Source organism: Lathyrus oleraceus, chromosome 1, assembly GCF_024323335.1.
Source record: "Lathyrus oleraceus cultivar Zhongwan6 chromosome 1, CAAS_Psat_ZW6_1.0, whole genome shotgun sequence".
In the NCBI taxonomy this organism is placed as follows: domain Eukaryota; kingdom Viridiplantae; phylum Streptophyta; class Magnoliopsida; order Fabales; family Fabaceae; genus Lathyrus; species Lathyrus oleraceus.
The window spans coordinates 287974309-288046397 of record NC_066579.1 but is presented as its reverse complement, the minus strand read 5'-3'; the positions used below and the strand labels follow the sequence as shown (position 1 = coordinate 288046397).

The 72089-nt window shown below is 41.2% G+C and overlaps 1 non-coding gene across 1 annotated transcript; it reads left to right on the top strand.

Moving 5' to 3' along the window:
- The first annotated feature begins 32946 nt into the window (after positions 1 to 32946).
- Positions 32947 to 33053, top strand: LOC127116206 (small nucleolar RNA R71). The gene has a single exon (XR_007801177.1). It is a non-coding gene; the product is annotated as a small nucleolar RNA R71 (small nucleolar RNA).
- The last annotated feature ends 39036 nt before the right edge of the window (positions 33054 to 72089 follow it).

Below are 72089 nucleotides of genomic sequence, written 5' to 3'. Positions count from 1 at the left end.
ACAAAGAATGTTCACAAGATGTTATGTGTGATGTCTTAACACAAGATATCCTATGTACCTGCTGGAGCTTAAGGAACATGATCATGCATGATTGTTTCAGAATGTCATACACAAGGTCATGGCATCTGTTATGAATGTACCTGCTGGAGCTTAAATGAAAGACATGTTCATGCAGGATTGTTTCAAGATGTCATACACAAGGCCATGACATCTGATATGGTTGTACCTGCTGGAAGTTATAAAAGGAATTATGGAATGATGCAGGATTTTTCCAGGATGTCAGACCCGATGTCATGACATCCTATACACAGAACATTCAGAGTGAATGTCTGGTGTTTTATGATTGCACAATTAATGGCAATCTATGTATGATTGAAGATCTGATTAGCTGGCGCATTCAATCATGGATTATAACTTGTTTTACTTATTTTCCAAGGAGATCTAACTAGCTATTATAAAAAGATTTGATTGGAAAATAGATTTAGGGTTTTCAAGATGTCCAAGCCCAGCTGAAAGCTTTTATAAAAAGGGACTTAGAAAACCTGTTTTACAACACAACCAATACTGAGCGAAATATAGTGAGAGAGCTAGGGTTTGTGTCTGTTTAGTCGTGATACTTGTAAGCCATTCAAGTCATCTTTTGATGATTGAATTGGACTGATTTGTGGTTGTAATTTGTCACTCTAAAGCTGTTAAGCAAGTGCTTGTGTCTACTTGATCAAAGTTGTGAAGCAAGATCAAGTGTGTGTCTTCTTGATCAAAGCTGTGAAGCAAGATCAAGAATGTGTCTTCTTGATTGAAATTGTGAAGTAAAATCCAGAGTGTGTTATTGAAAAGTGTTTTCTTTTCTCAAGGGATTGTTATTTAAGATCACATGTGTGATTGTAGGGAAGTGAGTGGGTTCTCATATCTAAGAGTGCTTAGGTAGAAATTGCACGGGTAGAGATTAGGTGAGAAAGACTGTAACTTGTTGAAGTGTACGGAGACTCTTTGAACTGATTCTATTTTAGTGAATTTCCTTCCTGGCTTGGTAGCCCCCAGATGTAGGTGAGTTGGACCAAACTAGGTTAACAATTGCTTGTGTCTTTTGCATTACCTTTCTTTATCTTTCTTCTGTTAAGTGTAATTCAGATATTAGTGTCGTGACATTGCATTCGACATTTCATATCTGATACCAGAATTTCAAAGGTTAATGATTTTTGGATGTGCACTGGCTGTAGCAGGTAGCTTTAGATTTAGGATTAAACCAATGAATTTAAATGTAACTTGCTGAGCTGGTCATTAAGTGCAAGTGTGTTTTGGTTTGCATTTTGTGATGTTTAGCCCACGCTTTGATTCAATATGTTGCAAGCTTAACATGTGCATCTCCTTTTCTTTGATTTTTCATATGTTCCACTAATGGCTCATGCTTTTTTACTGCAGACTTTGATCCTGTTCATTGAATCCAACTCATGGTACCATGGTCTGTGATATGCTTGCTTGGGAGGTTCAATGGCTAGCACCTATGCACATTGAGTTGGTAGGTCATCTTGTAAACCATGCCCTGTTATATTGCAATGATTTGATGTTCATATTTGGTATGCTTATGTTCCTTTTAATGTAGGCTGTGGTTGATGTTTCATAGATCCCAATCTCACTGTTTGTATTCACTTCCTTGCCCTCTTTTATTTCTCTTGCTGCAGCACAAGAAATGGTCTTGCAAGGCCATGGTAGCAAGGCAATGGTATCTTGAATTTGCTGCTGTTTGACATTACATTCAACAGGATTTTAGACTTGGTAACTGTTTTGGTTGGTGCAGGACTTATCCCTGTCATGGTGAGTTTCAAATGGTTAGCTGTATGATTGGTTTACATGTCTGAATTGATAACTCTTAATGCCTGTTATGCTTGACACAGGCTTTGGAGGTTTGGCTTGGCTTCAATTTGCTTCTGCAACAGGGTTTCAAAACAGGTTCAGCAGCATGATTTCCACTGGTGATGGATTGCATTTGCCAATTTTTTTCATGTTGCTTTGGAGTGAACAACTTGACTGCTTTCATTAAGAACCTCATGGTAGTTGCTATGCCTTGGCTTGATGGTTATGTCTGCTTGCCCTGTCTTGCTGCAAGATTTATTTAGATGTGCTGTTTGTTATGTCCTATTTGAACTTCTTAAACCTGATGCTAACCAACTTGGATGTGATGTCTCTCAATGATTGGACTGTTTCTGTAGGGATATATCTCATACTGCAGCTTTCCATGAGCCTTCTCCATCATTATAAACTCAAAGCCAAAAGCATGTGGGAATGTCACAATGGTCAGGTCAGTTTTGTGTAATGTACATATTTGGATTGATGGCTCTTGATGCATGTTGGTTGCAGGTTCATAGGCTGCCTTAGGTTTGCTGCAAGTTAACTTGGTGAATGGTTGTATGCAGTTTTGTAGCACCAGTCTGTTGTTGTGTTCATGCCATGTTGTAGCATATAGTCTTGCAAATGGATTGTATCCTCTACCTTGACTCACATGCTGCAATAACAGGTTCTGCAGTGGGATGATTTGATGTTGGCTTATGATGCTTCCCTGTTCATGGCTTGGAGAGTTGGTGTTCAGGAGTTAATTCAACTGCTTGCTCTGCTAAACCTACTGCTGCATCAGGGTGAGGCACTCATCCTGCTAATGGCTCACTGTTATTTTATTGCAGTAGGGTCACATTGATATGATCATGACCTTTGACAATGCCTTACAAATCACTTGGTTCGATCCTTTTGTTGTAGGTCTGGTAATCATGTTGTTTGGCAAGATTGTACATAGTGGTTACAAGAACATTTGGTGAATGAAACCTCGGTTGCACGCGACTCCTTCCACTCTTCCATGCTAGCGGCAGGACTCTAGTGGCTGCATTTGGTATGTCTAACTGCTGTGACTTGGTTTGAAAACTTGTTTTAAAGGATTAGCTTAGTTATGCTGTGACAGGTTTTGGTATTTTAATGTGCCAAGCAATGAACATGGCTGCAAGTTAACTTAGGCGTATTTGTATTTTTGCAGACTGATATGAATGATATGCTAATCCATGGCCATTTTCTGATGAGTTTGTGGCAGCAAATGTGTTACAACAGGCTAGCATGATGATGATGATGTGATGATGTTGCAAAGTAGGATGTGACATGGTTGTGGCAGCAGTATTGGCTAGACCATCTGCATCCATGGATTTGTTGCACAAGCGTGAGGTTCTTGTTGCATCCAAAAGACATGAGCAAAGGACAATGGTTAAACTGTTAGGGGACTCCTTGGTCAATGGTTAGGGGAAGGCCAAAGGCAAATAGTTAATGGTTCAAAATGTCAAGACAACATGGCTTGTACAATGTGACTAGCTTGTAATGGAAGAAACCAAGAAAACATCAACAAACATGAAGATTTGGTGTTCATTGAAGCAAAAGGGTTAGGCCAAGTTTGGATGGGCAATAGCAAATGAAAGTTGACTTTGGTCAAAGTTGACCAAAAACTCAACTGTTGACCAAAGTCAACAAATGGTCAAAATGTATTTTCTTTGTGATTTCTTTGTAAATGGATACTCAATGGACAATTGTGGGTGAATTTAGGGTTTAATGGATTTGGGTTGACTTTGGTCAAAGTTGACCAAAAAGTCAACTGTTGACCAAAGTCAACAGTTGGTCAAAAATGTCAAATTTGTATTTTCTTGTATGGAATCATATGACATGAAATGGATTGAAATGGTTTGAAAAATGACTGAAATTGGTTTCCAAACTGTCTTGTTTTATGACTTGTATGTTGGACTTTTGAAAAATAACTTGACTAATAATGAACAAAACCATCAAATGAGATCACAAGGCTAGGGTTTTGCCAAAGTGTCCATGAACCAATGGCATGACCAACAAGTGGCTTGAAACAGAAGGGTTTGATTGTTCAGATGACCAGGATCAAAGATGTGTCCACAACCAAATGAATAGCACCAAAGACTTTGAACTAACACCAAGGCTCCAAGCTAGGTCAAGAAACTTGACAATGAATACACAATCAAGCCACCAAGTTCCTCTGATTACCATCTCTTGACTAGCTTTGGAGACCAAGACGAGGCCTAGGGAAGCTCCAAGAGATCCTGCCTTGAGAAATTAGGGTTTTGAATGCCCCAGGTTGTCTTGTCACAACTTTGTTGAAGTCAAACATTCACCACCATCATTAGGGTTTCCCATGCTATGCTGATGATGTGACCAACCCATACCTTTGGACTTTGATACCTGTGTGAACCCTAGCTTCCTGGGCCCAAGTTTCTTTTGAATTCATGAGGAATGATGCATGTGGATGAGTTATGGATGTATGCAAGCCATCTCTTGATCAAGTGATTAGATACATAGGTGAGAAAGGGGAGGGAAAATTTAGGGGTGCAACAACTGTCCCTATTTAATCTTCTTGGACCTGAATACAAGAATTACGGAAGCTTTTCGAGTATTCAAGGTAAAAGAGGATTAAATACTTATGTGCCCGAAATTTGTCGGACCAAATGACTGGCTTTATTGCCAGTGTGGAGGATAGGTTTTATGCAATGCATGGGGTATGCTTATTTTTTATGATGCATGCTTTTGTAGGGGTGGGTCTTTATTATGGTCGGGGTTTCGACTCGTCATCAAGAATTAGAACATAATATCCGAGGAGTTTCAATTGGTGCCAACACTGCCATCACGGAATCCCCTGCTTGTTAAGGAACACTGAAAGGCTGGAGTCCCCCAGGGTGCCCCAGCCAATTGGATGTCACAGGCATCCAAGCAACACTACTGTTGAGTCACCAATCACCTATCAAGTTTATCGGATTTCAACAGTAATGCAAATTGTTTCTCTTTAATGTAGCCTTTTATTGTTCCCCGAAATTTTAAAGCATTATGTGATTAAGACAGGTCAGTTATTTGCATACAAAACATGGAACAACACATTGGATGGAATAACTGAATTTTATTGATATGGGATCTGTACATATGTTGAGTACAAGGATGCAAACGCCCTTAATGAGGACGTTGCAAAAATTGAAAAAATAATTGAAATGGCAATGGGAAATATTGTGTATGATTTTCTCCATTGATTACAACATTTGCCTTAATCTACCATATAATCTGAACACCAAGGCCTTGCTTCGGCTGATGGTGACTGGATCGGTCTCTGACCCTCTGATATTCAGCTTGTAGCTTGTAGACTCAAGAATCATAGCCAATGCCTTTATCCCTAACTTTTGCCTGGATATTTCAATTCTTTTTGTCCATCGGGATGCTCCTTTTTGCCTAAGCCACCCTTTCGGGTTTTCGACTTAGCGAACTTCGAATATATTCCCCAACTTTTGCATGGACAAATCGTTTTTTGGTCCCTCGGGATAGCCATTTTTGCCTAGATTCACCTTGTGGAGATTAATCTAGCGGGCTTTTCATCATTTCTTTTTAGGCATAATAATTTTTGACTATGTCTACATTCACTGGCGAGGGCAAGTCTTCCCCATCCATTGTTGTGAGGATTAGAGACCCACATGAGAAGGCCTTTTTGACTACGAAAGGTCCCTCATAGTTGGGAGTCCATTTGCCTCGCGGGTCTGAGTGAATGGCAAAATATCTCTTGAGCACGAGGTCTCCAGCGTGGTATGACCGAGGAAGAACCTTCTTATCAAAAGCTTGTTTGAGACGTCTTTGGTACAACTGACCATGACAGACGGCCGTCAAACGCTTCTCTTCAATTAGATTCAGTTGGTCATACCGAGATTGAACCCATTCAGCTTCATCAAAATTTGCTTCCATGATGACCCTGAGTGAAGGAATCTCAACTTCGATTGGTAGGACAGCCTCCATCCCATAAACCAGAGAGTATGGAGTTGCCCTAGTGGATGTGCGGACTGAAGTTCTGTAACCATGCAAAGCAAAGGGTAACATCTCATGCCAGTCCTTGTATGTCTTGACCATCTTTTGGACAATTCTCTTGATATTCTTGTTGGCTGCTTCTATGGCGCCATTCATCTTGGGCCGGTATGGTGAAGAGTTGTGGTGCTCGATCTTAAATTCTTCACACAACTCCCTCATCACAGTGTTGTTGAGATTACTGGCATTATCGGTGATGATCTTGTTGGGTACCCCATAGCGGAAGATTATCTCTTTCTTGATAAACCGGGTAACCACTTGTCGAGTGACATTAGCATATGAAGCATCCTCGACCCATTTCGTGAAGTAATCAATAGCGACTAGGATGAATCGATGTCCATTGGAAGCTTTGGGTTCAATCATCCCAATCATATCGATGCCCCACATAGAAAAGGGCCATGGAGAAGTTAGAACATTCAATGGAGTTGGTGGTACAAAGATCTTATCACCATATATTTGGCACTTATGGCATCTTTTCACAAAGTTGTAACTATCAACCTCCATTGTCGTCCAATAATAACCAGCCCAGAGAATCTTCTTAGCCATAGTAGGACCTTTCGCATGTACACCCTCGCAGCCTTCGTGTATGGATTTTATGATTGTACTAGCTTCGTGTCTATCCACGCATCTGAGCAGTACAGAATCATAATTCCTTTTATACAACACATCAACGTTTAGGAAGAACTTAGAAGAGAGTCTTCTTAGAGCCTTCTTATCAGTAATGGATATACCCTCAGGATACTATCGTTTCTCCAGAAATGTCTTTATGTCATAGAAACCAAGGCTTATCGTCAAGATAAGCCTCAATTGCTAGATAATGTGCTGGTTCATCTAAGTGGTCAATCTGGATGGATGGTGCCTCATTCTTCCATTTGACTTTGAACATAGATGCCAATGTAGCTAGAGCATCTGCTAACTGATTTTCTTCCCTAGAAATATGATGAAAGGAGATCTCATCAAAATAGGGGATCAATTTTCTGATATGCTCTTTGTAGGGTATCAACTTGCTATCTTGACTAATTACTAGAGTTGAATCACTGAATACCTCGAGGATTTTGATTCTCAAATCGATTGCCGCCTCCAAACCGTAGATACATGCTTCATATTCTGCCATATTGTTGGTGCAATCAAAACATAACCTAGCGGTGAAGGGGATGTGGAAACCAGTTGGAGAAGTGATAACAACACCTATACCATGACCTCTGGCATTGGAAGCACCGTCGAACACGAGCGTCCATCGTGATCCTTATTCGGGGCCTTCCTCAGGGCTTACCTCGAAGCCTGGCATAGTAAAATCTCTGATAAACATGATGTATTCATCTGGAAAGTCAAACTTTAATGATTGGTAGCCTTCAATAGGCAGGTGAGCTAGATAGTCAGACAAAATACTCCCTTTTTATTGCTTTCTGGGTCACGTACTGTATATCATACTCGGTTAGCAGCATTTGCCACCGGGCAATTCTACCAGTAACAGCAGGCTTTTCAAATATGTACTTTATTGGATCCATCTTGGATATCAATAGCAAATCATATATTGTCTCAGGCATTGACATAAACCTTGATCTCTTCATGAATCATGGGGCGTTGATATGTTGCCCTTGCATTCTTCAAGCCGAGTGACATGACTTTGTAGCAGTAAATTCCCTATGGTGTGATAAAGGTTGTCTTCTCCATATCATCTGGTGACATCTTTATCTGATTGTACCCGGAGAACCCATCCCTGAAAGAAAAGACGGAGAATTGAGCTGTGTTGTCGACCAAAACATCAATATGAGGCAAAGGGAAGTCATCCTTTGGGCTGGCTCTATTGAGATCTCGATAGTCTACACACATTCTGACTTTACCATCTTTCTTAGGAACTGGAACGATATTAGCAACCCACTGCGGATACTCAGAAATGGCTAAGAAGCCAGCATCTAGCTGCTTTTTAACCTCTTCTTTAATCTTGAGTGCCATATCAGGTCTCGTCCTTCTGAGCTTCTGCTTAACTGGAGGATATTCAGGCTTGAGCGGTAGATGATGTTCAACAATGTTGGTGTCTAACCCTGGCATATCTTGATACGACCAAGCGAAGACGTCCACATATTCACGCAACAGATCTACCAAATCGGAGTGTACATGCTTGGCGAGAGATGCCCCAACTTTCACCTCTTTCTTATCAGTTTCAGAACCCAAATTAATAACATCCATTGGTTCCCTGTTGTCGCATCACGCGAAAAACCGGCGGGAAAACAAGAACAACAGAGCCGCCACCGTGCGTTATTTATCCCAAAAGAGGGAAAGGAAACGCTCAGAGTAAACCTAGGAAAAGACATGGTCTCGCGACCAAAGAGAATGGGATCGGGAGTCGGTTATGCGAAGGGAAGGTATTAGCACCCCTACGCATCCGTCGTACTCGACGGGATCCACGCACAATAGGAAGGAAAATGGTTGCTAAAAACGCTGCTCACACACACACACTGGCTGAAAGAGACACAAGAAAACAGACAAGAAACTGACTCGGCAGGGTATCGCATCCTGGGCCTACTTAGTCTATCAGGCATAGACATCAGAGTCAAAGTAGTTCGGACTGGGGAAACGACACATGCTCGCTAGGATATCGCATCCTATGCATACGTATCTTCTCGGACGAGAGAAGAATCAGAGCATTCGTAGCTCGGATGACACGCACACAAACAGACACAGGCAAAGGCAAACGTGGAGCCTGAATGCCAATCACTGGGCTTACATCAGCATCCGAACCAAACAAACTCACACTGGAAACCGAATGCCACTCGATGGACTTACATCAGCTTCCAAGCACACAACAACACACACAGAGGGGTTGAAGACAAAAAGGGTTGAAAAAGAAAAAGGCGCCCGGAGAGATCAGCTCATCTCCTGCCTACGTACCTCATCTGGTATGAGGATCAGGGCGACGTAGTTCCCCTACGCAGGGAAAAAGGACTAGCCTAACCAAATAACAGAGGGAGACACAACACTAGGGAGACTACGACTCGAGCCTAGATGTTGTCATGCAAAGTCGTCCCTAAGTTAAGGTTTCTAGCTAACTTGCACAGGGAGCAAGCCTATCCTAAACATGACTTGCACAGGAAGCAAGCCACACCTAACCCAACTTGCACAGGAAGAAGAAGGGTCTCGATTGCAACTAGGGCAAGAGAAAGGGGAGGTCTCAATCGCAACGAGGGCGAGAGAAAAGAATTAGTGTTAGTTGTTAGTCAAACTCGACAAGACATCGCATCTCGTGCCTACGTATCTCACCTGAACATGAGAATCAGAGTTGCCGTAGTTCGGCTAAACTATGGGAACAAAGGTCTCGATTGCAACTAGGGCAAGAGAAAGGGAAAGTCTCGATCGCAACGAGGGCGAGAGAAAGGATCGCAACAAGGGCGAAAGCAAACAAGGATTAGTTGTTAGTCGAACTCGACGAGACATCGCATCTCGTGCCTACGTATCTCATCTGGACATGAGAATCAGAGTTGCCGTAGTTCGGCTACGGAGGGAAAAAGGACTCGATTGCAACTAGGGCAAGAGAAAAGGAATGTCTCAATCGCAACGAGGGCGAGAGAAAGGATCGCAACAAGGGCGAAAGCAAACAAGGATTAGTTTAACTAAACCTAACTTGCACAGGAAGCAAGTCAAACGAACATACAAGCACAGGTAGCACACACTATACACAAGCAAGGGGGCTCAAACAAGGCTAGGTTTTAGTCGAGGGGTCATATCAACCTCAACAAACAAACCTCTGGAACTGGGTAGATGTTGCTCTTAACCTTGACATTGAGAGCCAAGGTGAAGCAGATGAAAGGAGATGAGGGGTGTGCCTCATTGCTCTTATCCCTGGCCAGGGAGAGCATTTCAATATCAGAAGGTGTGGGAGTTCAGAATGGGGGAACTCTCTCCACAAGTTAGACTCTATGGATCTTGGGTTTTTACTCACTATGCATCAACACAGGTAGTGTGAGCAATGTGAGTGACACACAGACTAGCAGGGGATAGATTGCTTATCCCTTGGGTTCTGCCAATTGCCTCTTCACTTAGGAGGACTTTGAGTATGTACAGGGACAATTTTAAACAATCACAAACATTGCCTCTTAAGGAGGACTTCAGACAGTTGCCTGGCCAAGTAACAGGCCAGGTCTTCCAGACTACATGAAGATTAGAAGTATACCTCAATGCAAATTTCTTAATAAGCAAAGCAAAGCAAAAGTTCACAAGGAACTGAGCAACTAAAAGCACCTGAAACCAGTCAGACAACATTAGTATGCAACTTCAAAACAAAGCAAAAGGAAACATACATCAACAGTTAATTATAAGTAAGTGAATGTGCAAGGCACAAGGCTCAAAGCATGTGAGCCAAGCCACCTACAAAACAAACAAGTTAATCAATGATATTCAAGCAAGTTCAATCAAAAGAATTGGTCTCATTGGTCATTTGTTGGTCAACCTGAAAACATGAGCTCAAAGGTGAGTAACAGGACCACTAGGTCGAGCCTAGGGTCAAAAGGGAATGAAAAAGTTCAAACAGCAAGTGGCAAGCATCCAAAATCATGTTCAAACAATTAAGAAACAATACCAATTGAGTTCACATTCATATCAAACATCATCATCATTTCATGAACAATTTAAATCAAAGCATGGCATTTAGAAGCTCAAAGAAGTCAACAGCAAGACTTGAATCAAAAGCAATCTCAAACATTTCCAAAAATCACCAAATAAATCATGATCAAACACAACCCACAGCATGGTAAGCATGTCAAATTTCATCTCATTTGGACAAGTAGAAGATAATCAATGAAAATCAGAAAGGCAAAACAATTTTGAACATGCTTAAAGAAGTCAACCAAACATGCATCAACTTGAAAAATTCATAAATCAGGGATGGCATATGATAAATGAATGGGACTAAAACCATGGCAAAGCTTAGGATGTCTAGTAATCACATGTAAAATTTCATGTCCATCTAATAAAGTATGAGCATTTCACAAAACAAATGGGAACAAGTGTCACAAAAAGTCAACATGAGACCAAACAGGGGAGAAAAATCTCAAACAATTGGAAAATGCCATAAACAAATCCACAAAAAATCACATGTAAACTAGACATACTCAAGCTCAGTCATACAAAAATTCAATCCATTTTGAGGTCAATAGACATGGCTATAAATATCAACAAGTTGCACATCAATGGTGTGACACAAATTGTCACACCCTACTTCAAAAAATCATAACTCACAATTCAGATAAGATAAATTCACAAACTCTACACCAAAATCACCATTAGTGTGTCTAGTTTATGCACAAAAAGTTTCAGGGCCATTGGATAATGCATCACCATTTCACAAATGATTTGGCAAAAGGTACAAAATATGGATACATGTCACAAACCCTAGCATAATAAAAAATCCACTCATCCAAAAATTCTGGAAAAATCATGGTAAATAAGTAGAGATCCAGATGAACACAATGCAAAAATTTTCATGAATTTTGGGATTAAAATGGATGAGTTATGATTTTTGTAAGTTGGTGCATCAAAGTGAAACAAATAAATAAAACAACATGGATTAATGGGTCAAAGGGGTACGACCAGTGGCATTTTTGAAATTATTGAAGTCACTTAACAAAACGCGGCGTTTTGCGCATGGAAACGGAATGTTTTGATTGGCCGGTTCAATGAAACAGTACCATGCAACGTGAACAGGAAAGCTGGAAATGCATTTTAGGGTTTCAACGCAACAGTGTCATCTTCCTCACTCAACCAAAATCGTGAAAACCAAATGTGCCCAGAAAATGGAATTGATCATATCATTAGAACCAGTAAACCACATACATGCATAATCTAACAACCAAATTCATTAAATCATGCTAAACAAAAAGCATCGAGCAAGAACAAGTTTGAGTGTGAAACTTAAAAACCAGATTTCTCACACAATATGCAACCAATCTTAATGACTCAAAGCTCAAAACAATCAGCAAATGAAGACCTACATAATGCATAACATGATTTGGTGAAATAAGAGATTCGAAAACTGACCAAATCTGCAAGGCAATGTCGATTCAGGTGTTTTTTGGTAGTTTTCGCTTGAAACAGATGCTCACAAAGCTTCCACAAGGTGAATGGTGAAGGATGTTTAGCTCAGAAATCTTTGAAATAGCCCAACTCGAATCTTGCCATGGAAGTGTTCTTCAATGGAACAGTTACACAAATGGAATTACAGTAGTAGAACCAGCCTTGAATTGAGCTCAGAAGGATGGTATGTGGTGAAGCAAACAAACCCTAGCTCGAGCTCTTGAGGTTTTGTGGAGAAAAGTTCAACAATGCACAAAATGAGAGAATGAGAGAAATGGAAATTCTGTCTTGGAATGTGGCTGCTAGGGTTTTTGGTTGACAGAAAATGAGCTATATATTGGCTGTTTAAGGTTGCATCAGTAAGTGTTAATCACCATTAGCTTAAATGAATCAATTTTATCAATTGCTAAATTCCACCAAGTTAGCATGGGGTGTGTGTGCTGCACGAATTTGGGCTTGCAAACATGTCCCAAACAACATTTCAGAACATATTTGATTGGTAGAATGGAGTAAAAATGGTTAATTTGAAACTTCACTTTTTCACCTCACTTGAAAATAAATCATGATAGTTCAAAAAGGCCATTTTGATTGGTAATGTTTTGGTGCATGAGGGTTACATATTTGGAAAGAGGAAGTCAAATGTGACTTGTTGCAAAAAACCCCACCAAATTTGGCCAAATGGTTTGAGAGATATGGCCTTTTGAAGTTCAAAAATTTCTGAAAATGATTTGATCATAACTTACCAACCATACATGGGAATTGAGAGTTCTTGGACTTTTTGGAAATGGGAGAACAAGATATTCAACTTTCATGTTGGGAAAAAATTCATTTGAAGCTTGTATCATGATGTAAGTTTGGGATCAAGAAGTTTCCATTTTTGGCAAGTTTCAGTTACAGGTCCAGTTTCTATTTTTGGAAATTTCTGATTTGGCTTCAAATTCTTCAATGATGATGTTTGATATGTTATATGAGGCCTATATGGACATGAATAAGCCCTCTCAAACCAAATCCCACCATCAAAACCATAAAATCAGGCACAGTTGACCATGGTTGACTTTTTAGGGTTTCTGACTGACTGTGCATTGACTGATGACTTCTGAACATCCAAACCTTGACCAAATCACTTCAAAAGGATTCCCAAGTCATGTGAACATGTTGTACCAACCCTAGGGCCTTGGCTCAATGAAAAACACATTTGCTTGCTTGGTTGACTGATCTCCTGATCAGTTTGACCTAATTCTCCTGATGATCTTGTACTTGAGGCAGATGGGACAATGCAATGCTATGCAGTGGACCATGTTAATGCTATGACCTAATATGAGAATGTATGTACAATGATAGGTGCAAATTTGAGGTGCTACACCTGTATGGCTGAATCTCTTTCTCTTCGTGCTCAGGGAGTCGTGCTAGTTCAGCTGGTAATTCGCAATCTTCCTCACTGTCATCTTTAGCTTGGTTGATTGGAAGTCCAGATTCACGGTTGATTTTAGCCAAGTTGTAATCAGTGATTTTATTTGCTCTGCATATGATGAAATTATTTTAGTATGCTTTTTTTTGAGAAAAAGTGGAAAAAAGAAAAAGAAATCTTTTTCCATTTCGTTGTTTTTAGTGAAAACGAAATTAACTGAAAGAAAAGGAACACAAGTTTTGCATGCAAAAAAGTACTTTTATTTATTCACATAATACTTTTAAACATGGGGGCCCTTACAAGCTATCCTCTCGTCTCGGGTGAGGATGAGGGACGGAGAAAACAAAATGCATTACGTTTTTTCCGAGTACACCATAGGTATCACGGTGGTCATCCAATTGGGAAGCTTGAATCCTGGAGGACATCTGCGAACAAGGCTGGGTGCCCCTGGCTTGTTACCACTGGACTCTCCGATGACTGCTACGGTATGCTCATTTTGATAGCTGGTGTTGCTGAACTTGACCGGGTTGAATTTCTTTTTCTTCGGACTCACCTTGCATGTTGCTGGGTGATAATCGATACCAAACTTGTCGCGCTTTTCTGCCATATTGACGACCTTGCCCCAACCAGGAAGCGGGCCTTTTTCCAATGTCTTCTTGGCAATCTTCGTTGAGGATAGGATGGTAGCGGATGATTGATTGTTGTTGGCGGATGCAGAACTGACATCTTCAAATTTTAGACAGTGGAGTGGAACCTCGACGATTCCCTCGTCTGTTTCAACATATCTGAAGGAAGAGAGTTCACTGACCAACAAAGCCTCTTCTCCACACACAATTACCAGCTTGTCATCTATCAAGTACTTCAACTTCTGGTGCAAAGTAGAAGTGACTGGCCCAGCGGCATGAATCCATGGTCGGCCCAACAAACAACTGTAGGCTGGGTTGATATCCATGACTTGAAAAGTGATATCGAACTGGTGTGGTCCAACACAAATCGGCAAATTGGCCTCCCCAATTACCTGCCTTCGGGAACCATCGAAAGCTCTAACAATCAATGCACGGGTTCTCATCTCGGGCCCCTTAAACTGCAACTGACTTAATGTAGTTTTTGGCAGTACATTAAGCGAGGATCCAGTATCAACGAGGACTCGGGATAAGAGAGAGTTAGTACATGTGACTGAAATATGTAGTGCTTTGTTGTGGGCCTTTCCCTCGGGAGGTAACTTTGCTTCATTAAATCCCAGATACCTACTGGCGGTGATGTTGGCAACCACGTCGTCAAATTGATCGACCGTGGTATCTTGCATCACGTGAGCGGCATTTAGAACTTTCAGCAATGCTTTGCGATGAGCCTCAAAACTCAACAACAAAGACAAAATTGATATTTTGGAAGGCGTCTGATTCAACTGTTCAACAATCTTGAAGTCACTTTTTCTGATCAGTTTGAGGAATTCCTGACTTTCCTCAAAGGTGATACTCATTTTGTGATCATCAGACTGTTCCTTTTCAACCATCGGCCCTTTCCCTTTGGAGACTTCGGCCTATACAGCTTTATCATTGTCAATAACTCTCGTCACTACCGGAGCAGTCGGAGTGGCGGGTACAGTTGTCTTTGCCTGCGGAGTCGGCGTAAGAGTTGCCTTCTCTTTAGGTGAGACAACTGTGGGTGCTGGAGACACCGTAGGAGTGTATTTTGGAGCGAATACACGGCCACTTCGAGTCATGCCTCCCGCTCCAGCGATGTTGACGATCTCTGTATCAGGAATGCAAATTTCTTTCCCTCCCAAGTACGTTGTGGTCTCATAATTCCAAGGTGTAAGACCCTAATTTTGTCCCTAAGATCCCTCATGGCATCATAACATTGCATTTGCATTGCCTCAAGGATCCTTAGCACCTTGGTTCCCTTTGCCTTTGGGTGGGACTTCTTGAGAGTGGTTTGAGATCACCAAGCATGCTTGAATTGTATATCATTGCTTTCTTATTTTGTTCACTAACCAAAAGCACAAAAATATGTCACTAACATCTTTTGTTTGTAGCTTGAGCAATCACAAGGTCAAGAGCTTCAAGAAGATCACTTATGCAATGGTAAGGTCAAGAGGAGATGATAGCAAGCATGGTAATGGTTCCCAAAGCTCTCATCCATCAAGTATGCCTCCCTAGCATCTCAATTCATCATTTTGATCAAAGCAAGTCAAAGGGTTTGAAGTTGGTTCCCCAAAGAAACCCTAATTCATCTATGCACCACAATGCCTTGCTCTTGAAGCAACCTCAGCCCGTGATCAAATACAATCAAGGGAAGTTCTTTAATTCATCATTTCATGCATATTTGAACTTATTTGAGTGTCCTCAATCATCAATTCATCAAGATATGAGTCATGGACTTGAGAAGTTGATCAGTCAATTCATCTGACTATTTTGAAGTGCACTGAGACCTAACTTTTTATGCGTTGGTCAAATGGAGATGGTTCCAAAAGCAAAAATGTTCTTAAGCACAATATGAACAACTTTCATGTTCATCAAAAATTGATTTGAAGCTTGGAAGGCCATCTGTCATTCCAATACATTATAGGTCATTTTGACTGAAACCCTAATTTTGGGTCAACTTCCCAAGGACATAACTCATTCATTTTTTATGATTTTGAGGTGGTATCAAATGCATTGGAAATCTTAAGATGTCTAATTCAAATGTTATGTTGAACAAAATTTCAAAATCTCAAAGGAAATACATGTGATAATGCAAGACATTATAGGTCCTTTTGGGCCAAATGCATTAAAAGGCAAAAAAAGTCCAACTTCAAGTGCCCATAACTCTTTCATCAAAAATCCAAATGATGCAAAATTTAAGTCCATTTTGATTGTCTTGGAAAGTCTACAACTTTGATGTTGGAGGTTTTTCCATTTGAGGCTTGCATCATCAAAACAGAGGGGCTTGAAAATTGGCCAAATTTAGAAACCTTGCATTGACATGTTTTGCACATCACACTTTAAACTCAAATTTCATAAATTTCCACACTCCAAATGGATTTTTGCCCAACATAACAATTGTTCCTTACATCAAGACCTTTCCAACCATTACTCACATGATTATATTTGGATTTGGCAAATGGTATTTTCGAAGAGTTGAACATTTAGGCATAATTATGGAATTCACATGAAATCTTGATGCACAAGCCAATACAGCTCTAATTACACATTCAAACCTTTGGCATTTGAGTTCATCTTGCAATTGGCATTGTTTTTGGGCCTTGTGCATGATCATGCAAGCTCATGCAAGGATCATCCAATCTCATGCACACGGCTTTGTTCATCATTTCCTTGCCACTCCCTCTATCAATAGAGACCCTATTCCATTCAAAATGCACGCCTGATTCAACCTGTTATGCTGCACAAATCTCTCCATAACCATTACCAAAGAAGCTAGTTCATTTTTCTCTAAATTTTTCAGATCCAAAATTCAACTACATCTGGTTGAATCCTTGGATCTAAAGCTTCTAAACCTTCATCATTCATCTCACTGATCTTCTGTTTTGGCAAAGAAAGCAAAGAATCGAGCTCAAGTTTCCAGAATTCAAGCTTACTCTTCAACTGGTATTTTCTTCGAATCTCATCATCCATTGACCTATTTGCTTGGATCTTGTGTTGGCTGAAGTCCTCTCAATAGAGGCATCATGATTATGCATTTAATTTTTGAAATCCATTGAGTTCATGATGAACACCAGATTTTTCAACCTCTGATTTCTCACACCATGGAAATCTAGAGTGAAAATGGATGGTACAGGGATGATGTACATCATCCCAGCTTTCCAATGATGTATAGATTGCGTGATTTGGTTAAGCTTTGGTTGTCTGCTATGGTGGCCGGAAAATGCAAGCTCACCGGAGAAGTAGGTGGCTCCGGTGGCTGCTTCATTGCCAGATCAAATCTGGACCGTGTGATTGCATTTCCAGATCTAATCCATGCCATTCATTGTTATGACTTTTATTTAATCCATGTGTGGTTGCATTGACCAGGGTCTACCGTGCGCGCGCGTCTCCCAACCTTGTGATCAGCCACGTCAATTAATGAAGTGGGATCCAAGCGCTGTGGATTTTTCTTATTTTTAATTTCTGATTTAATTTCCTTTTATTTCCATTATTTTCAAAAATTCGTAACTTCTTTATTTTAAATCCAAAAATTATGGGACCAATTGCATTAGTCTCCAAATAAATTCTAGTTTCTATTTCTAATTTTTAATATTTTTTATTTTGTCATTTGATATTTTTTGTGAATTTTCTCTTTTCTGGTTGTTTTTAATTCATTTTAAATAGTTTTTGATATTCAAAAAATACAAAAATATTTTCCTAACCTATTTGAATGATGATGAATCTAAGAAAAATATTCTCATCAAATTTTAAATTGATTTGAGATTTTAGTTCAATTAGGTTATTTTTATTCATGTTTAATTGATTAAAAATAGTTTCTGACTTTTAAAAATGCTGAAATTTTTTGTCAAACTTTGTTTGACCTTGTTGAACTTGGGATAAATCACTTGGACCTTTCAAGGTTGATTTGAAGCGATTTTGAAGTTTGACCTTTCTTTTATTTTTAATTCAAGTTTAATTAAATATTAAAAAATGCCAAAAATATTTTGTTCATTTCTTGACTTCCAATCTTCATCTCATTTCTGTTTTTGATTGTTTGACTTTGACTTTCAATGCCATTGGTCAACATATGTGGATTGGTACATGTTATTTCATTTAATGCACTTTAATTTTGCCATTTCCATTTCTCTTTTTCATCTCCTTCTTCTTCTTCTTATTTTCTTTTTGATCAATGAGTTGAAGGTTGATAAGTTAGCATTGATTAGGGAGATTTAATCTTCCTTGATCCAAATCTAATTCATCTTGATTAATTGATCAAGTGAATGGCTTTGCATTAAGGATAGGTTGTTTTCTAAATCATGCAAAATGCTTAAACCAATACAAGATCAATTTTCTTCTTTTTGGCATGGCAAGTTGTTGGAACTTGGTTCACTAATCAAGACTTCTAACTTGTGTTGTTGCCTACATTATTATTGACCAGCCTCAGATAGTTGTGACTTCTACATAAGTCCAATTACGATTGCTTAACATAGCGCTAAATTTGCCTTATGGCACACTAACTACTAACACTAACTATTGACAATTAACATTTACTTTTTGCTCTTTACTTTTATGCAATTTACTATTCTTGCATATATTATCCATTTGCTTTTCTCTTTGCTCACTTGAGCACATGTTTATGTTAATGCCATTTGCCTTTTGCTCATTTGAGCACATAATTGTGTATATATTATTATGATTGTGTTTTGTTTTGTTTGTTGTGGACCAAATGCAAAGAAATGGACTTAGTTTCTAGGATTTCCCTATGCAAAGAATGGAGAATTGGACTTAGTTTCTAGGACTTTCCTTATGCAAAATTGGAGTAAAAGGACCTTAATGATGAAGATGGATTAGAAGGACCAAATCTCTAAACTCACTCTTGTCCATTTTTGTTTTACTTCATGGAACTTTTGATGTGTGTGCTTTTGTGCTAGGGGTTCCCACTTGAGCTTAATTGAAGGACCATTGCCATGATCATCCAAAGTGAAAGATACAAGACACATTGAGGATCTCTTAAGGGACTTGTTTGATTGCTTATGCTTTTTGTGATTGCTTATTCCAAAGGGTGGGAGCTACTTGGATCATCAATATGATCTCAAGAGAGGAACTCCATTGTGGTTTTGATTCTTCTTCCCTTCTCTTTTTGTTTTACTTAGGACTTAGCCCTTCTTCTTCTTCTCTCCACTCTAACCCAAGCCAAAAAAATTTGTGCAAACATTTAACTATTGTTTTCAAACATTAGAAACCTAAGCCTTATGCTTTTGATTTTCAAACTTTCTTTTCATAACACTTATGTTGAATTGAATCTTTAAGCCAACTTTGACCACTTTTGTATATATTTTTAATTGGTAAATACAACCCATTCAAATGTCTTTTTGTGGTTCCAATGGCCACTTTCTTAATCAAATCTTTCATAACCTTTAGCTATTAGGTTTGAGTTATCTTGGTGGTAGATGTAGTACTCACCTATATCCTTAGTGATGGACAATGAGTCTTCCATGCTTATTATAGGGTTAACCCCTCACTAGCATGTTGAAGCTATCCTCACATGGTGGATTTGTGGTTTGGTTGAGTTTTCTCCCTTTGATAACGAAAGACCTTAAGGCTTTTGGACCAATCAATTCACCAACTCATTTTTGAGGTTTTTACCTCGAACTACGAGGTTTTGATCCTAATCTTTTTATAAGATGGTACGTAGGCAATGTGTTTATCCATCCAAACACAAAATGTAAATAAACTTGTATATTCTCTTCTCATCTCTTCAATCATGTTTGCACAAACAAAATTTTCCACAAAACCAACAACCTTGCAACAAGTATGAAAAGGGCTCCCTAGGAGTACCTAGGATGTTTTGGGTGCCTAACACCTTCCCATTGCATAACCAACCCCCTTACCCAGATCTCTATTTTCTTTTACTAGTTTTTGTTAAAACTATTAGGTTTTTGTTCGCTTTCTAACCATTCCTTTGGATAAATAGAAGTGCGGTGGCGACTCGACTTGTATGATTTACCTTGAATTTAGTCAATATCTCTAATGGTAACGAATACCCCGCTACAGAAAAGTGGCGACTCTGCTGGGGAAAATTTGCCTAGTGGGTTTTGCCAACTTTTCATGCTTGTTGTATTGTATTGTCTTGTGACATATTTTTGTGCAATTTGGGATTACTGTATTGTATGTAATGATTGATTTGCTTGATATTAATTCTTTGTATGCTTGGTGATCTTTGTGAGATGAGTTCTATACCCGGACTCGAGTGCACTTAGGATAGGAGAATGGCATAGTCTTGTTGACTTGTGTGGAGTTATTCCTTAGCAAGTTGACTTGCAAGTCCATTCACTTGGTGGAGGTCATGTTGGGATCAATAATGTCACACAAGTAAGTTGTGGTTAGACATTACTCTTTCCAATATAGACCTTAGAAGCCAAGGACCTTAGTTTACCAAGCCCATCTTGGCCTATTCTTAGGATGTAGTGCGAAAGTCGTTCAAGTGTAAGATTTGATACGATTGTTACGCAATGCTACACTCATAAGAGTCTCTCTTGAGAATATTTTTGGAATACGAGTAGTCGTTTATCCGATAATATCCGAAAGATGGGATGATGACTATGGGAACCTCTTGTAGAACATGTTTGGCAGGTTTAAACCCTAGTGCATTCCCTTTGGGTGGTTCTTAACCGAGACTCCATGCTCGTGACTTGCAACAAACCTTTGATTCATGGTTGATCCGTTCATGTATCCTTAATATCAATGGAACTTGGGTGTTGATAAGGTGAAAACCATAATCCACCAAAATGGTTTATTGATATTAAGGATGATATGATCTATCCCATGACCTTTGTTTGGTGTGCTTTGCTTGATCCTTGAGTGTGATTGTTGCATTCATGCATTCATGCACTCATTTGCATCCATACCATCAATAATGAAGAAGATTATCAAGGAACTTAAAGGGGTTTATTTGCAAATTTTCAGACATGGAAAGACAAAGAAGGAATACAAAGAAGTACAGTTTCAGACAACCAGATTTGAAAGAGTTATGGAATTTGACATCCTATGTATTAGATCCTTTGGGTTTCAAGGCTCGTTTTGGGAAGCTTCTTCCTCTTCTGACTACTCAGGTGGATGAAGGGTTGATGAGTGTATCGGTGCAGTTTTATGATCCTTTGTACCGTTGCTTCACGTTTCCGGATTTTCATCATTTACCTACCCTTGAGGAGTATGCCTACCTTGTGGGTATACCGATTCTAGACTAGTTGCCGTTCAATGGCTTGGAGAGTATTCCTACTTCTCAAGAGATAGCTGACATGTTACACATAGATGAATCTCTGGTTGGTGCTCATATGACTACCAAAGGTGGAATTCAAGGGCTCCCTTCTGAGTTCCTCATTGCTCAAGCTACTGTATATGGGAAGGCCATGAGTGAGGATGCCTTTGAGACCATATTTGTACTTCTCATCTATGGATTGGTATTGTTCCCCAACATCGACAAGTTTGTGGATGTGAATGCTATCAGGATCTTCTCTACTCTTAATCCCGATCCGACTCTGTTGGGAGATACCTATTTCTCTTTGCATATGAGGAATGCAAAGGGCGGTGGTGTCATTGTGTGCTGTTTGCCTCTGTTGTATAAGTGGTTTATTTCTCACTTACCGTAGACGGTCGCCTTCAAGGAGAACAAGGGATGTCTACGGTGGTCCACGAGACTCATGTCTCTCACTAATGATGATATCTCTTGGTACAACCGTGTGTATGATGGTGTGCAAATTATCGACTCTTGTGGTGAATTCTCCAATGTACCTCTTCTTGGTACATGTGGTGGGATTAATTACAACCCTGTTTTAGCACGTCGTCAACTTGGGTTCCCCCTAAAGGATAAACCTAATAACATTTTGTTAGAGGGTGTATTCTTTTAGGAGGGTAAAGATCCCCAAAACTTGAAGGGCAAAATAAAACTAAGGCGGATGATACTTTGATGATTAGGGGGAAAAATAAAACTAAAATTGGATCTAGATTAAATATCAAATAACACGGATATCGGTATGTAGTTCGTCGTAATTAGGGAATCAAATCTTCGTTGGTCTTTTTCTTAGTTTTAAAATAAGTCTTTTCAATAGACACTATTAATTAAAAGTCTTTTCCTCAAACTCTCGCTCTGTTGAATTAGACTATCACTTTATATTAACGTACGCTCTCACTATTTCGTTAAATCTAAAATCACTTTTTGAAAACAATAGAATCTATAGAAACTCTTTTTAAGAAAATACTAACCGTTTAAACGCCCTCGTCTCAAACTCTCGCTCTGTTGACTTAGACTATATGATTAAACTTAAATGCTTAACTCTCGTCCTCACATTTAACCTTTAAAAATAATTTTTGAAAATGATTAGAATTTAATTAACTTTAAAAATTGCTTTCGCCCTGATTTAAAGTTAATGTTCAATTTACACTGTCCAGTTAAAAGCTCAAACCGTCGTTCTATTGATTTTAACTTCTTTATGTCTTTTACTCTCGTACAAAAACTTTGGTATTAACTCTGTAAATTGAGACCAGAAAAAGAGTGACTATATTTTAAAATAAATTTAAACCAACTCAGTTTTGATTCCTTTATTCCGCTTACTTTACATACCGATATCTAAATTGCTTAGCCGGACATGCTAAACATGCCTAAACAATAATCATGCATAAATACGGCCATATCAAACAGACAATATATATAAACAGCAGCACAGAGCATATGTAAATTAAAACAATAAATCAATTAATGAACCTGGAAAATTACTAGAAATCTTGGTTTTGTTCCTAGCTTCGACGCTCGAACATTCCACCACAAGTCGGTTGGATTTGTTCTTCACAATTCTTGATCAGACAGGTAAATAAAAAACAAGGAAATAAAATACTATGATCTAACGTAAGGTTAGATCCAGTAAAAATTACGCAATAGTTTCCGGTGTAGAAACTATTGTGAAAATAAATAAATTGAATGCTTAGTAAATTAAGCTAGCAAAGAAAAGAAAATAAAAATGCTAAGAAAATAGAATGCTGGAAAATTAGAAAGCAGGAAAAATATTGCACGGCGTAGAGAGATGTCAATTGGATCCTTTGAGGTCTATTTATATTCATCCATAAAGTAACCGTTTTCTCAAAAGTATCTTCAGTAGGGTTTCTAAAGCGTCAACGAGTCAAGAGGAAAAATAGGGGAGAACCGCCTTCTGTTACGCACGTCAATGCCAAAAAATAGGAGTGGGGTGTGTGACGTCCGTCACACCATGTGTTACGATCGTAACACTAAGTAGAGGGGCGTGACACTCGTCACATGCCCGTGGCGGTCGTCACAGCCATTTTCCTTGTAGTTGGTGTGGGCTGGGCTTTAGTGAGATGCTTTCCTACAAAGTCTTCTTTTTGCACCCCTCTTCTTTCTTTTTCACCCATGCTTTAAATAATGACACCTGAAATAAATAAAAAGAAAATACCGAGTAATATCGAATAATATAAAATAAATCGAATCAAATAACAATATAATTTAATTAAATCAAGTCCAAAAATGTGATATTATTTCATGTTATCAAACTCCCCCACACTTAGACTTTTGCTTGTCCTCAAGCAAGATACAATGTAGAAATCATTTTAAAATATTAGCCAGATGAAATTTCCAAACACACATCAATTCGTACTAGGTTGCAAGTAAATCTCGTTTAGAAATAACCTGAGTTTAGTCTTAACATCAACAACTACCGTTACAACATCAGATAACCCCACCTTATGCAAACCAGTTCGAGTCATGCTATTATAGCTAGCCTAGTTCTTTTACTCTTATTTCACCCGTTTTCATTCTAGCGAAATCACATTAAGCCCTTTATCTTTTCGCGCACATAGTGGAGTAACCGGTTAGCGATTCTGATCCCCTTTTAGCTAGAAGTTCTGGTACATAAGTTGGATAACCTCGTTATTTAGTCCATTGCAAATTGCGGGGGATCGGACCGTAGTCCGCCCTACCAAGTTCAGCACCAGAAACCGCTGAACCAACTCACAATGGATCGTTCATACTATGTTTTGTAGGGTCCGCAACCTTTGGATTAAATGATCGGGTAAGGATCACCTAACTTAATTAGTGCATTTCCTGATTTTTAATATGTTGTTTTGGGAATCATTCACTTATATTCATCGGCTCTCCACGTAGTTTGCTATTAAGATGGTGCCGACTTCTCGTATAAACTACTCGGGGTTACTATAAAACTAAAAGTGCAAGGAATTGGTATAATAAGTACTTATCCTGGTCTAACATGCTGAGGTTTTTAGAGTGCTGGGGCGGTAATAATTTTGTCTTAATTTCACTCAAGTTTTATAAAATAAGCATCCTTTATACTTATTGAGTGTGTTGAATTTTGTTATGGCTCAAGAAAATTGAGGGGAATAGATAATAAAAAAATTCCACACTAGGGACTTGACTTAAAATAAATTATATATTTTTTTTATATGAAAGGGAAATAACATACTTGAAAGGGAAATATTGAAAGGAAAATAAATATAACTGAAACAAAGTTTTCCCCCCTACACTTAAATGAAACATTGTCCCCAATGTTTCAAAAAACAAAAGAAATAGAAAAAAAAAGAAGGAACCCAAACTCAATTCTGCCTGCGTCCTCTTGTTCTCGGACCTGGTGATCGTTGACGTACTTCCAAGTCATCAAACTTGTTAAGCAAGTCAGTGAACCGCTGGTCGGTTATTGCATTCCTCTCTTCTTGTTGTTGTTGCATCTGGCGCATCAGTTGCATTACTTCGTTATTCTGCGCATGCATGGCATCAAGCCGTTGGGCTTGATGTTCAATAGCATCCATGATGTCATCATTTGTTGCGGGCCTTCTTCTTCGACGACGCCGGGAGGATGGACCAGCCACATTATCGGAAGGATTATGTGGGACCGAATGTTGTTCAGGACCTTGATCACCTTGCTCCATTTCATCAAACTCGTCTGGGGGCGGGTTTGCTTGTGTAGGCTTGGTAGGTTCGGGAGCATTCAGATCGTATATGAATCGGTTGGGGTTGGTGACATCGGTGAGGGTAATGTTGGGCAAAACAACGCTTGGGACTTCTTGGTTATTCACCATAAGATAATACTTCCCGCCTACCCTATTTTTGATTAAGCGGCTGGAGAGACAATAGCTTATATCCATAAACAGGGGTGGCAAAGATTGCAAATTCTGAAGTCGGTCCCCTAGATTTAAGCCGAGTGCGATGGTGGTTATTAATCCTCCAATCACAAAAGGTTGGCGGCCTGGAGCACAAAAGGTACGAATATGGTGAAGTAAGAAAGAGGCGGCGTTTACCTTTGTGTCGGCTGAAAAGATGCAGTGGAGGAAGAATAATTCTTTCGTGTTGACTTTACTGTTGTTGGGTCTTCCAAAAATGGTGTTTTGCAGAATACAGATAAAATACCGGATAGTGGGGTTGTGTATGTGCGAAGCAAGTAATGCATCCCAATTAGTGGTTTCCACACCGGATATTTTTCCAAAGAGGTCGAATGCGTTCGTGTTCCACTCTGAGTTTGGAGGGATTCTTGGGTGGACTTGGTCTCCTACAGGAAAGTGTAGCATGGCACTCAACTGGTCCTAAGATAGTGAGTACTCAGTGTTGAACATGCGGAAATTTGCGGTACCGGTTAAGTATTCGTTCTCACCGGGTGGAGTGGTGTAGGAATAAGAACTTAAAAACTCCAAGGTGAGTGATGGGTATGTTGGGTGATTTTGTGTGCAAAGAAAAGTTAAATCAGAAAGCCTAAGCAGCCATTGCACACCTTAAAGTAATCCTAATTCTTGTAAGCAATTTAAATCTGGGTACCTGGTAGATATGACATCGCGTTGTTGGAACCGAACGAACTGCTCTCGTTGATAGTTGCTATCTTCAGATCGGAAAATAATATTTCCGAATTGCACTTCTTGATGTTAGTTCTCCGCCATATTGATAGGTAGGTAGAAAGAAGGAAAAGAGGATGAAATATATTTGTATAGAATGGCTTGTTGGAATGATGTGGTGTAGGAAGAAATGTATTGTGGGTATTTATACGAAGAGTTTTGAAGTTGGGAAGAGGAGTGGGTGAGAGAAAAATAAATGTGGATGAATGTGAGTGGAATGGAGTAAAGAGGTGGGTTGAATGGGGAAAATAAAAAGGTGGGGAGTAACGGTCATGACCCTAACGGTCATCAACGTTTACGAGGAATCACGTTGTCACGCTCGTGACAGAGTGTGTTACGGGCGTCATGGGTTGCGTGGCGACCATGACAGTATGTGTGACGCTCGTCACGCTGGTGAGCATGCAACGGTCACTGCGCTCGTGACATGGCATGCGTGGAAGCTTTTATAATTTTTTTTTATTATTATTTTTTTAGTTTTGTTTATAATATTTGCTATTGTTTTATTTTTGAATTGCCATGGATGCTACTCTACTACACATCATAGTATATATATATTTTTTCTGATAAACCATGTAAGTAGTAGCATACAATATATATCATCATTGGGAATTTTAGATAATGCATAAATCAAAATAAAATTTAATTTAACCAATAATGCCAATAGCTTCATAAAAATAAACATAATGTAATATTTGACTGAAAAATAAAACATGCGAAAAATAAATCCTAAGATTAAAAGTAATGTTAAACGAAACTATAAATTTCCTAAAACTAAAACTAATTAACTGCAATTCTTCTAGCCACTGGTAGAATCTCTCGTCGGAGGAGCAAAGGAATTGACACGGTGTAGCAACTCGTGGAATTGATTTGTCATTCCACTCATGTATTCCAGAAATTCATGTCCCATCTTAGTTAACTCTTCTCTAATGGCATCTTGTTCTGACATCAAGGCTTGAATAGCGGTATTATAATCAGTTCCGGGCATATGATGTCTAAGATCAGGTATCGCCGATTCTGCAGACGGGATAGGATGATGTGGAGAGGCAGCATCATGGTAACCAGTTGGTGTCTGCGGATCAGACTCAGCATAAGGAATCTGGTTGTCAAGAATCTCATAATCTTGGATGGTTTCAACAGATCTAACAGGAGAAGGTATTCCATCCAGGTTGTAAAGCCAATTATTTCGGTTATGGACACTAGTCATCGGGCTAGGCATGGTGAATAGGTAAAAAGCTTGGTTATTAATTAATAGTTCAAACTCTTCAGGTCCAAGGTTTCCTATAAACATAGTGTTGAAGAGGAAAAGTATATTCATAGGCTCAATACCACAAAAAGGGTTCAAATCAAGCATGGGTTGGCGCAATCCAATAGCATTAGCAATCATAGTTATCAATCCTCCTATTTGGATCGGTGCACGATCATCTTGAATAAGGAGGTCAAAACTCGCCAACATATAAGTGGCACCATTCACTGGACGGTTCTGGGAAGCACAAAATATTATGAAGAGTTCATCACATGATATTGTGGTAATGTTTGATCTCTTCCCAAAAAGAGTGTGTGCTAGGATCTTGTGGAAATAACGAAAAGCCGGGATATGTATGTTTCCAGAAAGAAACTCATGTTCCTCAGGGTCGTCATTTCCCGTCAAACTTCCCCAAAAATGCTTAAGCTCTCTATATTCAAAAAGGTCTTCTTGGCTCATGGTGAATGTGTCAAAAGAAGTAGGGAACCCTAAAAGGTTAGTAAATTCTTAAATGTTAAACTGATACTCCATATTGAACATCCTGAATTGAATGAAACCTCGGTTTATTCCTTTTCCATGGTTTGGTAAATAAATCAGGGAGCTAAGGAATTCTAGAGTTAGCCTCCGGTAAGTAACAAATTGTCTTCGAATAGGGGTGGTTTCCCACCCTCTTTGACTCAGCAGATATAGGACACACTATCTCTTAACCCAAGAACGGTCATTGCATAATCATCAGCATAAAAACTTGGGTGCATCTCTCTCTCAGCTAGTTCTTCAAATTTTTGTCTCTGAGCTCTCCCTCGGAATTTGATACCCATGCGATCAATATGTCCCATTAGGTTAGTGTTAACTAAAGAAAAAGAAAAACAAGAATTTAGTCAGGATTTGGCCAGATGCCGAAAGAAGAAAAGAAGAAAAATTTAATTAAAATAAAGAATATGAAGAATGAAAACTGAATAAAATCAAAAAGAATAATCAAAGAAAAAAATAAAAATTTGTGGGTTGTCTCCCACGAAGCGCTTTGTTTAATGTCGCAAGCTCGACATAAAACTATTAAATGTTAATCTATTAATTTTGGAGACAATACGTCTAAGTGCAGGACTTGCGAGTCTTCATTGTTTTCATCATAGTGATAATGTTTTAGACGCTGCCCGTTTACGATAAATGATTCAATAGATTTTCCTTTAATTTCTACAGCTCCACTGGGAAAGACATTAGTGACTTGGAAATGGCCTGACCATCTAGATCGTAGCTTTCCTGGGAATAACTTAAGTCTAGAGTTAAACAATAGGACTACATCGCCTTGTTTGAAAGTTTTTCTTGATATGCGTTTATCATGCCATTTTTTCGTTCTTTCCTTGTAGATTCTGGCATTTTCGTATGCGTCTTGTCTAAGTTCCTCTAATTCGTTTATATCAAGAATTCGCTTTTCACCGGCGGCCTTATAGTTTAAATTTAAATTTTTAATAGCCCAATAGGCCTTATGTTCTAACTCCACCGGGAGGTGGCAAGATTTACCATAAATAAGCTTAAATGGGGTTGTTCCTATGGGAGTTTTGTAAGCGGTTTGATATGCCCATAAAGCTTCGGGTAATTTTGATGACCAGTCTTTCCTCGATGTAGCGACAGTTTTTTCCACTATCTGTTTAATTTTTCTATTAGACACTTCCACTTGTCCACTAGTTTGAGGATGGTAAGGTGTTGCTACTCGATGTTTTACACCATACTTAAACAATAATTTTTCGAGTATCTTAGATATGAAATGCGATCCACCGTCACTGACTACTATTCTTGGGACACCAAATCTTGGAAAGATTATATTCTTAAAGAGTTTAATTGCTACTCGTGTGTCGTTTGTTGGAGAAGCTATAGTCTCAATCCATTTTGATACGTAATCAACCGCTACGAGTATGTACTTGTTACCGAAAGAAGGTGGAAAAGGTCCCATGAAATCTATCCCCCACACATTGAAAATTTCTACTTCCAAAATGCCTTTTTGTGGCATCTCGTCACGTCTAGATATGTTTCCTGTGCGTTGACACCTATCGCATTTCTTGACAGCGGCATGCACATCCTTCCATATGTTTGGCCAATAAAGACCGGCTTGTAGGATTTTAGAGCAGGTTTTGGATGTACTTACGTGTCCACCATAAGGAGCGGAATGACAATGTTGGATTATACTTTCTACCTCTTCTTCAGGTATACAACGACAGAAAATACCATCGAGGCCTCTTTTGAAAAGTAAAGGGTCGTCCCAGTAATAATGTTTTATGTCATGGAAGAATCGTTTCTTTTGTTGGTAGGATAAATCAAGTGGAACCACTCCGGCGGCTAAATAATTGACAAAATCGGCGTACCATGGTGTAACGCATACAGCCAAGGTGGTCTCTACCTGTTCATCAACTCTATTTTCTTCCAAATTAGCTATAAGTTTATCGTACGATAAATCATCGTTGATCGATGTTCTTTCCGGTTCCAGGTTTTCAAGTCTAGAAAGGTGATCTGCTACTATGTTTTCAGTTCCTTTTTTATCTTTGATTTCCAAATCAAATTCTTGTAGCAACAAGATCCACCTTAGGAGTCTAGGTTTAGCATCCTTTTTTGTTAAGAGGTACTTAATGGCAGCGTGATCAGTGTAAACGATTATTTTAGCTCCGACCAAGTCGGAACGAAATTTATCTAGTGCAAATACTACTGCTAAAAGTTCTTTCTCGGTCGTGGCGTAATTCATTTGTGCTTCATCTAGAGTTCTACTCGCATAATATATGACGTGAAGTTTTTTATCCTTTCGTTGTCCTAAAACAGCGCCTACGGCGTAGTCACTTGTGTCACACATTATTTCGAATGGTTCATTCCAATCCGGGGTCTGCATTATGGGCGCGGAGATCAATGCTTGTTTAAGTGTTTGAAATGCTTCTAAACATTTATTGTCGAAGATGAATTCAGCGTCTTTCATTAATAATCCGGTTAAAGGTTTAGTTATTTTAGAGAAATCTTTAATGAATCGTCGGTAAAAACCGGCATGTCCTAAGAAGCTTCGTATTTCTCTCACAGTTTTCGGAGGTTGAAGGTTTTCGATTACTTCTATTTTGGCTTTGTCTACTTCAATTCCTCTATTTGATATGATGTGTCCTAAAACAATTCCTTCTTGTACCATAAAGTGACATTTTTCCCAATTAAGTACTAGGTTTACTTTTACACGTCGTTCTAGAACTCTTTCTAGGTTTTCAAGACATTCTTCGAAACTTTGTCCGCATACGGAAAAGTCATCCATAAAGACTTCCATGATGTTTTCGAGAAAATCGGCGAATATTGCCATCATGCACCTTTGGAAGGTTGCAGGAGCATTGCTTAAGCCAAACGCCATTCGTCGATAAGCGAAGGTACCAAAGGGACATGTGAACGTTGTCTTTTCTTGGTCATCAGGATGAATTGGTATTTGGAAGAAGCCTGAGTAACCGTCTAGATAGCAGAAATGAGAATGCTTGGCTAGTCGCTCTAACATCTGGTCTATGAATGGTAAATGAAAATGATCTTTTCGGGTTGCTTTGTTTAGCTTCCTATAGTCAATGCACATTCTCCATCCCGATTCAATTCGTTTGGTTATAGTTTCTCCTTTTTCATTTTTGATCACTGTTATACCTCCTTTCTTTGGTACTACGTGTACAGGACTAACCCATTTGCTATCGGATATAGGATATATGATACCTGCCTCTAATAACTTCGTTACTTCCGTCTTCACTACCTCACTCAGGATCGGGTTTAGTCTCCTCTGATGTTCCCTAGAAGTTTTACAGTCTTCTTCTAGCATGATGCGGTGCATACAAATAGAAGGACTTATCCCTTTAAGATCGGTGATGTTGTATCCTAGTGCGGTTGGATATTTTCTTAAGATATGTAGGAGTTTTTCGGTTTCAAGTTTTCCTAGGTCTGCATTGACTATCACTGGTCGTTCAAGTTCTAAGTCTAGGAATTCATATCTCATATTTTTGGGAAGTGTTTTCAGGTCGAGGGTTGGTTTCTTAAGGCATTGCGTAGGATCCGATGTTATTGCTAAACTTTGGTTCAGTCTATCTTCTACACGATAGTCGGACAAATCGTCATTTTCTAATTTTGTTTCTTTTATGCATTCATCGATGATATCCATGAAGTAACATGTGTCTTCTATTGCAGGTGCTTTCAGAAATTTGGAAAGAATGAACTCAATTTTCACTTCTCCTACTTCGAAAGTGAGTCGTCCTCGTTTTACGTCTATGATAGCACCGACGGTTGCTAAGAAGGGTCTTCCCAATATAATGGGGGTAACTTCATCTTCTCTTATGTCCATAATTATAAAATCGGTGGGAATGTAGAATTGACCTATGCGCACGGGAACGTTTTCAAGAATTCCTACGGGATATCTAACGGAACGATCTGCTAATTGCACAAACATTTTAGTTGGTCTTAATTCTCCCATTTCAAGTTTCTTGCATATGGACAAGGGCATAACACTGATACCGGCTCTTAAATCGCATAAAGCTTTATCTATGACAAATTTTCCTATATGACAGGGTATAGAAAAACTACTAGGGTCTTTAAGTTTAGGAGGCATATTCTGGATTATTGCGCTACACTCAGCAGTGAGTGTAACAGTTTCGCTATCTTCAAGTTTCCTTTTATTAGATAAAATTTCTTTTAAGAACTTAGCATATGAAGGCATCTGTGTAATAGCTTTTGTAAAAGGAATCGTGACGTTTAATTGTTTCAGTAGGTCAACAAATTTTTTAAATTGGCCCGCGTCTTTGGTTTTAATTAGCCTTTGAGGATAAGGGATAGGTGGTTTGTAAGGTGGCGGAGGTACATAAGGTTCTTTGTTTTCTACGGTTTCTTTATTACACTCTTCCTTTTCCTTAGGTCTACCTTCTTCCTCAGTTGACTTTTTAGAGTTTTGGTTCTCAATCCTTGGGTCAGATGGTCCTTCTACCTCTGTTCCACTTCTTAATATAATTGCATGAGCATGGCCTTTCGGGTTAGGTTGGGGCTGTCCAGGAAAGGTACTAGTTGGGGCAGCAGTAGGCGCTTGTTGTTGAGCTACTTGCGAGATTTGTGTTTCCAGCATTTTGTTATGGGTAGCCAGGGCATCTACTTTACTTGCTAGTTGTTTAATCTGTTCGTTAGTGTGTACATTCTGGTTTAAGAACTCTTTATTGGTCTGCTGTTGAGAAGCTATGAAGTTCTCCATCATGATTTCCAAATTGGATTTCCTAGGAACGTTATTGTTAGGTGTAGATGGGGTCGGCTTTTGATATCCAGGTGGTATAGCTGGGGCTTGACTGGGAGCTTGTCCTGGTGCGTATAAAGTGTTGTTACTTTTATATGAATAATTAGGATGGTTCTTCCAGTTTGAGTTATAGGTATGCGAGTAAGGATTTCCTTGAGCATAGTTCACCTGCTCTGCTTGGATTCCTGTTAGGAGTTGACAATCTGTAGGAGTGTGACCTTGAATTCCACAGACTTCGCAATTTTGAGTTACGGCAACCACGGTGGCTGGAGGTGATACATTTAAACTTTCGATTTTCTGGGCAAGAGCATCCACTTTTGCATTAACATGATCAAGGCTACTTATCTCGTACATGCCCCCTTTTGTTTGAGGTTTTTCTACCATTGTTCGGTCGCTTCCCCACTGATAATGGTTTTGGGCCATGCTCTCGATAAGTTAATAAGCGTCAGCGTAAGGTTTATCCATAAGCGCACCATCGGCGGCGGCGTCTATTGTTAACCTTGTGTTGTACAAGAGACCATTGTAGAAGGTATGAATTACTAACCAGTCCTCTAAACCATGGTGTGGACAAAGTCTCATCATGTCTTTGTATCTTTCCCATGCTTCGAAAAGAGACTCGTTATCTTTCTGCTTAAATCCATTTATCTGGGCTCTTAACATAGCTGTTTTGCTTGGAGGAAAATATCGGGCAAGAAAGACTTTCTTCAACTCATTCCATGTGGTGACTGAGTTGGAAGGAAGAGACTAAAGCCATCTTCTAGCTTTATCTCTTAACGAGAAAGGAAAGAGACGAAGTCGAATTGCCTTTGAAGTGACACCATTAGCTTTAACAGTATCAGTGTATTGGACAAATACGGATAAATGAAGGTTTGGATCCTCGGTAGGATTTCCAGAAAATTGGTTCTGTTGCACTGCCTGCAACAGCGAAGGTTTATGTTCGAAGTTGTTTGCTTCGATTGCGGGTGAAGCAATACTCGAATGCGGCTCATCTTGCGATGGAGCAGCGTAATCTCGAAGAGCACGAGCTGGTTCTGCCATCTCTGGTATCGTCGAAGGAAGGAGATTTTTGAGATCAGGAATTTCGATTGGAGGAAGATTGTTTGCAGCACGATACTCCCGAATTCGGCGTAAGACTCAGAGATATCGTTCAACGTCATTGATTCGTAAGTAATACGACTCGCCTTGTGAGCGAGTGTGTGGCATACAAATCAACGAAAGACAGGGGAAATAAAAATTGCCTTAGTCTCTACAGCGTAACAGAAGAGTTACGATATCGACTAAATAAAAGTCCTCGGCAACGGCGCCAAAAACTTGATCGCCACTTTATGAGTCTATCGAGTATTAACTGCAAGTGCACAGTCTAATCGCGTAGTTTTAAAAGATATCGATCCCACAGGGACTTAATGAATCGATATACCGTTTTTCTAGGGTTACTGCGTAAAGCTAAGGCGGATGATACTTTGATGATTAGGGGGAAAAATAAAACTAAAATTGGATCTAGATTAAATATCAAATAACACGGATATCGGTATGTAGTTCTTCGTAATTAGGGAATCAAATCTTCGTTTGTCTTTTTCTTAGTTTTAAAATAAGTCTTTTCAGTAGACACTATTAATTAAAAGTCTTTTCCTCAAACTCTCGCTCTGTTGAATCAGACTATGACTTTATATTAACGTACGCTCTCACTATTTCATTAAATCTAAAATCACTTTTTGAAAACAATAGAATCTATAGAAACTCTTTTTAAGAAAATACTAACCGTTTAAATGCCCTCGTCTCAAACTCTCGCTCTGTTGACTTAGACTATATGATTAAACTTAAATGCTTAACTCTCGTCCTCACATTTAACCTTTAAAAATAATTTTTGAAAATGATTAGAATTTAATTAACTTTAAAAATTGATTTCGCTCTGATTTAAAGTTAATGTTCAATTTACACTGTCCAGTTAAAAGCTCAAACCGTCGTTCTATTGATTTTAACTTCTTTATGTCTTTTACTCTCGTACAAAAACTTTGGTATTAACTCTGTAAATTGAGACCAGAAAAAGAGTGACTATATTTTAAAATAAATTTAAACCAACTCAGTTTTGATTCCTTTATTCCGCTTACTTTACATACCGATATCTAAATTGCTTAGCCGGACATGCTAAACATGCCTAAACAATAATCATGCATAAATACGGCCATATCAAACAGACAATATATATAAACAGCAGCACAAAGCATATGTAAATTAAAACAATAAATCAATTAATGAACCTGGAAAATTACTAGAAATCTTGGTTTTGTTCCTAGCTTCGACGCTCGAACACTCCACCACAAGTCGGTTGGATTTGTTCTTCACAATTCTTGATCAGACAGGTAAATAAAAAACAAGGAAATAAAATACTATGATATAACGTATGGTTGGATCCAGTAAAAATTACACAATAGTTTCCGGTTTAGAAACTATTGTGAAAATAAATAAATTGAATGCTTAGTAAATTAAGCTAGCAAAGAAAAGAAAATAAAAATGCTAAGAAAATAGAATGCTGGAAAATTAGAAAGCAGGAAAAATATTGCACGGCGTAGAGAGATGTCAATTGGATCCTTTGAGGTCTATTTATATTCATCCATAAAGTAACTGTTTTCTCAAAAGTATCTTCAGTAGGGTTTCTAAAGCGTCAACGAGTCAAGAGGAAAAATAGGGGAGAACCGCCTTCTGTTACGCACGTCAATGCCAAAAAATAGGAGTGGAGTGTGTGACGTCCGTCACACCATGTGTTATGGTCGTAACACTAAGTAGAGGGGCGTGACGCTCGTCACATGCCCGTGGCGGTCGTCACAGCCATTTTCCTTGTAGTTGGCGTGGGCTGAGCTTTAGTGAGATACTATTCTACAAAGTCTTCTTTTTGCACCCCTCTTCTTTCTTTTTCACCCATGCTTTAAATAATGACACCTGAAATAAATAAAAAGAAAATACCGAGTAATATCGAATAATATAAAATAAATCGAATCAAATAACAATATAATTTAATTAAATCAATTCCAAAAATGTGATATTATTTCATGTTATCAGAAGGAAAGAGTTGGGTCCTAAGAATTGTATTGTTATGGAGCCTTACACTGCTTGGGTTAGGAAGAGAGCGTCTGAGTATCTCATGCCTTACGAGTATCCGAGACCTACACCTTTGGTTATGGTTGGGCCTTCAACCCTCCCTAACCAAGGAGTAGAGGAGTTGAGAAACGAAGACCGATCACGTGCTTGGATCTGTGAAAGGGAAGAGTTGCTTCAGCAGATCAAGGAGAAGGACGCTTTGATAGAGTTCCTCGAGCATCAGGTTATTGATGATCCTGATGATGCATGGACTTCTCTACTTCCTCAGTCTTCCAAGTTTTGGAAAAGGAAGTATGATCGACTCGCCAAGGAGAAGGCAGATATGGAAGCAGCCTACGAGAGGGAGGTGAAAAGGCTTCGCGCATCCTATCTTCTTGTGTCCCGAGCTTTAGATGATTGTTTCTAGGGATCCATAGGATGATTATTTCCCTTTTCTCTTGTATATGGTTACCAATGCTGTACTTCTTTGGTGTAAAATATTTCCCAGATATTATGTTTCCATATAAAAGTGTTTAATATTTCCAAAAAATTTGCAAATAGAACCCTAAAGTCCCTTTGAAATAAAAAACAAATCATGTGCACAAGCATTGCATGCATCATGTGCATAAGCAGGTTTTGTTCTCGGCTTCTTGTCCTGTGGTCTAACTCTGTGTTCTTCATTTATTTTGAAGACAAGCTGACTCACCGGTACTACACCAGAGCCAACATTTCAAGACTGATGGATCATTTGGAGCAAGAAAGAGGAAGTGGCCAGATTAAGTGCCTTGATGGAATCATTCTTGGCTGCCTAGAGACAGTCTTCTCCGACACCTTCAACTCCTCCCCAGAGGACAGTCATCTCTGAGATTGTCTCCTCAACTGTGCCTGCAGCCAGTGCACACTTTGCTCCAACGGCCATGCCAGCCGGATTCCCGTGTGTAGCACCTCAAATTTGCACCTATCATTGTACATACATTCTCATATTAGGTCATAACATAACATGGTCCACTGCATAACATTGCATTGTCCCTTTTGCCTCAAGTGCAAGTCATCAGGAGAATTAGGTCAAACTGGTCAGGAGATCAGTCAGTCAAGCAAGCAAGTGCATTTCTCAAGGAGCCAAGGCCTTAGGGTTGGTCCAACATGTTCACATGACTTGGGGATCCATTTGAAGTGTTTAGGTCAAGGATTGGATGTTCAGAAGTCATCAGTCAATGCACAATCAGTCAGAAACCCTAAAAGTCAACTGTTGGTCAACTGTCCATTTAATCAGTGATTTGATGATGGGATTTGGTTTGAGAGGTCTCATTCATGTCCATATAGTCTTCATATATCATGTCAAACACCATCATGAAGGAATTTGAAGTCAGATCAGAAATTTCCAAAAAGGGAAACTTGACCTGTAACTGAAACTTACCAAAAATGGAAAGTCTTGATCCTCAAACTTACATCATGATACAAGCTTCAAATGAATTTTTGCCCAACATGAAAGTTGAAGATCTTGTTCTCCCATTTCCAAAAAGTCCAAGAACTCTCAATTCCCATGTATGGTTGGCAAGTTATGATCAATTCATTTTCAAAAATTCTTGAACTTCAAAAGGCCATATCTCTCAAACCATTTGGCCAAATTGGGTGGGGTTTTCTGCAACAAGTCACATTTGATGCCCTCTTTCCAAATATGTCATCATCATTCACCAAAACTTCACCAATCAAAATGGAATTTTTGGACTTGCATGAATTGATTTCAAGTGTGGTACAAAAGTGAATTTTTGAGATAGCTATTTCTAATCAATTTGGCCATTCAAATATGTTCAGAAATCATATTTTGGTCATGTTACAAAGCCCATTTCGTGCAGTACACATAGCCATGCCTAACTTGCTTGAAATTTGGACAAAAGTACATTTTCTCACCAAATCTATCCCACCTTTTCATGAACCATGCTTGGTACCATCAAACAGAGTACAAAAACATCATTTTCTGCAAGAAGCAACCCTAGCAGCCACACTTGACAAAACAGAAAACTTCATTCTCTCAAAACCATCATTTTCTTCATTTTGCAATTCTGCAAAAAAAACCTTCAAAGAGCATGAGCTTAGGATGTCTATTTTATCATATGCCACCATTTTGGAGCCCTTTGAAGATGTGATAACCCAGCTGTAAAGTCATTTCGTGGCACTGTTTCACCAAGAACTCTCCCATGGCAGTTCAAAGTTTGGACCATCCCAAGCCTTCTCGAGCTCAAAATCTTTAACCATTCATCATTGCAAACAACTAGGAGCATCTGTTTTGAGCATACATGGCCAAATAACCACCACACCACGACTGTTCTTCACTTTTGGCCAGGTATCGAATCTCTCATTTTTCAAAACCATGCTATGCTTCTCATAGATCTTTGCATGCTGATTCTTTTGGTCTTTAAATCGTGTTGAATGGTTGCCCATGCTGAAAGAAATGCTGAGTTGAAGTTTTACATCCAAACTTGTTTTTGCTTATTGCTTCTTTGATAGTGTGATTCATTGAAAATGGATGTTGTAATGTTGATGTACACTGTTTGCTGGTTTGAATGATGTATTCGTTGCCAAAATCTGGAAAGTTTGTTCTTCATGTTCATGAACACGATCACTGTAGCTGGAACCCTAATTTTCAAAACCCAGAAATGCATTTGATCCATGGAACTCGTGTTTGCATGTGTTTCCAAGTTTCTGGGCCATGTGGCCAATGACTGCTTGCCACGTCTGGGAGCGCTGCGCTGCGTTTCATTAAACGCCCAGCCAAATTACAAGTTTGCCACCGGGCCCTAATTAAACCATTAAATCATGTTATTTTTCAATTTTTATTTCATTTTGTGACACCAACTTACAAAATTCATAACTCGTCCATTTTAACTCCAAATTTCATGGGATTTTTTGCATTGTGTTCATCTGGATCTCTAGTTTTTTATCATGATTTTTCCAGATTTTTTTGGTGAGTGGATTTTAATTGGTATTAGGGTTTGTGACATGTGCTCATATTTTGTACACTTTGCCAAAACATTTGTGAAATGGTGATACTTTATCCAATGGCTCCCAAATTTTTTGTGCTTAAACTAGACACACTCATGGTGATTTTGGTGTAGAGTTTGTGAATTTATCATTTCTGGTTTGTGAGTTATGATTTTTTGAAGTAGGGTGTGACAATTTGTGTCACACCATTGATGTGCAACTTCATGATTTTTATTACCATGCTTCTTGACCTCAAAATGCTTTGAATTTTTGCATGAATGTACTCTTGTATGTCTAGTTTACATGTGAATTTTCTTGGAATTGTTTGTGGCATTTCCTAATTGTTTGAGATTTTCTCCCCTGCTTAGTCATATGTTGACTTTTTGTGATACATGTTCCCATTTCATTTGTGAAATTCTCATACTTTATTAGATGGACATGAAATTTTACATGAGATAACTAGACCTCCTCAGCTTTGCCATGGTTTTGATCCCATTCATTTATCATATGCCATCCCTGATTTATGAATTTTTCAAGTTGATGCATGTTTGGTTGACTTCTTTGAGCATGTTCAAAATTGTTTTGACTTTCTGATTTTCATTGACTGCCTTCCACTTGTCCAAATGAGATGAAATTTGACATGCTTACCATGATATGTGTTGTGATTGATCATGATTTATTTGGTGATTTTTGGAAATGTTTGAGTTGACTTTTGATGCAAGTCTTGCTGTTGACCCCTATGAGCTTCTAAGTGCCATGTTTTGACCTAATTCGTTCATGAAATGATGATGATGATTGATATGAATGTGAAACCAATTGGGTTTGTTTCTTGATTGTTTGAACGTGATTTTGGACACTTGTCATTTGCTGTTTTGACTTTCTCATTCTCTTTTGACCCTAGGCTTGTCCTAGTGGTCCTGTTACTCACCTTTGAGCTCATGTTTTCAGGTTGACCAATAAATGATCAATGAGACCAATTCTTTTTGATTGAGCTTGCTTGGATATCATTGATTAACTTGTTTGTTTTGTAGGTGGCTTGACCCATATGATTTGAGTCTTGTGCTTTGCACATTTGATTATCTGATTTGACTGTTGATTCCTATTTCCTTTGTTTTAACTTGTGAACTGTGTACTGACCTGTTTGACCATTTCAGGTACCATTAGTTGCTTAAGTTCTTTGAACTTGCTTTGCTTTGCTATTTAGCAACTTGCTTGAGGTATAATTTCTTTTTCTTCATGTAGTCTGGAAGACCTGGCCTGTTACTTGGCCAGGCAACTGTCTGAAGTCCTCCTTAAGAGGCAATGCTTGTGTATGTTTAATTTGTCCTTGTACATAGTCAAAGTCCTCCTAAGTGAAGAGGCAATTGGCAGAACCCAAGGGATAAGCAACCTATCCCCTGCTATTCAGTGTGCCTTCTGTTTTGCTCACACCACTGTGTTGACGCATTACAGATGAAAACCCAAGATCTTGTGCAATTGTACAGTTGAGTCAGTATCTAATGTGTAGAAAGGTTCCCACTTTCTGAACCCACACATTCTTGTCAAATGCTCTCCCTGGCCAGGGATAAGAGCAATGAGGCACACCCCTCATCTCCTTTCATCTGCTTCACCTTGGCTCTCAATGTCAAGGTTAAGAGCAACATCCACCCAGTTCCAGAGGTTTGTTTGTTGAGGTTGATATGACCCCTCGACTAAAACCTAGCCTTGTTTGAGCCCCTTGCTTGTGTATAGTGTGTGCTACCTGTGCTTGTGTGTTTGTTTGGCTTGCTTCCTGTGCAAGTTAGGTTTAGTTTAGACTAATCCCTGTTTGCTTTCGCCCTCGTTGCGATCCTTTCTCTCGCCCTCGTTGCGATCGAGACTTTCCCTTTCTCTTGCCACTAGTTGCAATCGAGACCCTTGCTTCCTGTGCAAGTTAGGTTTAGTTTAGACTTGCTTCCTGTGCAAGTTAGGTTTTGCTTGGCTTGCTTCCTGTGCAAGTTAAGTGTGGGTGTGGCTTGCTTCCTGTGCAAGTCATGTTTAGGATAGGCTTGCTTCCTGTGCAAGTTAGCTAGAAACCTTAACTTAGGGACGATTTTGCATGATAACATCTAGGCTCGAGTCGTAGTCTCCCTAGTTGTGTCTCCCTCTGTTATCTGATTAGGCTAGTCCTGTATCCCTCCGTAGGGGAACTACGTCGCCCTGATCCTCATACCAGATGGGGTACGTAGGCAGGAGATGAGCTGATCTCTCCGGGCGCCTGAGTCTTTGTTTTGTCTTGTTGTGTGCTTGGAAGCCGATGTAAGTCCATCGAGTGGCATTTGGGTTCCAGTGTGCGTGTGTTTGGTTCGGATGCTGATGTAAGTCCAGTGATTGGCATTCAGGCTCCATGTTTGCCTTCTTGGGTTTGTTTGGTTCGGATGCTGATGTAAGTCCAGTGATTGGCATTCAGGCTCCATGTTTGCCTCTTTGTGTGTGTTTTGGTTCGGATGCTGATGTAAGTCCAGTGATTGGCAGTCAGGCTCCACGTTTGCCTGTGTTTGTTTGTGTGCGTGTCAGCCGAGCTACGAATGCTCTGATTCTTCTCTCGTCCGAGAAGATACGTATGCATAAGGTGCGATACCTTAGCGAGCATGTGTCGTTTCCCCAGTCCGAACTACTTCGACTCTGATGTCTATGCCTGATAGACTAAGTAGGCCCAGGATGCGATATCCTGCCGAGTCAGTTTCAGTCTGTTTTCTTGCGTCTCTTTCAGCCAGTGTGTGTGAGTGTGAGCAGTGTTTTAGCAACCATTTTTCCTTCCTTTTGTGCGTGGATCCCGTCGAGTACGACGGATGCGTAGGGGTGCTAATACCTTCCCTTCGCATAACCGACTCCCGAACCCATTCTCTTTGGTCGCGAGACCATGTCTTTTCCCAGGTTTACTCTGAGCGTTTCCTTTCCCTCTTTTGGGATAAATAACGCACGGTGGCGGCTCTGTTGTTCTTGTTTTCCCGCCGGTTTTTCGCGTGATGCGACAGCTGGCGACTCTGCTGGGGAAATAGTGAAGTTGACCTGTGCTGGTCCATCTTCCCTGAGCGAGTCTCTCCTAGCGCTCTCTAGGTTAGGATTTTGGTTGCTTTGTGCTGTGTTTATTTATTGCATTCATTATTTGTTCATTTCATTTATTGATTGCATTGATTGTGTGCATTAATGTTTGCATTCATATTCATTATTCATTCTGCCTGGCTGGTTGTCTGTTTTTCTTTGTGGGGTGGGAGTCAGTTGAGGTAAAAGGTCCAATACCCAGACCATGAGTGAAATCTAGGATGATTAGGAATAGAGTGATTCATGGGAAGCGAGTGGTATTGCGCCACTTAGCGGAACATTGATATCACGAGCAGTTCAGACCCTGGTGGGATATTGTCGTTACATACTTCAGGTGTGTATATGATGGTATTCTGCGAAAGGTTATTTATGCTGCGTTTCTCTCGACTTTACCCTGGCCTAGACGACACCCGTGAGTAGGGAAGGGTTGATTATTACAGGTACCGTTGGTGACTTGTGGTTCTGTTGGTGACTTTGGGTTCAGACAACAGTGTATTCAGTTGACCTTGGGTTTTTCAAGTTGGATTTGGGTTCTGATTTTGACTGAAGCTTCGACCTAGTGATCAGTTTGCACAACCAGCCAGTCGAGTCTGCATCATGTGCATCATAGCATATTTATTTTTCAAAAGAAATGCAAAAAGAAAAAACGAAAAAAAATGAAAAATGAAAAAAGAAAAAAAAAAAGAGAAAAAAAACTAATCTCTGCATGCATATCATTTCTCAGGTACATTCTAGAGCTTGGTCTACTGATAGAGATGGCAACCGTCCCAGAGTCGAAGCGGAAGACCTGTTCCTACAGCTTTTATCGTGAGCCACTGACTTCATTGATCGAGTTGGGTAGTCTTATGCCTAGTGACCAACTGAAGGGTTTTGTTGGGCAGTTTGGGGATATTCTGACGTTGTTGAAGACGGTAGTTGATCCGGTGCCGCTGCAGACACTTCTTCAGTTCTACGACCCGGAGCTCAGATGTTTTACCTTTCAAGACTATCAGTTGGCGCCTACTCTCAAGGAGTATTCTATTCTGATGAGCATTCCGATTCAGCATCAGGTTCCTTTCCTGGATGTACCAAAGGAAGTTGACTTCAGGGTGATTGCCAGAGCTCTCCGGATGAGTGTCAAAGAAGTTTGTGATAATTGGAAGCCCAGTGGGGAAGTCGTGGGTATGCCTTTGAAGTTTCTGTTGAGGGTAGCTAGAGAAGAAGCCGAGAAGGGGAATTGGGAAGTTTTTCATGCCCAGCTTGCTGCTATGATCTATGGGATCGTCCTATTCCCAAGCATGCCCAATTTTATTGACCATGCAGCTATCAGTATCTTCATTGGAGGGAATCCAGTCCCTACCCTGTTAGCTGACACTTACTATGCCATCCACAGTAGGCATGGTAAGGGTGGAGCCATCAGGTGCTGTCTACCTCTTCTGCTCAGATGGTTCATGTCCCTTCTGCCAGCCAGTGGACCCTTTATGGATACTCAGAGCACTCTTAAGTGGACTCAGAGGGTCATGTCGCTCACCTCCTATGACATCAGATGGCAGTCTTACCGGATGGATGTAAAGGATGTTGTTATGAGTTGTGGAGAATTCCGTAACGTGCCACTTGTGGGGACCAAGGGTTGCATCAATTACAACCCAGTGCTTTCTCTTCGCCAGTTAGGGTTCATTATGAGTAGAAGACCACTTGAAGCTGAGATAGTTGAGAGTGTGTATTTTGAGAAGCGTACTGACCCTGTTAGATTGGAGCAGATAGGGAGAGCTTGGAAGTCTATTGGTGTGAAGGATGGATCCGTCTTAGGGAAGAAGTTTGCCATTGCAATGCCCGATTACACTGATTGGGTAAAGAAGAGAGTGGAAACTTTATTGCTACCCTACGATAGGATGGAGCCATTGCAAGAGCAACCACCTTTGATTCTTGCTGATAGTGTGCCCGCTGAGCACTATAAGCAAGCCCTGATGGAGAATCGTCGGTTGAGAGAGAAAGAGCAAGACACCCGGATGGAGTTGTACAAAGCCAAAGCTGATAAGTTGAACTTGGCCCATCAACTCAGGGAAATGCAAGGAGAAGATGCTAGCAGAGCAAGGAGCAAGAAGAGATCTTACAAGGAGATGGAATCCATGTTGGATACAGAGCATAGGGAGTGTTTGAGGTTGCAGAGAGCAGAAGTCAACTATCAAAAGAAGATCAGAGACCTAGAAAAGCAACTCAAAGACAAAGACACTCAGTTGAAGAAAGAGATGGAGTTGAGACAGAAATCAAAGGACTATCTTGAAGAAGAAGTCTTGGAGCTTAGAAGACAACTGAAGGAGAAGATCACCCCTCTACCAGAATGTTCAGAATGCACACTGTTGATAGACCAGTGCCATTACCTAAAGACCCTCATTCCGGAAGACCGACTGTCTTAGACTGTGCCTTTGATTATATTTGTTGAGAATCACCTCCAGGCTTGTTGGAAGGGATTCATTTGCTTGTACTCCGTCTTTTGGATCTTTTTTGTTGAGAATCACCTCCAGGCTTGTTGGATGGGATTCATTTCTTTGTACTCTGTTTATTCGAATGTTCTGTCGACTTGGTTGTATGACCTGTTTACCCTTATTTATAGATAAGGATGTCAGTATTTCCCTGTTGTTCTCATATTTCCCTGTATCTGTTGTTCTCTTGTCGCTGCAGGTTGCCATCTTTTCAGGATGGGTCAGGCTCTTTGAATGCCTGAGAAATGAGCACATCATGTGCATCATACGCATCATTTAATATCATACTCATCTCATTTGCATAACAGGTGTTCTTGTGCCGACTTCTCACTTTGATTCCGTGTCCAGGCAGGATAGCTGATCAAAGACCGCACCGCTACTCAACGAGACTCAACCATCAGAGGAATATGGACCAGGTTCAAACTGAGTTAGCTGAGATGAGGGCTAACATGGCCCAGTTCATGCACATGATGCAAGGGGTTGCGCAAGGACAAGAAGAACTCCGAGCTCTAGTTCAGAGGCAAGAAGCTGTAACTCCACCGCCCAACCAGGCTCTGCCAGAGGGAAACCCAGTCCATGACACTCCTGCTGCTGCCATTCCCGTCAACAACTATGCTGTGGGTGAAGAGTTGATGGGTATCCGAGTCGACGGTCAACCAATTGCTCCAGATGCTGCTAATGCCAGAGTCATTCATGCTCCGGCCCGTAACAGAATCCCGATTGTTGACAGACAAGAGGATTTGTTCACTATGTTCAGTGAAGACGAAGATATTCCGGGAAGAAATGATGCGAGAGATCGTAAAGTTGACGCCCTTGCTGAGAAGATTAGAGCTATGGAATGTCAGAATTCTCTCGGTTTTGATGTTACCAATATGGGGTTGGTGGAAGGTTTGAGGATCCCTTACAAGTTCAAAGCACCGTCCTTCGATAAATACAACGGTACTTCTTGCCCTCGCACCCATGTGCAGGCTTATTATCGAAAAATCTCTGCATACACCGATGATGAAAAGATGTGGATGTATTTTTTCCAAGATAGTCTATCTGGGGCTTCTTTGGACTGGTACATGGAATTGAAGAGCGATTCTATCCGCTGTTGGAGGGATCTGGGTGAGGCCTTTTTGAGGCAATACAAACACAACATGGACATGGCACCTAGCCGGACTCAGCTGCAGAGTCTATGTCAGAAATCCAATGAAAGTTTCAAGGAGTACGCCCAGAGGTGGCGTGAACTGGCTGCTAGAGTTCAACCCCCTATGCTGGAGAGGGAGTTGACAGACATGTTTATCGGTACTCTTCAAGGTGTGTTTATGGACCGGATGGGGAGCTGCCCATTCGGTAGTTTTTCTGATGTTGTCATTTGTGGAGAGAGGACTGAGAGCTTGATTAAAACTGGGAAGATCCAAGATGTTGGTTCCTCTTCTTCTAAGAAGCCATTTGCTGGGGCACCTCGTCGAAGAGAGGGTGAAACTAATGTTGTTCAACACCGCAGAGATCAGAACAGAATTGAATACCGTCAGGCTGCTGCAGTGACTATTCCGGCACCTCAACCTCGTCAACAACAACAACAAAGAGTTCAACAACCGCAACAACAACAACAGCAACGTCCGTATCAACCCAGACAAAGGATGCCTGATCGACGTTTTGACTCGCTACCTATGTCGTACGCCGAACTGCTGCCCGAACTACTCAGGTTGGGGTTGGTTGAGTTGTGTACGATGGCTCCGCCTACAGTATTGCCTCCTGGATACGACGCCAACGTCCGTTGTGACTTTCACTCTGGGGCACCAGGGCATCATACTGAGAAGTGTCGGGCTCTCCAGCATAAGGTCCAAGATTTGATCGATGCCAACGCGATCAACTTCGCTCCAGTGCCTAACGTCGTAAACAACCCTATGCCTCAGCATGGTGGGCATAGAGTGAACAATATTGAGGGGAAAGAAGCTGAAGATCTGGTTGATAATGTTGATGATGTTCAGACTTCTCTGCTAGTTGTGAAGAGCCGTCTGCTGAATGAGGGTGTCTACTCGGGCTGTGATGAGGATTGTTTGGGCTGTGCAGAATCAGAGAATGGTTGCGACCAGTTAAGGGCCGGTATCCAGGGTATGATGGATGAGGGTTGTTTGCAATTCAGTAGGGCTGTAAAAGATCGTGGGACAGTGTCAACTATCACCATTTACTTTAAACCGTCTGAAGGACATGGACAAAGGGTCGTCAGTGCACCTGCAACAAATGGTACCCCAGTTACCATTCCCGTGCCTGTAACCATCAGTGCTCCAACTACTATCGTTGCGTCTGGAAGAAGGGCTGTTGAGAATAGTAGAGCCGTGCCGTGGAAGTATGATAATGCTTATCGCAGTAACAGAAGGGTTGAAAGTCAGACAAAACCAGTGAATCAAACTCCAGTGACAATTGGTTTAGCGAATAGAGTTCCTGCAACTGTTGGTCCAGCTGTGGACAATGTGGGGGGTCCAGGAGGTTTTACCAGAAGCGGTCGTCTGTTCGCACCGCAGCCTTTGAGGGACAATAATGCTGAGGCTCTCGCCAAAGCAAAGGGCAAACAGGCTGTGGTTGAGGAAGAGCCTGTCCAGAAGGAAGCGCCTGAGGGGTCATTTGAGAAGGACGTGGAGGAGTTTATGAAGATGATCAAGAAGAGTGACTACAAGATTGTAGATCAGTTGAATCAAACTCCGTCCAAGATTTCTATACTTTCACTGTTGTTGTGTTCTGAAGCACACCGTAATGCCTTGCTGAAGATGTTGAATCTGGCTTACGTACCTCAGGAGATTTCTGTCAATCAACTGGAGGGTGTGATGGCCAATGTGAGCACCAGGCATGGAGTAGGATTCACCAACCTGGACTTACCGCCTGAAGGGCGAAACCATAACAAAGCCTTGCACATCACCATGGAGTGCAAGGGGGCAGTGTTGTCTCACGTATTGGTAGACACCGGGTCGTCGCTGAATGTGCTGCCTAAGCAGATTCTGAAGAAGATTGATGTGGAAGGGTTTGTGCTTACTCCCAGTGACCTGATCGTTCGTGCTTTCGACAGATCCAAACGTTCTGTGTGCGGGGAAGTTACCTTGCCTGTGAAGATAGGCCCTGAGGTATTCGATATCATCTTCTATGTTATGGACATCCAGCCCGCCTATAGTTGTTTATTGGGGCGTCCATGGATTCATGCAGCAGGGGCAGTCTCGTCGACTCTTCATCAAAAGCTCAAGTATGTCTGGAACGGTCAGATTGTGACTGTGTGCGGTGAAGAAGAGATTCTGGTGAGTCATCTATCCTCGTTCAAATATGTTGAGGTGGATGGCGAGATCCACGAAACCTTATGCCAGGTGTTTGAGACTGTGGCTCTCGAGAAGGTGGCGTATGCTGAGCAGAGGAAACCAGGTGTTTCAATTACTTCTTACAAGCAGGCTAAGGAGGTTGTTGATTCTGGCAAAGCTGAAGGCTGGGGCAAGATGGTGGATTTGCCGGTTAAAGAAGACAAATTTGGCGTTGGTTACGAGCCTCTCCAAGCAGAGCAGAATGGTCAAGCGGGTTCGAGTACCTTTACCAGCGCTGGGCTGATGAATCATGGCGACGTCTCTGCAACCGGTAGTGAAGACTGTGACAGTGATTGTGATTTGGACAACTGGGTTCGCCCGTGTGCACCAGGGGGGTCTATTAACAACTGGACGGCTGAAGAAGTGGTTCAAGTTACTCTTCTGACAGAGTAATTTTCTGTTGTTTTGTCATTTTGCATGAAAATCCTACGTTCTGCCCAAGGCGTAGTGGTTCATTGTAGGGCCTCATCATGTTTTAATGATTATCATTAATGAAGGACATTTTTTGCAATCAAACTTTATGATCCCTGTCTTTCTACTTTTTGTTTTCATCCTTTTTCAAAAACAATAAAAATGGCAATGTTTTTGTTTTTTGTGACTTTCTTGAACTCTTTTTCTAAAACAAAGCATTAAACATGCAGAAGCGATCTTATGGCATTCACTATGAACGGTTCTGTTATAGCTCAGTATGATTTCGACAATCCCATCTACCAAGCTGAAGAGGAGAGTGAGGAAGACTGTGAACTCCCTGCAGAATTGGTCAGATTGCTGAAGCAAGAGGAAAGGGTCATCCAACCTCACCAGGAGGAGTTGGAGGTTGTTAATTTGGGTACTGAGGACGCCACAAGAGAAATCAAGATTGGGGCTGCTTTAGAGGACTCTGTCAAGAGGAGGCTGATTGAGATGCTGAGAGAATATGTGGAGATATTCGCCTGGTCATATCAAGATATGCCTGGGTTGGATACAGATATTGTGGTGCATCGATTACCTCTTAGAGAAGGATGTCCTTCGGTCAAGCAGAAGCTTCGTAGAACGAGTCCTGATATGGCAACTAAGATCAAGGAAGAGGTTCAGAAGCAGTGGGATGCTGGTTTTTTGGCTGTTACAAGTTATCCCCCATGGATGGCCAACATCGTTCCTGTACCGAAGAAGGATGGCAAAGTCAGAATGTGTGTCGATTACCGGGATTTGAATAGAGCGAGTCCGAAAGATGATTTCCCATTACCTCACATTGATGTATTGGTTGATAATACGGCTCAATCCTCGGTATTCTCTTTCATGGATGGTTTCTCTGGATATAATCAGATCAAGATGGCGCCAGAGGACATGGAAAAGACGACATTCATTACACCTTGGGGCACGTTCTGCTATAAGGTGATGCCATTTGGGCTAAAGAATGCTGGTGCTACCTATCAGAGGGCAATGACGACTCTTTTTCATGACATGATGCACAAAGAAATTGAAGTGTACGTAGATGATATGATTGCAAAGTCACAGACAGAAGAGGAGCACCTGGTTAATTTGCAGAAGCTGTTTGACCGTTTGAGAAAGTTCAAACTGAGGCTGAATCCGAACAAGTGTACGTTTGGGGTGAGATCAGGGAAGCTTTTAGGCTTCATTGTCAGTGAGAAAGGGATTGAGGTTGATCCAGCAAAAGTCAAAGCTATTCAAGAGATGCCTGAACCGAAAACGGAGAAGCAAGTCCGTGGGTTTTTAGGGAGGTTGAACTACATTGCAAGGTTCATATCTCACCTAACTGCCACGTGTGAACCAATTTTCAAATTGCTAAGAAAGAATCAAGCGATCAAGTGGAATGATGATTGTCAGAAAGCTTTTGACAAGATAAAGGAGTATTTACAGAAACCTCCAATTCTGATACCTCCAGTTCCAGGGAGACCTCTGATAATGTACCTGTCAGTGACTGAGAACTCGATGGGGTGTGTATTGGGACGGCATGACGAGTCTGGTCGAAAAGAGCATGCCATATACTACCTTAGCAAAAAGTTTACCGACTGTGAAACAAGATATTCACTGCTCGAGAAAACTTGCTGTGCTTTGGCCTGGGCTGCTCGCCGACTGAGGCAGTATATGTTGAACCATACTACCTTATTGATTTCTAAGATGGATCCAGTGAAGTACATCTTTGAGAAACCGGCCCTCACCGGACGCGTTGCTCGTTGGCAGATGATTCTAACAGAATATGATATTCAGTACACGTCACAAAAGGCCATCAAAGGCAGTATTCTGTCAGACTACCTCGCCGAGCAACCGATTGAAGATTATCAGCCTATGATGTTTGAATTCCCTGATGAAGACATCATGTATCTTAAGATGAAAGATTGCAAAGAGCCTCTTGTCGAGGAAGGACCGGACCCGGATGACAAATGGACACTGATGTTTGATGGGGCTGTGAATATGAATGGTAACGGTGTTGGGGCAGTATTGATCAATCCCAAAGGTGCTCATATGCCTTTTTCTGCCAGATTGACGTTTGACGTCACCAACAACGAAGCTGAGTATGAGGCTTGTATCATGGGGATAGAAGAAGCCATTGATCTGAGGATCAAAACTCTCGATATATTTGGAGATTCCGCTCTAGTGGTCAATCAAGTCAATGGAGATTGGAATACGAATCAGCCGCATTTGATTCCGTATAGAGATTACACCAGAAGAATACTGACGTTCTTCAAGAAGGTGAAGTTGTATCATGTCCCCCGGGATGAGAATCAAATGGCTGATGCCTTGGCTACTTTGTCGTCTATGATCAAAGTTAATTGGTGGAATCACGTGCCACATGTTGCAGTGAATCGACTCGAGAGGCCTGCGTATGTGTTTGCAGCCGAATCTGTTGTGATTGATGAGAAGCCGTGGTATTATGACATCAAGAACTTCCTCAAGACTCAAGAATATCCTGAAGGTGCGTCGAAGAATGACAAGAAAACCCTGAGAAGGCTAGCTGGAAGCTTCTATTTGAATCAGGATGATGTGCTGTATAAGAGAAACTTTGACATGGTCTTGCTCAGATGCATGGACAGACCCGAGGCAGACATGTTAATGCAGGAAGTTCATGAAGGTTCCTTTGGCACTCATGCCGGCGGACACGCAATGGCTAAGAAACTGTTGAGAGCGGGTTATTACTGGATGACTATGGAATCCGATTGTTTCAAGTATGCTCGGAAGTGCCATAAGTGTCAAATTTATGCTGATAGGGTGCATGTACCACCAAGCCCTCTGAATGTCATGAATTCGCCTTGGCCGTTTGCCATGTGGGGCATTGATATGATTGGGAAGATTGAGCCTACTGCTTCGAATGGACATCGCTTCATCTTGGTTGCGATTGACTATTTCACCAAATGGGTGGAAGCAGCTTCCTATGCTAACATTACCAAACAAGTGGTTACCCGGTTCATCAAGAAAGAAATCATATGTCGTTATGGAGTTCCTGAGAGAATCATCACTGACAATGGTTCGAATCTCAATAACAAGATGATGAAAGAGCTTTGTAAAGATTTCAAGATTGAACATCACAATTCTTCTCCTTACAGACCGAAGATGAATGGTGTTGTAGAAGCGGCGAACAAGAATATCAAGAAGATTGTGCGGAAGATGGTCGTTACGTACAAGGATTGGCATGAGATGCTGCCTTTCGCTTTGCATGGGTACCGTACCTCAGTACGTACGTCGACCGGGGCAACCCCTTACTCCCTTGTGTATGGTATGGAAGCTGTCCTACCTGTTGAAGTGGAGATTCCTTCTTTGAGAGTTTTATTGGATGTCAAGTTGGACGAAGCCGAGTGGATTCGAACAAGGTTTAACGAGTTGAGCCTTATCGAGGAGAGACGGCTAGCAGTTGTATGCCATGGACAGTTGTATCAGAGAAGGATGAAGCGAGCCTTTGATCAGAAAGTGCGTCCTCGAAGCTATCAGATCGGTGATCTAGTTTTGAAGAGGATCCTCCCTCCCGGTACAGATAACAGGGGCAAGTGGACTCCTAATTACGAAGGTCCATATGTTGTGAAAAAGGTATTCTCCGGTGGAGCCTTGATGCTTACAACTATGGATGGTGAAGACTTTCCGTCTCCTGTTAACTCAGATGTAGTCAAAAAATACTTCGCATAAATTGACCCGCTGGACAAAAAGAAAAAAGAGTCCAGGCAAAAAAAGGGCATCCCGGCGAACCAAAAAACAGAAAGAAAAGGTTCGGGCAAAAATTAGGGATAAAATGAAAAGAATTTGTACACCCGGTAAGTCGAAAACCCGCAAGGGCGGCTTAGGCAAAAATGGGTATCCCGGTGGATTGAAAACCCGAAAGGGCGATCCAGCCAAAAGAGGGATCAAAGCGAAGACTACAGTCTGAGTTGTCTGTACTTCATCAAGCTTTGTCGTCTGCCATCTCGAAAGATGTGATCCGTCCAGTCATTCTTCTCAAAAAGCAAGAAGTTGGGAGGAAAACTGATGATCTATGAGTTATAACAGAATTGGGAAATAGTGGATGCCGTGTTCACATTGCCATTAGGATAGATTTTTCCTTTTGTGCGCAATTACCTCTTTCTAGGAATTGCCTCCCAATGTATTTGCCTTTTCAGGCGCATTTTCAATCAATAAAAGTCGTTATTCAGATAAATGGCTCTTTTGTTTTATTTTTACTGTTTTGTTTGCAAAAATGTCCGAATTTTTGATAAGCATTGCATATAAGAACATGAAGGCTACACAATAATGTGCAGAAAGATAAAACATTTGAAAATCATTTTGAATGTTGAGGACACTTGAGCGTATCTTGTCCATGTATCCCCTGGGGGCATTTTGTTGTGCTGTTTTTCAGGTTGGCATCTGTAAGGACGTTTCCTCAGCAGATATTTTCCCCAAGCAAGTTTGGAAGCTATCAGAGCTATGTTCCCCTGCGGAGACGTCTGTGGATAGCGCCTTCTATTCCCCAACAGATCTAAGGATTGCCTATTCCCAGCAGGCCTGTATTTGCCGATTTTCCTCCCCGAGTGAGGCAGGTTCATTGAAATTTATCTCCAGCAGTTATCTTATCTGTGGACTGAAGGATATCCCCGGCGGAGTTTACCTTTCCCCAGCAGCAGTGCTATCCTCCAACACGAGTGAGAAGTCGTTGCTCTCCCTGCAGAGTCTCCCCGCAGAGTTGGAGTACCCGATCAGTTTTGGCTCCCCAGCCAGAGTTTTTCATCATTTTTTGCATTTTTGCATTTTTAGTGATCATTGCATCCTCAAACTGCGTAGCATTCCCATTCAATATGGAGCATTACGCCATAGAAAAATTCAAACATATGCATTCATGTGTTAACCTCACCAGACCGTATCCCCGGCAGAGGCGGATCATTTCACTCAACATCAGCACAACAAGTCTGCTACAGTTGCTCTCGACAACATTCAGGATTGATATCCCCCACAGAGGTTTATTTCCTCGCCCGTTGGTGACAGAAAGTTTGTTTCTCCCAAGTGAGACCCCCTGCAAGTGGTCAACCTTGCCCTGACATATCTAAGATGTCGTTCTTGTGATACCAGTAAGTGTCATGCCAGCACCCGCGTGTGTCTCCTTGTTTGGTGTTGGTAAACACCATTGTTTCGGTGTCTGTAAACATCGGGTATTCTCCCCAGTCATCAGTAAATGTCTGGTCATCACTGTTGCGGTGTCTGTAAACATCGAGTCTCACTCCAGTCATCAGTAAATGTCTGATCATCATTGTTTTGATGTCAGTAAACATCGAGTCTCAATCCAGTCATCAGTAAATGTCTGGTCATTTTTGATGTCGGTAAACATCATCTTTCGATGTCAGTAAACGTCGAGTCTTTTCTACAGTCATCGGTAAATGTCTGATAATCCCCAACTAGAGATCCCCAGTAGAGTCATCGGTAAATGTCCTATCTGGTTTCCAGTTACAAACATTTGTTTTTTCCCTTAGTGAAGTGTTCCCCGGTCATCGGTAAATGTCTGGTCGTTTGTTTTGATGTCGGTAAACATCATCTTTCGATGTCAGTAAACATCGAGTCTCATCCCAGTCATCAGTAAATGATTGGTCATGCTTTGTTTCCTTGTTGATAAAATCAAGATCCCCAGAAGTCGTCGGTAAACGTCTTGTCTGATTACACCACGAAGATTTTGTTCCTCCTCAAGTGGAGACGCCATCGGTAAATGGCCCCGTATGTTTCGATATCGGTAAATATTGAATGCCCAGTTTTATCCGCCATCGATAAATGGCCCCGTATGCCTCGATATCGGTAAATATCGGATCCCCAGTTGCAGTAGCCATCGGTAAATGGTCGAGTTGAAGTTGATATCGGTAAATGTCAAGTTTTCCTTGAAGCTGCCATCGGTAAATGGTTTTGCTTCCTTTTACATCAGAGTTGTTTCCCAGCAGCCATCGGTAAATGGTCTTGCTGAAGTTGATATCGGTAAATATCAAGTTGCCAGTTTCTAACCATCGGTAAATGGTTTCGCTTTTCTGAAGTTGTCACTTGCAGGCGTCATCAGTAAATGACGTGGTTCATCTTGTATCATATCCGGCAGAGTGCAAATTTCTACGGTCCTTGGTATTCAATCCCTGTTTACCCTGAAGGTCTGACAGTCGTTGCTCTCATCCATTCGGGTTCCCAGCTGATTGAATAGGGGCAGCTGTAGCACCTCAAATTTGCACCTATCATTGTACATACATTCTCATATTAGGTCATAACATAACATGGTCCACTGCATAACATTGCATTGTCCCTTTTGCCTCAAGTGCAAGTCATCAGGAGAATTAGGTCAAACTGGTCAGGAGATCAGTCAGTCAAGCAAGCAAGTGCATTTCTCAAGGAGCCAAGGCCTTAGGGTTGGTCCAACATGTTCACATGACTTGGGGATCCATTTGAAGTGTTTAGGTCAAGGATTGGATGTTCAGAAGTCATCAGTCAATGCACAATCAGTCAGAAACCCTAAAAGTCAACTGTTGGTCAACTGTCCATTTAATCAGTGATTTGATGATGGGATTTGGTTTGAGAGGTCTCATTCATGTCCATATAGTCTTCATATATCATGTCAAACACCATCATGAAGGAATTTGAAGTCAGATCAGAAATTTCCAAAAAGGGAAACTTGACCTGTAACTGAAACTTACCAAAAATGGAAAGTCTTGATCCTCAAACTTACATCATGATACAAGCTTCAAATGAATTTTTGCCCAACATGAAAGTTGAAGATCTTGTTCTCCCATTTCCAAAAAGTCCAAGAACTCTCAATTCCCATGTATGGTTGGCAAGTTATGATCAATTCATTTTCAAAAATTCTTGAACTTCAAAAGGCCATATCTCTCAAACCATTTGGCCAAATTGGGTGGGGTTTTCTGCAACAAGTCACATTTGATGCCCTCTTTCCAAATATGTCATCATCATTCACCAAAACTTCACCAATCAAAATGGAATTTTTGGACTTGCATGAATTGATTTCAAGTGTGGTACAAAAGTGAATTTTTGAGATAGCTATTTCTAATCAATTTGGCCATTCAAATATGTTCAGAAATCATATTTTGGTCATGTTACAAAGCCCATTTCGTGCAGTACACATAGACATGCCTAACTTGCTTGAAATTTGGACAAAAGTACATTTTCTCACCAAATCTATCCCACCTTTTCATGAACCATGCTTGGTACCATCAAACAGAGTACAAAAACATCATTTTCTGCAAGAAGCAACCCTAGCAGCCACACTTGACAAAACAGAAAACTTCATTCTCTCAAAACCATCATTTTCTTCATTTTGCAATTCTGCAAAAAAAACCTTCAAAGAGCATGAGCTTAGGATGTCTATTTTATCATATGCCACCATTTTGGAGCCCTTTGAAGATGTGATAACCCAGCTGTAAAGTCATTTCGTGGCACTGTTTCACCAAGAACTCTCCCATGGCAGTTCAAAGTTTGGACCATACCAAGCCTTCTCGAGCTCAAAATCTTTAACCATTCATCATTGCAAACAACTAGGAGCATCTGTTTTGAGCATACATGGCCAAATAACCACCACACCACGACTGTTCTTCACTTTTGGCCAGGTATCGAATCTCTCATTTTTCAAAACCATGCTATGCTTCTCATAGATCTTTGCATGCTGATTCTTTTGGTCTTTAAATCGTGTTGAATGGTTGCCCATGCTGAAAGAAATGCTGAGTTGAAGTTTTACATCCAAACTTGTTTTTGCTTATTGCTTCTTTGATAGTGTGATTCATTGAAAATGGATGTTGTAATGTTGATGTACACTGTTTGCTGGTTTGAATGATGTATTCGTTGCCAAAATCTGGAAAGTTTGTTCTTCATGTTCATGAACACGATCACTGTAGCTGGAACCCTAATTTTCAAAACCCAGAAATGCATTTGATCCATGGAACTCGTGTTTGCATGTGTTTCCAAGTTTCTGGGCCATGTGGCCAATGACTGCTTGCCACGTCTGGGAGCGCTGCGCTGCGTTTCATTAAACGCCCAGCCAAATTACAAGTTTGCCACCGGGCCCTAATTAAACCATTAAATCATGTTATTTTTCAATTTTTATTTCATTTTGTGACACCAACTTACAAAATTCATAACTCGTCCATTTTAACTCCAAATTTCATGGGATTTTTTGCATTGTGTTCATCTGGATCTCTAGTTTTTTATCATGATTTTTCCAGATTTTTTTGGTGAGTGGATTTTAATTGGTATTAGGGTTTGTGACATGTGCTCATATTTTGTACACTTTGCCAAAACATTTGTGAAATGGTGATACTTTATCCAATGGCTCCCAAATTTTTTGTGCTTAAACTAGACACACTCATGGTGATTTTGGTGTAGAGTTTGTGAATTTATCATTTCTGGTTTGTGAGTTATGATTTTTTGAAGTAGGGTGTAACAATTTGTGTCACACCATTGATGTGCAACTTCATGATTTTTATTACCATGCTTCTTGACCTCAAAATGCTTTGAATTTTTGCATGAATGTACTCTTGTATGTCTAGTTTACATGTGAATTTTCTTGGAATTGTTTGTGGCATTTCCTAATTGTTTGAGATTTTCTCCCCTGCTTAGTCATATGTTGACTTTTTGTGATACATGTTCCCATTTCATTTTTGAAATTCTCATACTTTATTAGATGGACATGAAATTTTACATGAGATAACTAGACCTCCTCAGCTTTGCCATGGTTTTGATCCCATTCATTTATCATATGCCATCCCTGATTTATGAATTTTTCAAGTTGATGCATGTTTGGTTGACTTCTTTGAGCATGTTCAAAATTGTTTTGACTTTCTGATTTTCATTGACTGCCTTCCACTTGTCCAAATGAGATGAAATTTGACATGCTTACCATGATATGTGTTGTGATTGATCATGATTTATTTGGTGATTTTTGGAAATGTTTGAGTTGACTTTTGATGCAAGTCTTGCTGTTGACCCCTATGAGCTTCTAAGTGCCATGTTTTGACCTAATTCGTTCATGAAATGATGATGATGATTGATATGAATGTGAAACCAATTGGGTTTGTTTCTTGATTGTTTGAACGTGATTTTGGACACTTGTCATTTGCTGTTTTGACTTTCTCATTCTCTTTTGACCCTAGGCTTGTCCTAGTGGTCCTGTTACTCACCTTTGAGCTCATGTTTTCAGGTTGACCAATAAATGATCAATGAGACCAATTCTTTTTGATTGAGCTTGCCTGGATATCATTGATTAACTTGTTTGTTTTGTAGGTGGCTTGACCCATATGATTTGAGTCTTGTGCTTTGCACATTTGATTATCTGATTTGACTGTTGATTCCTATTTCCTTTGTTTTAACTTGTGAACTGTGTACTGACCTGTTTGACCATTTCAGGTACCATTAGTTGCTTAAGTTCTTTGAACTTGCTTTGCTTTGCTATTTAGCAACTTGCTTGAGGTATAATTTCTTTTTCTTCATGTAGTCTGGAAGACCTGGCCTGTTACTTGGCCAGGCAACTGTCTGAAGTCCTCCTTAAGAGGCAATGCTTGTGTATGTTTAATTTGTCCTTGTACATAGTCAAAGTCCTCCTAAGTGAAGAGGCAATTGGCAGAACCCAAGGGATAAGCAACCTATCCCCTGCTATTCAGTGTGCCTTCTGTTTTGCTCACACCACTGTGTTGACGCATTACAGATAAAAACCCAAGATCTTGTGCAATTGTACAGTTGAGTCAGTATCTAATGTATAGAAGGGTTCCCACTTTCTGAACCCACACATTCTTGTCAAATGCTCTCCCTGGCCAGGGATAAGAGCAATGAGGCACACCCCTCATCTCCTTTCATCTGCTTCACCTTGGCTCTCAATGTCAAGGTTAAGAGCAACATCCACCCAGTTCCAGAGGTTTGTTTGTTGAGGTTGATATGACCCCTCGACTAAAACCTAGCCTTGTTTGAGCCCCTTGCTTGTGTATAGTGTGTGCTACCTGTGCTTGTGTGTTTGTTTGGCTTGCTTCCTGTGCAAGTTAGGTTTAGTTTAGACTAATCCCTGTTTGCTTTCGCCCTCGTTGCGATCCTTTCTCTCGCCCTCGTTGCGATCGAGACTTTCCCTTTCTCTTGCCACTAGTTGCAATCGAGATCTTTTTTCCCTGTGTAGCCGAACTACGGCAACTCTGATTCTCATGTCCAGATGAGATACGTAGGCACGAGATGCGATGTCTTGTCGAGTTTGACTAACAACTAACACTAATTCTTTTCTCTCGCCCTCGTTGCGATTGAGACCTCCCCTTTCTCTTGCCACTAGTTGCAATCGAGACCCTTGCTTCCTGTGCAAGTTAGGTTTAGTTTAGACTTGCTTCCTGTGCAAGTTAGGTTTTGCTTGGCTTGCTTCCTGTGCAAGTTAAGTGTGGGTGTGGCTTGCTTCCTGTGCAAGTTAGGTTTTGCTTGGCTTGCTTCCTGTGCAAGTTAAGTGTGGGTGTGGCTTGCTTCCTGTGCAAGTCATGTTTAGGATAGGCTTGCTTCCTGTGCAAGTTAGCTAGAAACCTTAACTTAGGGACGATTTTGCATGATAACATCTAGGCTCGAGTCGTAGTCTCCCTAGTTGTGTCTCCCTCTGTTATCTGGTTAGGCTAGTCCTGTATCCCTCCGTAGGGGAACTACGTCGCCCTGATCCTCATACCAGATGGGGTACGTAGGCAGGAGATGAGCTGATCTCTCCGGGCGCCTGAGTCTTTGTTTTGTCTTGTTGTGTGCTTGGAAGCCGATGTAAGTCCATCGAGTGGCATTTGGGTTCCAGTGTGCGTGTGTTTGGTTCGGATGCTGATGTAAGTCCAGTGATTGGCATTCAGGCTCCATGTTTGCCTTCTTGGGTTTGTTTGGTTCGGATGCTGATGTAAGTCCAGTGATTGGCATTCAGGCTCCATGTTTGCCTCTTTGTGTGTGTTTTGGTTCGGATGCTGATGTAAGTCCAGTGATTGGCAGTCAGGCTCCACGTTTGCCTGTGTTTGTTTGTGTGCGTGTCAGCCGAGCTACGAATGCTCTGATTCTTCTCTCGTTCGAGAAGATACGTATGCATAAGGTGCGATACCTTAGCGAGCATGTGTCGTTTCCCCAGTCCGAACTACTTCGACTCTGATGTCTATGCCTGATAGACTAAGTAGGCCCAGGATGCGATATCCTGCCGAGTCAGTTTCAGTCTGTTTTCTTGCGTCTCTTTCAGCCAGTGTGTGTGAGTGTGAGCAGTGTTTTAGCAACCATTTTTCCTTCCTTTTGTGCGTGGATCCCGTCGAGTACGACGGATGCGTAGGGGTGCTAATACCTTCCCTTCGCATAACCGACTCCCGAACCCATTCTCTTTGGTCGCGAGACCATGTCTTTTCCCAGGTTTACTCTGAGCGTTTCCTTTCCCTCTTTTGGGATAAATAACGCACGGTGGCGGCTCTGTTGTTCTTGTTTTCCCGCCGGTTTTTCGCGTGATGCGACACCGTGGGGGATGCCTCCCAATTTCATGCCTGAGGGTCCTGCTCCTACCTTTGCTTCTATGCCAGCATCTAGCCCGATCCTTGCTGTTCCTCCTCCTATCGTGCATACTCTGCCCAGGGTAGACGACACCATCTATCATTCTGAGCCATCTGAAGGCCCAGATGTCTACGAGAAGATGGACGCTATGAACGATCAATTTCTTGAGCTTCGCAAGGAATTGAAAACTCTCAGAGGAAAGGATCTTTTCGGCAAGTTTGCTGCCGAACTCTGCTTGGTTCCCAATGTGAAGATCCCTGTGAAATTCAAGGTCCCTGACTTTGAAAAGTACAAGGGAAAATTGTCCTCTCAGCCACCTGGTCATGTATGCCAGGAAGATGTCAACTCAAACCGACAATGACCAGTTGCTCATCCACTACTTTTAGGACAGTCTGTTCGGTGCCGCTCTGCGTTGGTACATGGGTTTAGACAGTGCGAACATCCGATCCTTCAACGATCTTGGCGAAGCCTTCGTCAAGCAGTACAAGTACAATGTGGATATGGCTCCCGATAGGGATCAATTGAGGGCCATGTCCCAAAAGGACAAGGAAACATTCAAAGAGTACGCCCAGAGGTGGCGAGAGTTGGCAGCACAGATCGTGCCTCCGCTAGAAGAGAAAGAGATGACCAAGATCTTTTTGAAGACCTTGAGTTCTTTTTATTATGAGCGGATGATTGCTAGCGCTCCTTCTGACTTCACCGAAATGGTTAATATGGGGATGCGTCTAGAAGAAGGGGTTAGAGAAGGACGTCTAACCAGAGAAGAAGGCTCTTCTGCCAAACGATATGGGGCATTTGCAAAGAAGAAAGATGGAGAGGCACATGTTGTGACCTCCCATGTGAAGCCAAGAAGACCCTATGTGAGGAGGAAGATCGTGCGTCCCGCCGGTAACCAGCACCAGGTGGCTCATATAGCACCTGTTTTCAGAGATAATCAGCAGTATCAGCAACATAACACCAATCAGCAACCACATCCGCAATATCAACATCAACAGCATCGTCCGTAACAGCAGGCCTACCAGCCTCGAAACAGTAATCAAACCAGCACGAGTTACGAGAGGAAAAGGGTCACCTTCGATCCTATTCCAATGACGTATGCAGAATTATATCCCTCTTTGATAGAGAGGAAGTTGATTACTCCGAGAGACCCACCGGCTATACCTGCTAACCCCTAGTGGTGGTATAAGCCTGAGTTACACTGTGTTTACCACTCCGGTGCTCCCGGCCATGACGTGGAGAATTGTTACCGTTTGAAGACCAAGGTTCCAGACGTTGTGAGGTGTGGCATTCTGTGTTTCGAGGACGTAGGTCCTAACGTGAAGAAGAACCCATTGCCCGAGCATGGGAAATCTGTCAACATGGTCCAGGGCTGCCCTGGCAAATATAAGGTCAAATATGTCAGTCATATTCGACAATCTCTGGTCGAGATGCATCGTTTGCTGTGTGAGTATAGTCATTATGAGCATGACCACGATAGATGCCGAATCTGCTCTGTCAATCAAAGAGGTTGTCGCCAGGTGCGCAAAGATGTTCAGGAAATGCTGGATGAAGGAGTTATTGAGATCCTTCAAAACAGAAATGTTGACAAGGATGAGCCCGAAGTTAATGTGATCTCTCCAGTGTTTCGGATCCCCGAGCCTGTTATCATCAAATATGATGGTAGCAAGCAGAAGGTTTCTCCTGCCTTGACCATCAAGCCGGCCGGACCAGTACCATACTCTTCTGAGAAAGCGATCCCCTATCGCTACAATGCTGTCGCTGTAGAAAATGGGAAAGAGGTGTCCTTGCCATCTTCCTCTGTTGTTAATATTGCAGATGTTAGTGGTTTGACCCACAGCGGTCGTGTGTTTTCAGCACCTCCAAAGCCCTAAGCTAGTACTGATTCTGTTGAACGCCCGATGAGGAATGCAGTGAGCACTCCGAATCTGGCACCTGTTGTTAAGCCCTCCTCTACATTGGGAACTCCTGCTTCTGTTGGCCCAAGCGGCAATGTGAAAGAAGACTGTGATGAGATGCTGAGGCTCATCAAGAGAAGCGAGTACGATGTTGTAGACCAGCTTCTACAAACGCCATCCAAAATATCGGTGTTATCATTGCTTTTGAATTCAGAACCACACCGAGAGGCTCTGCAGAAAGTTTTGGATGTGGCATATGTAGATCATGATGTCACGATAGAACAATTCGATAGCATTGTTGCAAACATTACCGCTTGTAATAACTTGAGTTTCTGTGACTCCGATCTCCCCGAGGAGGGAAGAGACCACAACCTGGCATTACATATATCTATGAATTGCAAAGACGAAGCCATGTCCAATGTGCTGGTGGACACTGGGTCATCACTGAACGTATTACCAAAAACCACTCTTTCGAAACTGTCATATCAAGGGCCTCCCATGAGGCAGAGTGGAGTAGTTGTGAAGGCTTTCGATGGGTCTCGCAAAACTGTGATTGGGGAAGTTGATCTCCCAATCAAGATCGGACCAAGTGATTTCCAGATTACCTTCCAGGTTATGGATATTCGCCCGTCGTATAGCTGTCTCTTAGGTAGACCATGGATTCACGAGGCAGGCGCCGTGACATCCACCATACACCAAAAACTGAAATTTGTAAAGAACAAGAAACTGGTGGTGGTAGGGGGAGAAAAGGCTCTCCTGGTTAGCCACTTGTCTTCCTTCTCATACATAGATGCTGAGGATGAAGTTGGAACTCCTTTCCAAGCTTTGTCTATTGCCGAACCTATTGAGAAGAGAACTCCTTCATTTGCTTCCTATAAAGATGCAAAGTTGTCCATTGAGTGTGGTGCAACTGCTGGTTTAGGGAAAATGATTGAGCTAGAAGACAACAAGTCTCGGGCTGGCATAGGCTTTTCGTCTGGGGTTTTCAGTTCGCAAGGGTTGTTCAAGAGTGGAGGATTCATCCACACCGGTCAAGATGAGGAGGTTGCTGCCATTCTGGAAGAGGACGAAGAGGATTCTGGCAACTTCGTCATCCCTGGGGGAATCTGCAATAATTGGGTCGCTGTGGATATTCCTACAGTTATCCATAAGTCAAAGTAATGATCACTTTGTTTAAAAACCCTCCTCCCATGCCAAAAGGAGGAGTGATGACATTATTGGCGCCTTAATACAATGATATTTTCATTCAAAAAAACTCATGTTAAATGTTTGTTATTCCAATTATTTTCCCTTTTCGCTTTTTTGCATGAAATTGGGGATCACATAAAGCCTAAAAAAAGAATAAAATCAATTTTTTCATCTGCATAATGATTTGCCTTGTTTGAATTCTAAAGCTTTTATATCCAAAATCATTATGCAGGTTAATCAAACCCATTGAACATAATGACCCAACACCATCTCCCAACTTTGAATTCCCTGTATTTGAGGCAGAAGAAGATGATGTTGAAGAGATTCCTGACGAGATTACCCGTCTACTTGAGCATGAAGAGAAGATCATTCAGCCGCATCTTGAGAATCTAGAAACAGTCAACTTGGGGTCTGAGGATTGTGTGCGAGAAGTGAAGATTGGGGCACTCCTGGAAGAATCTGTTAAGAAGGGGTTGATTGAATTGCTATGAGAAAATGTCGACGTCTTCGCATGGTCATATGAAGACATGCCAGGTCTAGATACTGATATTGTGCAACATTTCTTACCCTTGAAGCCTGAGTGCGTGCCTGTGAAGCAGAAGCTCAGAAGAACTCATCCTGATATGGCAGTGAAGATCAAAGAGGAGGTTCAGAAGCAAATTGATGTAGGGTTTCTGGTGACTTCTACATATCCTCAATGGGTGGCCAATATTGTGCCCGTGCCTAAGAAAGATGGAAAAGTCCATATGTGTGTGGACTATAGAGACTTGAATAAAGCTAGTCCGAAAGATGATTTCCCTCTACCACATATTGATATGTTGGTAGATAACACTGCTAAGTTTAATGTCTTCTCATTTATGGACGGATTTTCCGGATATAATCAGATCAAGATGGCACCTGAGGATATGGAGAAGACAACATTCATCACACCTTGGGGAACATTCTGTTATCGAGTGATGCCCTTCGGTTTGAAGAACGCCGGAGCCACGTATCAACGAGCTATGACCACCTTGTTTCATGATATGATGCACAAGGAGATTGAGGTGTATGTTGATGATATGATTGCTAAGTCGAGAACGGAAGTTGAACATGTAGAGCACTTGTTGAAGCTTTTACAGCATTTGAGGAAGTACAAGCTTCGTCTGAATCCCAACAAGTGTACATTTGGAGTCCGTTCCGGCAAGTTATTGGGTTTATTGTCAGTGAAAGAGGTATTGAGGTTGATCCTGCAAAGGTCAAAGCAATACAAGAGATGCCTGCACCCAAAATCGAGAAGCAAGTCCGAGGTTTTCTTGGCCGCTTGAATTATATTTCCAGATTCATATCCCACATGACTGCCACATGTGCACCGATATTCAAGCTCCTCCGGAAAGATCAGTCCCACGATTGGACCGAGGATTGCCAGAAAGCTTTTGACAGTATTAAAGAGTATCTGTCTGAATCTCCAATCCTATCGCCGCCCGTGAAGGAAGACCTTTGATCATGTATCTAATTGTTCTTGAAGACTCAATGGGTTGTGTCCTTGGTCAGCAAGACGAATCAGAGAAGAAAGAATATGCTATCTACTACCTGAGCAAGAAGTTCACTAATTGTGAGTCTCGATACTCGATGCTTGAGAAGACATGTTGTGCTTTGGCTTGGGCTGCTAAGCGCTTACGCCAGTATATGATAAATCATACGACTTGGTTGATATCCAGAATGGATCCAATTAAGTATATCTTTGAGAAGCCTGCTTTAACAGGGAGAATTGCCCGCTGGCAAATGTTGTTATCTGAGTATGATATTGAGTATCGAGCTCAGAAGGCTATTAGAGGTAGTATCTTGGCTGACCACTTGGCACATCAGCCGATTGAGGATTATCAGTCAGTTCAGTATGATTTTCCGGATGAAGAGATTCTGTATTTGAAAATGAAAGATTATGATGAGCCTTCACTCGATGAAGGGCCAGAGCCTGGTTCCAGATGGAGTATGGTGTTTGATGGCGCTGTAAACCAATATAGAAATGGTATTGGGGCAGTAATTATTACTCCTCAAGGCACACATATTCCTTTTACAGCAAGGCTAACTTTCAAATGCACGAATAATATGGCTGAGTATGAGGCCTGCATTATGGGATTGGAGGAATGCATTGATCTAAGGATCAAGTATCTTGATGTTTATGGTGATTCGGCCCTCGTTGTCAATCAGATTAAGGGTGAATGGGAAACGAATCAGCTTGGTCTCGTTCCATATAGGGATTATGCGAGGAGGATTTCAATGTTCTTTACTGAGGTTGACTTCCATCATATTCCTCGAGATGAGAATCGGATGGCAGATGCTCTTGCTATGCTTGCTTCGATGATTGTGGTTAAACTTTGGAATGAAGTCCCCAATATCACTGTAATGCGCTTGGACAAACCAACTCATGTGTTTGCAGTAGAAGAGGTGAAAGATGATAAGCCGTGGTATCATGATATCAAGTGTTTCCTTCAGAGCCAGATTTACCCGCCTGGGGCATCTGTGAAAGATAGAAAGACTTTGAGGAGATTGTCAGGCAGTTTCTACCTCAATGGCAGTGTGCTTTATAAGAGGAATTTTGACATGGTTATGCTCAGATGCGTGGATAGACACGAAGCAGACCTGTTGATGACTGAGGTCCATGAGGGTTCATTTGGTACTCATTCCAATGGACATGCCATGGCTAGAAAGATGTTGAGAGCAGGCTACTATTGGCTGACAATGGAGTCCAACTGCTACAAATACGTGAAGAAATGCCATAAGTGTCAGATTTATGCGGATAAGATCCATAATCCCCCAACACTTTTGAATGTGATCTCATCACCTTGGCCTTTCTCCATGTGGGGAATTGACATGATTGGCATGATAGAACCGAAAGCGTCCAATGGACACAAATTTATTCTCGTAGCAATTGATTACTTCACCAAGTAGGTTGAAGCGGCATCATATGCAAATGTGACTAGGCAGGTGGTCGTGAAGTTTATCAAGAATCAACTCATATGCCGTTATGGTGTGCCAGATAAAATCATTACTGATAATGGATCTAATTTGAACAACAAAATGATGAAAGAGTTGTGCAGTGAGTTCAAGATTGCACATCATAATTCTTCTCCTTATAGACCCAAGATGAATGGGGTTGTTGAAGCTGCTAATAAGAATATCAAGAAGATTATCCAGAAGATGGTTGTCACATATAAGGATTGGCATGAGATATTGCCATTTGCTTTACACGGATATCGTACGTCTGTCCGCACTTCAACAGGGGCAACCCCTTTCTCTCTTGTCTATGGCATGGAGGCTGTACTCCCAGTAGAGGTGGAGATCCCATCAATGAGAGTCTTGATGGAAGCCAAGTTGACTAATGCTGAATGGGTTCAGAGTCGTTATGACCAGCTAAATTTGATAGAAGAAAAGAGATTGACTGCCATGTGCCATGGTTAGTTATATCAGCAGAGAATGAAGAAAGATTTTGATAAGAAGGTCAAGCCTCGTGTGTTCCGAGAAGGTGACCTTGTGCTCAAGAAAGTCTTGTCTTTCGCGCCCGATTCCAGGGGCAAGTGGACTCCAAACTATGAAGGTCCATATGTTGTTAAGAGAGCCTTTTCAGGCGGTGCTTTGATGCTTACAACTATGGATGGGGAGGATTTCACTCGTCCTGTGAATTCAGATGCAGTCAAGAAATACTTCGCCTAAAAATAAAAACAGAATAGCTCGCTAAGTTGAAAACCCGAAAGGGAGGCTTAGGCAAAAATGAGCGTCTCGGGGGATTGAAAACCCGAAAGGGCGATCCAGGCAAAAGTTAGAGACATGAAAAAAGAGGAATATATGTATCCCGCTAGATTGAGTATCTCATCCTGGGGCAATCTAGGCAAAAATTAGGGATTTGGCAAGTAACTGCATCCTGACAAGACTTTGTTCTACAACTGTCATCCGTCGGAGATTCTTGCTCATTCGTCATCAACCGAAGCTTCGAATACATCGGATTCAGAATTGGTGGAGAAATGGTCATTATGTTCAATGTAGCCCTTTTCCAATATATATCACCAATTTCAAACTTGTATAGATCTATGGAGTCTTGCCATTTACAGACTACCATTCCATCAAATAAATTTGAGCCTTTTATCCAATTGTTTGCACTCTTATTTGTTTCTATTCAACAAATGTTTTGCATGCTTTAATTGAGAAAATATCATTGTTTTGAATAAACAAATTTTTCATAACTTGTTTTTAAACAAAGTGAACATTCACAATGACAAAAGGATACTTAGGAAATCCTCAGTGCTCTCCCAAGGATGGTATGATCTCCAACAGGGTAAGACATTTATTCATATTCCTGGCTTGACCGTATCTTCTTCCTCTAGAGCCTTTTGTTGTTTATCCTACTGAGTGGAAGGCTTGTTGAGATATTCACCACTCTCCCCTTTAACGGAGTAGCAATCTTTCCTCCTCAGCAGATGTGATCTCCTTGGTTGGTACGGTACTTGGTGTTTGATCCCCAGAATCCCTTTACCTCCTCGGATAGATTCCCTAGTAGAGTTGCTTATGTGGCAGATTTTATCTGTGCAGTAAACTCCTTTCCCCAGTTGGAATTCCTGATGATTCATCCCCTGCAGCGATTTTTGTTGCTTTCTGGGTACCCCTGTTCCCCGGCAGATTGGATACTCTCCGGTGAACCTGGCTTTCTCCCTTGAGATGTAGTACCGGATGTTTGTGTGCTTATTCTTTGGAGCCTGTTTGTGTTAGAAATGTCTGTTTGTCAGCATTCATCATACATAAATCGCGCATGTGTGCATATAATTTTCAAACATTCGGATATTCATATTACATTTTTTGCCATATATCTTTGTTTGTTATTCCTCTGCTAGTTGGTAATACATTCCCCAAGCAGATGTTGGTGTCTGATCCCTCAATGTAGAGTCAGCCCATGCAGCAGAAAGTGTTTATCTTTCCTTCCGCATTCCCCACTGAGTTATATCCTCGTGGACAACGGTTGTTTTCGCTTCCTCCCAACACATATATTGGGATGGATTCCCCTATTGAGTTATATCCTCACTAGGACGAGTTTTGATTCAGTTTGCCTCTTTGGTTTGATCCTAAATTGGCCTCTTGCGACTGTTTCTCTTGGTTCCCTGTGGTAAATGAATAATTGCTCAGTAATCAGTAATCATTCATCTTATCCTCGGCAGAGTCTGTGGTTTTCTACCCTTATACCGGTAGCTGTAAACCCTATTTTCTCCCCTTTGCAGAGCTAACCTTCTTGTTCATCCTAACTGATGACGGTTACTCTTCCGTGGTTTTCTACCCAGTATCCGGTAGATGTAATCCCCTCCTTGACGATTATCATTATCCAATATTCGGTGGTGATATTCCCCTTTTCTCTTGGATAATTGCTCTGATTAGACAATTTTATCCCCATCAAGCCCTCTTTCATTTACCGGTTGTAGGTAATGTTTGTTGCTCCCCTTTGATGGTCATCATTATATACCTAGTTTCGGTATCCCGACGCCTTTCTCTTTGTCGATCGATTTATCCTTTATTAACCCAGTAACCGGTTGTGGATAATCTTCCATGCGAGTGTATTATCTACGTTCTGACGGTAATAGATAATATATCTCATGCACTCTTTGGTCGAAGCCTTTTGCTCTTCCCCAGTTGAGTAAGATTTGTATCCCTGTTTTGGAATCGAATGTCCATCCCATAATCGAGTTTGCTTTTTGCCCTCTTTTCGGATGATGAGTGTTTTGGGAATATTCTCCAATTCACGCTTTGGTTGGTCACCTATTATATGCCCAGTAACTGGCATCCCTGGTGTTCCTTCCTTCTGCTCCCTATTATGACTTTTTTGTCCCCTGTGGAGTCAGATTTTCCTGAGTTGAGATGTACCTTTTTAGGTCTTCCTCAGATGATTTGGTTGATTGATATCTCTCACCCTTATACTGGTCTTAGATACTCATTCTTCCCGAGCATGTTGTTCTCTCACCCTTATACCGGTGATCAGATCACACGTCTCTTTGAGCTTATTACCCAGTAACCGGTAATACCTCATTTGTTTTTCCTTAGCTGAGCCCTTAGTGGACATCTCCACATGAGTCCGGATTTTCATCTGAAGTATCCATTGCGGATAATTTTTGGCTGTATTGGCATATTCCCCAATACATGCATCTTCGAGTCAGCTCGAGTTCTTCCATTGATTCATTTCATAGATTCTCTCCGTGTCTCTCAGCAAGTCTCAAGTCGTGACCTGCTCACGCATTTTCACCCTTTACTCCCTCAGAGTCTCTGTCTCCCTAGTGAGTGTATTACTCCTTTGGGATTTTTAGTTTCTCCAGATTTCTTTTTCTTTTGTGGACACATATCCCCACAGAGTTTTACCATTTGCATGCATACATCTGCATCATGAGGTCTCTTAGGGACCAAAATTCGTCTCTTTGTTATTATTTAAGCCCATTCTACCCCGTCGAGACGAAGATTTTAACCTTCACTTCTCCGGTTAGAATGACCTTAAATAGGGGCATCTGTAAGACCCTAATTTTGTCCCTAAGATCCCTCATGGCATCATAACATTGCATTTGCATTGCCTCAAGGATCCTTAGTGTCGCAACCTGAAAAATACAGTGCGCGAAAAAACAACCGGCGAAAGAAAATGACAGAAGAGTCGCCACCGTGCGTTATTTATCCCAAAGGAGGGAAAGGAAATGCTCGAAGTAAACCTGAAAAGAGGAAAGGAAAAGACAAGGTCTCGCAACCAAATCTTGGGTTCGGGAGTCGGTTATGCGAAGGGAAGGTATTAGCACCCCTACGCATCCGTAGTACTCTACGGGATCCACTTTTGTAGTTCTTGTTTAAAGGGTGTGAGTTTATCTTGTGTTGTTTACTAAAAAAAGGGGTTAAATGAAAATGACTCGCGCGGATGTCGCATCCACTGCATACGTATCTCATCTGAATATGAGAATCAGAGTCTTCGTAGCTCGGCTGACCTATGGGTTGGGGGGGGGGGGGGGTGTGTGCTCGCTAAGACATCTCGTCTTATGCCTACGTATCTCATCTGAAATGAGAATCAGAGCAAGCCGTAGTTCGGCTAACTCCGGGGTTAAGGATTATGTTTTGGGGCGGACGACGTTACTAAGCAATCTACCGGATGCTCGACCTTTGGAGACTTGCTCACCTGTAGTAGAAGGAGTAAACGTGTGTTTAGGAGAAGAAAAATCAATGAAGGGTTAGGGTTTGGGATGCTCATGCAAAAAGGCAGTCCTTGACGAAGGAACCGTGCTACCTGTGGGGATACGAACACATACAAAACAAACATGTATAAAGTAAATGAGCCAACAAGGCAATCAGAATAAATCTCCCAAATGGTATCCCACGAGCAAAGTGGAATATCCAGCGAGCTATCCCTGCAAAAGTCATGTGAGCCTTCACAAAAACTCAACAAAAGGGTTAGTGAAACACGATAAGGGTTAAGCATTCAAGGCATTATTTATACATTCATACATAATTATGAACCTGTGGGGAAAAACCTAATGAAATTCATCCATCATACCTCATACATTCAGATGATCCAAATTAAGAGCATAAAATTATGGGAATAAGGCAAACCTGATTGGAGAGCTTGATTGAAATTGAGTTGCACCCGTGAGGTTTATAAAACAATCTTTAGGGTTTATGTGAGGCAGAGGTGATTCTGTGCAGTTGAGTTCCCTTCAGTCTCTGGAGGTTGCTCTGAACTCTGTTAGCTCTTCTCTCCCTATCTTTTTCCAGCCAGGGTAATAGGAATAGAATGAAATTTTCTTTCACTGAAACTCTGAATTTATAACCTGATTTTTGTGGACCTGTGGGCTCAGATGAGAGAGGCCCAAGTCCAAAATTTTTCTTTTATTTATTTATTTATTTAATTTATTTATTTAATTTTTTATTTTTTTTTTCAAAACACGTGGGCTTCGCCTAGCGAGCATGACAGCTCATGAATAAACCTTTGCTCCTTCAAGATTAACGTTTTGACTGACGAATAGACCCCTGTTGGAAGTAACTCAAGTCTTTCCCTTGTGTTGACTGATCATCTAAATAGAGCCCACAAAGTGTCCTGGATGATGTTCAAGCTTCTTGGATCCGATTTCGATTGCCATGATGAAATGCAAATGCTAAATGACCTAAAAATGAATGCATGCATGAGGTGTAAAGCGTATGCTTCCAGGAAAAATGAAGGGTAAATTTTGGGGTATTACAGCTGCCCCTATTCAATCAACTGGAGACCTGGAAAGAAGAAAGCAGCGGCTTTCGTGCTTTCGAGGTATCAAGGGATTGAATACAATAAAAGCCCGAAAATTTGCACTGAAGTGAAGTGAAGTAACAATGCCTGTCAGAATCGGCAAAGAGGTGGTCTTGAAAGAAAGAATCCGTCTGGTACGGTGAGAGTCAGTCTGAATACCGGAAAAGAATGTTAACCTGGATACCAAAATAAATGGTAACACAGAAATAACCATGGCGCCTGAATGCCGCTCATCAGTCTGAATACCGAAAAAGAATGTTAACCTGGATACCAAAATAAATGGTAACACAGAAATAACCATGGCCTGAATGCCGCTCATCAGTCTGAATACTGGAAATGACTTTGATCTGAACATCGGGAGATATGAGATTATTAATATCGGTCTGAACACCGAGAGGCTGGCCTGAATGCCACAAGTTGCGTCGACCTAAACGTCGGAAACTTCTTCGATCTGAACATCGGAAAATTGGCTTGAATGCCACAAGTTGCATCGATCTGAACGTCGAAAACTTCTTCGATCTGAACGTCGGAAAATTGGCCTGAATGCCACAAGTTGCATTGACCTGAATGTTGGAAACTTCTTCGATCTGAACATCGGAAAACTGGCCTGAACGCCACAAGTTGCATCGACCTGAACGTCGGAAACTTCTTCGATCTGAACATCGGAAAAATGGCCTGAACGCCACAAGTTGCATCGACCTGAACGTCGGAAACTTCTTCGATTTGAACATCGGAAAACTGGCCTGAACGCCACAAGTTGCATCGACCTGAACGTCGGAAACTTCTTCGATCTGAACATCGGAAAACTGGCCTGAACGCCACAAGTTGCATCGACCTGAACGTCGGAAACTTCTTCGATCTGAACATCGGAAAACTGGCCTGAACGCCACAAGTTGCATCGACCTGAACGTCGGAAACTTCTTCGATCTGAACATCGGAAAACTGGCCTGAACGCCACTTCGGTCTGAATACCGGAAACTTCATGCCTGTCAGCATCGGCAGAAATAGGGAACGATAATAGAGGTGGCGCATGGGCCAATGGCACTTGCTGGGGATAACAAAGGTAAGTCATGAACAATCTTCAGTCTGAGTACTGGAAACAACTTCTGGCTTATCACTTGGGATACCGAGAATGTTTTATGCTTACATGCGTATGTTTGAATTTTTCAATGGCGTAATGCTCCATGAAAATGGAAATGCTACGCGATTTGGGAGGATGCAATGCAATATGATTCTACATGCAGGGATGCGAAATGCTGGGTAGAATGCCAAGCTGAGGCAAGGGGATCTGCTGGGGAAATGATCACCATCTTCTGGACCCTGGCAAGGCTGTTGGAGATGCACAGCGTAAAGAACTCTGTGGGGAAACCACACGGTGTTCTAGCAATGACGAAATACCGAGATTCTGACTGGGGAGAGAACGGCACTGAAAACCTGCTGTTGGAGAAAGCGATAGTGGTTCTGGAAACCATAATCTGCGAGAG